This window comes from Oncorhynchus kisutch, linkage group LG2, assembly GCF_002021735.2.
Source record: "Oncorhynchus kisutch isolate 150728-3 linkage group LG2, Okis_V2, whole genome shotgun sequence".
NCBI lineage: Eukaryota > Metazoa > Chordata > Actinopteri > Salmoniformes > Salmonidae > Oncorhynchus > Oncorhynchus kisutch.
In genome coordinates this window covers 44027751-44099839 of record NC_034175.2, presented here as the reverse complement: position 1 = coordinate 44099839, position 72089 = coordinate 44027751, and the positions used below count along the sequence as shown (strand labels likewise).

At 42.9% G+C, this 72089-nt stretch overlaps 2 protein-coding genes and 1 long non-coding RNA gene across 6 annotated transcripts; all 3 read left to right on the top strand.

Annotated features, from left to right (window-relative positions):
• The first annotated feature begins 29060 nt into the window (after positions 1–29060).
• Positions 29061–33160, top strand: LOC109866819 (ATP synthase F(0) complex subunit C3, mitochondrial-like). 3 transcript variants are annotated; one of them, XM_020455671.2, is made up of 5 exons: positions 29061–29151; positions 29336–29430; positions 32050–32124; positions 32243–32433; positions 32562–33160. In XM_020455671.2, the coding sequence occupies exons 2-5, from the start codon at positions 29392–29394 to the stop codon at positions 32674–32676; spliced, it is 420 nt and encodes a 139-aa protein (XP_020311260.1). In that variant the 5' UTR covers positions 29061–29151; positions 29336–29391; the 3' UTR covers positions 32677–33160. The 3 variants fall into 3 exon arrangements, with proteins under 3 accessions (XP_020311260.1, XP_031651122.1, XP_020311267.1); XM_031795262.1 differs by having other exon boundaries at positions 29123–29181; XM_020455678.2 differs by having other exon boundaries at positions 29123–29229.
• Positions 33161–34043: 883 nt separating this feature from the next.
• Positions 34044–48967, top strand: atf2 (activating transcription factor 2). 2 transcript variants are annotated; one of them, XM_020455652.2, is made up of 12 exons: positions 34044–34217; positions 35004–35073; positions 35164–35260; positions 35349–35467; positions 35568–35696; positions 36462–36640; positions 37002–37113; positions 38211–38297; positions 40474–40677; positions 40918–41115; positions 44033–44138; positions 47013–48967. In XM_020455652.2, the coding sequence occupies exons 2-12, from the start codon at positions 35026–35028 to the stop codon at positions 47231–47233; spliced, it is 1500 nt and encodes a 499-aa protein (XP_020311241.1). In that variant the 5' UTR covers positions 34044–34217; positions 35004–35025; the 3' UTR covers positions 47234–48967. The 2 variants fall into 2 exon arrangements, with proteins under 2 accessions (XP_020311241.1, XP_020311249.1); XM_020455660.2 differs by lacking the exon at positions 34044–34217 and adding an exon at positions 34257–34450.
• Positions 48968–53839: 4872 nt separating this feature from the next.
• Positions 53840–65096, top strand: LOC109866800 (uncharacterized). The gene is made up of 3 exons (XR_002251732.2): positions 53840–54006; positions 54455–54527; positions 64993–65096. It is a non-coding gene; the product is annotated as an uncharacterized LOC109866800 (long non-coding RNA).
• Positions 65097–72089: the final 6993 nt, after the last annotated feature.

The window sequence follows — 72089 nt, the reverse complement described above, 5'->3', positions numbered from 1 at the left end:
GTGGAGCTCGGCGTGCTGAACGTATCGACTGGGAATTTAAACGCCACTTCCCCCCCCCCCCCAAGAAAACGACATCTGATTTAAGGGCAAGCCATTTAATGTAGCCTTAAGACATTTTGTTTTCCACTATCTCCACTATGTGTCCGATATAGGGAGTCCCAATCTATTGGTAGATGAAAGACAGTGAAACTGCTTTTAAAATACACACATTATAGCAACAACAACTAAAAGTGTGGATTGCAGTATCTGAAACAAACCAAAAAGGGCACCTTATGAACAAATCCCTGTACGGGCTACCCTAAGTCCCATTGTTCTGACATTAAGTCAGGCTTATTAGTACTGTTGGGTTGTACCTCCTTGGCCATAATTCAGGCAAGAAATGACAGCAATAAGAAGCTGATCATGCCGGGTCACTCTGGAAGAGTGCGGCCCCTGCCTCTGCCTCCCTTAATTAAAGCTACACAGCCCTCCTTCATCTTTGCATATTGTGTGGCTGGGACATTGATACTCATTATTTCTTAAGTCTAAACACCAAGACTGTGTCAAGAATGCATCCATCACCGAAGGGCTGCTTGTAGTCAGCAGAAACACTTCTGTCCTGTCAGCAAATTCGGCAATTTGCAATTTTCTACGGGGTCTGACATGTTTTTATTGCTGAAGATCACTTTCAAATGCGAAGATCATGAGGACGCTGCCTTGTTAGTCCTCTCTCATGGCCCCTGCTCTAATGACTGTCATTAACAGGGCTGCATTAGAGAGACACCTCAGGAAGCATTGGAGTGTTCATTTGCATGGCACTAATACGGGGGATGCTGTGCTGTGAGAGGCTAGCCATGAGTGCTGCTACCGCCGACTTGGCAAGCCCTCCTGTTCCGTTCTTAACTGCGCCAGGGCCTATTCTCCCATTCATTATGTGCCTAAAGCTTGAGTTATCCTCTCCTTGGTGCGCGGATGAATGTTATTACAGGCCTAGCCTTCTGACACGGTTCTAATGAAAAATAGGATGTTTCTGAAGGTTATGTTGCCAGCCAGCTCAGAAATGCCTGCTTCATTTTCCCCAGCCTAACACAGGGCAGTGTAATTCCCACCTCCTGATACATATTTTCTGTTTAAGTTCTGTGGCTCTGTGTGCCGGAGCCTCATCATAAAGAGACCTTTATTATCTCACTTTCTCTGTCTCTCTCTCCATGCTCATCATAAAGAAACCTTTATTATCTCACTTTCTCCGTCTCTCTCCATGCTCAGCAAGAAGAGACCTTTATTATCTCACTTTCTCCATCTCTCTCCATGCTCAGCAAAAAAGAGACCTTTATTATCTCACTTTCTCTGTCTCTCTCCATGCTCAGAAAAAAGAGACCTTTATTATCTCACTTTCTCCGTCTCTCTCCATGCTCAGCAAAAAGGCCAGACTGGACTTTTTGGCACATTACAAAATTGCGAGACCCTAGAACTAGGCTACTGTAATGTTTTGGAATGGTGGCCGCCAATATGGGCTTATAATATGGAGACATTGTTTCTTTTTTGTTTTGCTGCAGATATGGCTGCAAATAGGCAGATATTGCTGACTTAAATTTTACGACTATCAACCTTGCTATCACCAATTCAATTTGCTCCTCGATAGAACACAGTCATTTCTTAAACACAAATTTGGCACTATTTCCCATCGAACATTGCATGATACATTATAATGCCGTGTATAAAATTGAAATCCTTTTCACATTATTGTGGGGCGACATCATTCGAAAGATAAAAATATGTTGCAGTCCTTCTCCAGACGACGCAGGGTTGCGTGACAGCGACAGAGAAATGAGTGCTCAGCAGTAGGATCAGATTGCAGACTGTTTAAAGGCCAGTCAGAAGTGGCAGGTCATGTTAAAGTTGACCCCGCCCGCCCACACTGACACTCCCCAGCCCAGGCCTATAAACCTGTCCCCTCCTCCTCCCCCGCTCTCTGCCCCACCAGGGCCAACCCGTCTGACTCAGAACCACATGAGAGGCCAGCACAGTCACACACAATATGCTAGGGTGCTAACATGTGTTTGTACAGACTTCTCCAGTTGCTTTGAAGACTCAGTGTTCTGATACTTATTTAAAGATGAGAAAAAAAATGCTCAGTCTGGATACTGTTATGGTCATACCGAGCATCACACCTTCTATTCATTTAAGCTTTTAATATATACTCTACAGAGGAGAAGTATGTGGTTTGCATAAATTACCCCAAGGACATATATCATCCTTCTGCAGCCCCCCCACAATGCATCGATTATTTATCACAGCCAATGTGGTGGAGATGCTAGTATAACATACAGTATGCCTTCTCTATTTTCATATATAACCAATCAAAGTCAAATGAAGTCACACATCACAGACCCCTGCTCCGTAGGCCAATGGGTAAAAGTTACAACGATACCAGAGCCTGAGTGATTTCCATCATACGCCGGAGTCAGAAGACTGGCGTCAACATCAGAGGGCAGTGAAAATCACCTCAAGGTATAGGGATCTATCATTACCCACTGACTTGTCCTGACAAGGAAAAGCAACGTGTCAAAAGACAACAAACTCTTCCGCGTCGCCCATTTTGTTATGAAAGAGTCCAAACGTAGGCTACAGAACATGCTATTTTGAATGTCCCTCCACAAAACCTTGTTTGTGGCTCTATTTGTTTTTCCTTGTGAGTAGCCATGTGCTGGTTATGTCACGGTCACAGCTACATGATGTGACATCATGCCAATGTGTTGCTGCCACATTGGGAAAGTCTTTATGAGTTTGCAGTATTGCATGGTACATGCATTCTACAGGCAGCAGGCCCAGTCTGCAGTCCTGTCTACTAGGCAGCAGACCCAATCTGTAGTCCTGTCTAATAGGCAGAAGACCCAGTCCGCAGTCCTGTCTAATAGGCAGCAGGCCCAGTCTGTAGTTCTGTCTACTAGGCAGCAGGCCCAGTCTGTAGTTCTGTCTACTAGGCAGAAGACCCAGTCTGCAGTACTGTCTACTAGGCAGCAGACCGAGTCTGCAGTACTGTCTACTAGGCAGCAGACCCAGTCTGCAGTACTGTCTACTAGGCAGCAGACCCAGTCTGCAGTACTGTCTACTAGGCAGGAGACCCAGTCTGCAGTACTGTCTACTAGGCAGCAGACCCGGTCTGCAGTACTGTCTAATAGGCAGCAGACCCAGTCTGTAGTCCTGTCTAATAGGCAGCAGACCCAGTCTGCAGTCCTGTCTAATAGGCAGAAGACCCAGTCTGCAGTCCTGTCTAATAGGCAGCAGGCCCAGTCTGTAGTCCTGTCTAATAGGCAGCAGACCCAGTCTGTAGTCCTGTCTAATAGGCAGCAGACCCAGTCTGCAGTCCTGTCTAATAGGCAGCAGGCCCAGTCTGTAGTCCTGTCTAATAGGCAGCAGACCCAGTCTGCAGTCCTGTCTAATAGGCAGCAGGCCCAGTCTGTAGTCCTGTCTAATAGGCAGCAGACCCAGTCTGCAGTCCTGTCTAATAGGCAGAAGACCCAGTCTGCAGTCCTGTCTAATAGGCAGCAGGCCCAGTCTGTAGTCCTGTCTAATAGGCAGCAGACCCAGTCTGTAGTCCTGTCTAATAGGCAGCAGACCCAGTCTGCAGTCCTGTCTAATAGGCAGCAGGCCCAGTCTGTAGTCCTGTCTAATAGGCAGCAGACCCAGTCTGTAGTCCTGTCTAATAGGCAACAGACCCAGTCTGTAGTCCTGTCTAATAGGCAGCAGACCCTAAACACAGCTGTTCCAGGGTCAACCGCTGAGACCTTTAGGGTTTGGCCGCCACCTCTTACTGGACATAAATCACAGCAGACATCGAGCCCCCCCAAAAAGCAGCAGTATGTGGGTGTTCCCCTTGCCGAAACACATGAGTTACAGGCTGATAGCAGTGCCTCGTCACTTTAATGGCAATTCTATGGAACCTGGGTTTAAACATGTATTGGGGCTGCCACCCGGGCAGACTTGTTCAAAGGGGCCGCGGTGTGTAGGCTACATAGGCTCCTCTGATTGGTTTGAGAAGCCCATGAACACGATCACAGTACACACTATTCTCTTGAAGCTGAGAGCCAGTCCAGTACGGCTGTGAATGGTACTTACAGTCACTAATCCTTTGAGTTGTGACGTAAATTAAAAAGCATTATAGTATCTTTGCAGGGACAAAACAATGACATGATGTTAAGCACCTGGTTAACGTCATTTACAAGTCAGGCTGTGATTGTGTCTGGCACCTGTGGCGTGTTTTAAAGCACGCCACATATCCTCTCTGTGGTACACCAGTGTGGTTTGTTAGGGTTGTTTTTGAAGCTGAGACTCCACTTGTCAGATTATGCCACATTTCCATTTGACTTTCATAAGCTGTTTACGCTTCAGAAATTGTGGCAATAGCTTGTCTCTTGTGCAAAGGCTTTTACATATGTTGCGTTTCTGGAAATTGCTGGCCCAGTTATAGCAATAATTTTAAAACCAATCCCACAAGTCCTTTTTTTCTTCCACATTTTTTCTGGGGTTTTTTTCTCTCGTTTTTTTAGTGCATAAGAACCGAATGGAATGAAAATGTAAATGCGTAAATGCAAAAAGAAAACATTCTAAAAAGAATAGCATACACCTTCTGACTTGCTAAAATGCTTCACCACGTGTGTTTGTGGAAACCGACTAGTATCAGCATCACCAAAGAGTCAACGTTTCACCCCAAATCTCAAGGCAGTCCAACAAATATTGAGAGGCCCTGACACTGAATCCATGTACGGCTTTGTGCTTTAAACAAAGCCCCTTAATAATGTGTTTAATGTGGACAATATTGCTTACACATGGGCTCTTATTAGTGGTTGGTAGGTGGGTCCAGGGCTCAGTGGCTGTGTCCATTAGGGATGGCCTCTCTTAGGGGAGGATGAAACAAGTGCATGAGAAAAAACCAGACGTGAGTCCTGTTCAAAGGCACAGGCGAGATCTGACTAGATTAACATTTATTGACCGTTTAAGCTTGCCTTTTTTTTCTTCTTTTTGCTCCAGGACAAAGATTCAAACTTAATTGCAGTGGCTGTTCCAGCAACTGATCACCAATGTGCCTACAAAAGCCTCGCTAATAGACGCTTCATTAAGGATTAGAAAGTCTCTTAATACAAAACAAATGAAGCATGCTCTGATCTTAACCTGTAGGTCGAACGGCATTACAGCAAAGTTTAAGCTGTTACATAGCTGAAAAACTTATTACGGGTTAGCGCTGAGATAGCACTTTGGTATTGATTTTACGATAGCTAGGTATGATGATTTATGGAGTGCTTGTGTCAGTATAACAAGCTGAAGGACACACAATATCATCTCCAACATCATTAAAATGCAGAAGTCTCCAGAGCTAGCTCATCAAGTACTGTTCACTACCTTGGAGTTTCATATAGATACGTACATACATGCAGGTCTAGATATAGATATACCTGTAGGCACACATAGGCTACACTGTTCCTATTGTGGTACATCTAATTGAGTGTATTTTACAGCAGTTTTACACAACAGACTACATGTACATGTGCGATTTTGGTAATTCTACATATGCACTTTTTCAAGTATATTTAATTTAGGTTAAACATTTGTTTTGTTTTCAGTGTTCTGTTTCGTTCCTAAAATTGTTTAAAGTGCACAGTGCACAGCCCTGTCTCCCCGACCAGTGCCACGGTCTTTGAAAGGTAGTGAATGGTCCTGCTGACAGAGGCCAGTAGATTCTATGGTACACTAGAGCCCCCTGTGGGCACATGAAAGTAATACCAGCCAAATTAGATTGTGCAAATAAGTGGACAGGGGCTTCCCTTTGTAAAGGTAAACATGTCCCACTTTAATTTTCTTCATTTATTTATTTAGCTAATAATAATGATTATTAGTCTATACTAAATGTGGTTATTTTTTAACCTTTTGTATTCATATGTGTATTTGTCACATTAGACATTTTGAAATGAGATCAATGAACATGTTTTCTGTATTAATTAGCTATATGTGCGATTTAATTAAGCAAAAAAAACTACAGTTACAAAACTACAAATTATTATTTTTTTAAATCTCAGAACTGTTGTTGAGAGTAGACAGATGTGGTAAAAGTGAACAGACTCTTGCAATGTAAATCTTATTGATCATCTCTGCATTCCACAGGCAGATGCAGAGCTTTCAAGCTGTTAAGTGTTGTCACTCAAATGAGTTCTTACTACAGTTAATTCAATGCCATTATTTTAGAAATTCCCCTTGAATGAGACATTTGTACATTCATAAATTATTTCAAGTTATTCGTTTAAATGAGGTCTAATTTCATCAGCAACATCACAAAGCAACTCATACACATTACATTCAACAGAAAGAATCTCAAAATCATCACATTAAATTAACTATCACTTCAGTGGTACCCCCAACCCCACCCCCACCTCCCTCAAAGCCCCCACCCCAATGAGGAGACTCAGAGACTACCATGTCATAGAGGGCTGTCCGTGGATCTGCCTGTAGGATGGAGGTGAGGCTAGTACCTGGGCCTCTGTCTCGGATTCCTCTGGATCCACCCCCCTCCTGGATCCCAGATTCTCTCCATCATCTCCTCTAGCCGAAAGGTCTGACCGGCGGCTCCGGGGCAGAGGTGTGTGGGCGGACACGCTGGGCGCTGGCAGCCTGCTCCGTCTGCCACTGAGTAATGTGAAGCAGAGAGAGAACCCCCCAGAAAGAGACGGGCCATAGACGGAGGCAGGCGTTCCTGCTGTGACTTGGCGCACCCCACTGGACAGCTGGAGACTCAGGGAGCAGAGACGCTGCCAAACATGCCTGGCGGAGCAAGGGGGTGCTGGGGCTGCAGAGCTGGGCGAGGCCCGGGGTGGCTCCCATACCTGCAGCTGATCACCAGCCCATCATCTGTAATTAGGTACACTTATATGCCTGTGAAATAAAGGGGGGGATCACACACCCTCACTGTCATGTTAAACGATCGCAAGGTAACTGGGCAAAAGGGCTCTTATAAGACTACTGTATGGGGTATCAGGATTTAGAATGAGGAAAATAAAGGTCATTTTCTTACCACCCATTGTGAAATAGGTGCGGTATACATTAATTAATGAATTCATAATCCATGGCATTTCATATTGAGCTGAAAATGACAATACGCAATTCATATTCTAACGCATAACTCCAATTATAGTGTGGACACGTTATGAATAATGTAGGAAATGTGCTTGGGCTCTATTCTTTCACGGCGGATTAGAGTTCTTATCGGAGAGAGAGCATTATAAACAATATGAATAACAGCAGTAAATCTCCTTTTGCACTGTGGAAATGATGATTTCTGTCTAAGGAAATGCAGCTGATATGGGCAAGTATAATGGTGGAGATGCTTTTAAAACCAAACTAAGATAAAGTAAAATAATCACATAAATTATGTATAAGCTTCTCAAATGGAACAAAAATGTTTACTCACATGCATTATTCATAACGCAGGTATTATCATATCTTGAGAACTTAAAAAAAATAAAAAAATAAGGGTGGAAATGGCATATTTTGCTGGTATGGCAACATTTCGAAATTCCTCATATTACCCCGGCTATGAGACCTGACATATATGCAGATTAGAGAAAAGTGTTGCAATATTCAGTGGGATGCTCAGCTCACTCATGATGCTGTGGGATTGCAGGTGTTTTGCAGGTCTCTCCACCACCATCTCACTCTGGATAGATTCTCCTATTAGAAATAATGTCATATTAATATTCTGTATATTGAACGAAGCTCTATGAAATGTGGCTCTGGCACCATTTCTCTTCCTCCGTTCTCAATCTTGGGCTTAATCGTGATTCATCAGTTACAGGGCCCTTATTATAGAGCTAGGACAGCGTGCTCGGGCTGGTGATAAATGACACCGCTCTGGCCAGATTTAAAACGTGCAGGCTCAAGTGCCAATTATCTATGCAGACCTGGTTAATAACGAGATCTCTTGTTAAAGATCTGATCTCAGCGTGAGCATCATTTGTCAAGCAGGCTGCATGTTTACCTCCGAGACAGGGTTCCTGAGACCCCCCTATGCCTAACATATGTAAAACCTGGATCTGTGTGCTTTTAATGACCTTTTATTAGGGATCTGACATCATGATTAAGCTTACCCCAAACACACACAATGAGGTAGACAATTACCCTCAGCCACTCGCACGTAGAACTGCTGCAGATCAGGGGGAAAATAATCAACATTGAGTTGGTGTTTGATCCCTTTCCCATCCAAGGCCCCAATTTGCTGAGAGCACCTGGAGCTGTGTCACTGCATGCAGTTTTTGAGGTGATGATGGATTCTCTCTGGGTCTGCTTTCAATACGCTCCTCCTTTTGCTGATTTTGTTAAGACGATCATTGCGTTAACCTTAACGTATCATTTATAGCTCATTAAATTGGTTTACAGCTTTCAATGCGAGGTTGTTGGAACCTACTTATTTCTGGCTCACTTTTCGAGCCGTTTTCTATTGAAGCGCTTTTAAACTTAGTGTCTGTGTTATTCACTGTTAAACTGCTCCCAGGTCTCTAGGTCTCAGATTAATAAACACTCACTGTGTGTACTGCAGGAGGAAGGGCGGGCCAGGGGAGGTGAGATGCCCCCTGTCCTCTCGGAAACCCCAGCCTAGCCACCCTGTCTACCCGAATCTGGCTGCCTCCTGCATGGCGAACATTCTGCACGCTCTACTCATGACAAATAAATATATTTGCAGAATATTACTTTAGTTACAGGGCTTTGTTTTATGTCAAGAAGCGCCTCGAGCTCATACCGTATGTGCAGTACGCCTGTTTCAAATAGGACTATAGCAGTTGGAACATTTTCTTTAACCTTAGTTGTCTGGCACACACATTCACATGATTCCCTGCTTGAAATGAGGGGGGGGGGAAATGAATTGTGCAATGTTTTGGCGTCGTTGCTCAGATGTGGAGTCACTGGGAAGCCAGGTGGAGAGATGCTATCTATCCGGCATCTCTACTTCCTGACTGGCTGCACACAGGACACAGGACTGTCTAGGCAGCATCTGCCCAGGAAAATAAAGCCCCCATTTCCTCATCATGTAGAGAAGATCATTTGCATAATATCCCTCTCTGTAAGGTGAAAACAGAATAATAATTGGCTTGCCCTTTTCTCTCTCTGTGTTGTAAAACAGTTAGGAATTAATTTGAGGATAACTGCGCAATTAATTCTAAATGCTAAAGATGGTGTGGGGAGCTGTGATTCAGAGGAGGGGGAAAGGTACACAGGCTGAGGTCATGAAACAAGGACTTTCTGTTGTGTTGCTCCTTGGTCTTGGTAGACCTTAACCACAGTAGTTATACTTGCTTACAGACAGGGGGCACCAATATTAGAAAACACCTTGAGAAAGGGAAATTGAGGATCAACTCTCGACCACAATTCCCACTTTCTAGAGGCTATTCTCACCACTTCTATATTTGTATACATTGCCAAGTGTTGTTATAGCAGTCCCGGCCTCTGCCTGACTTAGTGTGAATTATAGTGTTGCAGTGAACGTTCTGTATGGGCACTATTAGGATGCATGAGTCTGTTCTTACCCTCATTACACAAGCCTGCAAATTACATGCATCCCCATTATAACTAATGAGCAGCACTGTAATCAGAGCCTGACTGGGGCCGGATGGCTCTCCCTGTGAATCTTAACTACTGTGTTTACAATAATGGAACATACTCCAGTTTCTACAGACAGCTGTCAATAACAGCCTATGCATGTAATGTGTACCTTTAAATATGTGGGTATGTTGCACACACTCAGGATTCAGTTCACTGTCAACATCAGACAAACAACATCAGACAGGCAGTTTGGACTGACACTTGATATTGCTAAATGGCTTTTGCATTGCACAGTAAAAAAGCACCCATACTTGTTTCTGTAGAGGTTTCTACACTGAACTAAAATATAAACACATGTAAAGAGATGGTCCCATGTTTCATGAACTTAAATAAAATATTCCAGAAATGTTCCGTACACACAGTGTATTTCTCTTCAATTTTGTGCACAGATTTGTTTACATCCCTGTTAGTGAGCATTTCTCCTTTGCCAGGATAATCCAACCACCTGACAGGTGTAGCATATCAAGAAGCTGATTAAACAGCATGATCATTACACAGGTGCACCTTGTGTTGGGGACAATAAAAGGCCACTCTAGAATCTGCAGTTTTGCCGCACAGCACAATGCCACAGATGTCTCAAGTTTTGAGGGAATGTGCAATTGGCATGCTGACTGCAGGAATGTCCACCAGAGCTGTTGCCAGAGAATGTAATGTTAATTTATCTACCATAAGCTGCCTCCAACGTCCTTTTAGATAATTTTTTATGTCCAACCGGCCTTACAACCACAGACCACGTGTCACCACGCCAGCCCAGGACCTCCACATCTGGCTTCTTCATCTGTGGAATCGTCTGAGACCAGCCTCCCAGACAGCTGATGAAACTGTGGGTTTGCGCAACCGAAGAATTCATGCACAAACTGTCAGAAACTGTCTCAGGGAAGCTCATCTGCATGCTCGTCGTCCTCACCAGGGCCTTGATCTGACTGCAGTTCGGCGTCGTAACTGACTTCAGTTGGCAAATGCTCACCTTCGATGGCCAATGGCACGCTGGAGAAGTGTGCTCTTCACGGACATGAATCCCGGTTTCAACTGTACCGGGCAGATGGCAGACCATGTGTATGGTGTTGTATGGGCGAACGGTTTGCTGATGCCAACGTTGTGAACAGTGCCCCATGGTGGCAGTGGGGTTATGGTATGGGCAGGCGTAAGCTACAGACAACGAACACAATTGCATTTTATCAATGGCAGTTTGAATGTGCAGAGATACCGTGACAAGATCCTGAGGCCAATTGTCGAGCCATTCATCCGCCACCATCACCTCATGTTTCAGCATGATAATCCACAGACCCATGTTGCAAGGGTCTGTACACAATTCTTGGAAGCTGAAAATGTCCCAGTGCATACTCAGCAGACATGTCACACATTGAGCATGTTTGGGATGCTCTGGATCGACGTGTATGACGGGGTTCCAGTTCCCGCCAATATCCAGCAATTTCGTACAGCCATTGAAGAGGAGTGGGACAACATTCCACAGGCCACAATCAACAGCCTGATTAACTCTATACGAAGGAGATGTGTCGCGCTGCATGAAGCAAATGGTAGTCACACCAGATACTGACTGGTTTTCTGATCCACATCCATACCTTTTTTTGAAGGTATCTGACCAACAGATGCATATCTGTATTCCCAGTCATGTCAAATCCATAGATTAGGGCCTTTGACTGATTTCCTTATATGAACTGTAACTCAGTAAACATTTTGAAATTGTTGCATGTTGTGTTTATATTTTTGTTCAGTGTACATACCTATCATGTGTAGTATTCAAGCATTCTGTTCTTACAGCTTGGACACCTTTCTCTGTGCTGCGTGTCTTATTAGGAGTGGCTTTGAGATATCCTGTCCAACCAGACTCCTCCTAGCCAAACGCTAAGCAATGAGTCTGGATCTGAGTACATCTCGACCCTTCACTGAATGCGAACACATTCGGGGCTGCCTGATTGGTCCAGAAACTGATGGGTTGGGCCAGAGCCAGATCACACATCGGTAAAGCGGCAATTTGAAAATGTGTTATTTGCCTTTGAAGCTCTGATTGGTTAGAGACAATCCAATCGCTGAGGACTTTTTGTATAATACCCCTAGTTCCCCACCTCACCACAAACGACTTCAATGATGGCAGACTCGGACTAAAGTATGTAGCAAACAGCAGAGCAGAGGAGGAATTTAGTGTGAGTCGTCAGGCTAGGCTTGAGAAGCCTCGTTCCTAAATATGGGCTCGGAGGAAGAACATCGCCATGAGTCCCAATTACACATAATGATGGAGCACATGCAGATTGTGCACCAGTTATTTTGTCACGCGAGGCAGTCCATACTATCATTTATCACTGTAGTAGTCATATCCTGCACTACTCCTCCTAGAGCGCTGAGACAATGCCTCCCAGCTCATCATGCATGGTGTTATGTTATTTGTGTTTAACTGCCAGGAAAAGGAAAATAAAAGCCCAGTTGCAAGGCATTGTGGCGTTTGTCTGTTTCCTGACCAAACGTGAGAGTCTCTGTCATCAGGGAGGAAATGCAGTTCTATTCCACTAACGCATGGGTCTCTCCAGAGCCCGGTGAGCATTTGGCCTAACTTGATAAAAAAAGTATAAAATAATAGCCAATCAGCCTTGAACTAAGCTGAATGAGCTCAACTATGAATGGTCCTGGCAGACCAAAAAGAAACGTGCCAAGGGAAGCCAGTTTGGATTTGGCTTCACTCCAATCACATCGCATCGAGAGCATAAGTCATTTGCAGAAACTCGTTGTGCATTTTGTTGTGTTGTTGTCATCTGGTGGCTAGCTAGCTAGCTAAAATTGTCCATTTCCTAAATTAGCCATGGATGGAAATAGGGATTTGGACTTGTGGTTGTACTTAATTCTCCTTACTGCCCAATGATTATAACAGCGATTCTGATCCAACCATTAATTCATACATTGTTGTGCCCCTGACCTGAGAGAATGGATGTTCAATATGTAGCTAGATGTAGAAGGCTAATGTTAACTAGCTAATGTTGCTCATGAAATGGAGTTAGGCTAGCGAGCAAGCATTTTAGCGAGGTAATTTAAGCGTGTAATGTATGACAGTGTGGTAGACCGTTTCATCAACATGAAAGAGAGGAGGATGCCATTGGAGTTTCTCTACAAGTAGGGTGAGTCAGCATGTTTTTTCTACTTGCACGAACACACACACACACACACACACACACACACACACACACACACACACACACACATACACACACACACACACACACACACACACACACACACACACACACACACACACACACACACACACACACACACACACACAGAAATCACAACCATGGACAGCCACACCATATTTAGCCTATGTTGATTAGACAAAATCATTTTTCGTATATTTTAGTTGTCACTGTATTCGACTAAGCATAGGTGATTAGATGATGTTAAAGTTGAGATGGTGCTGGAATAGTGGAGGCAGCTTCTGTTTTCTTTGTGACTTGCGGTAACTCCCTGTGGTTCTAAATCAGTAGTTATTTAGTGGTCCGAAAATGTTGAAAACATTAACTTGCTTGACCAAGCTGTAGGTCATGTAACTGTCTGTTACTGTACATGCAATATGCTTTGTGGACTTGACCAGACAGAGGTTGCTCTCCGGTTTTGTGATGAAACAAAGGTGTGGTTGAATTTATTCTGCCAAGGGCTTCTTATTGTCTATATATCACGGTGTCAAGGCATATGAACTAACAGGTTATAGTTCAAACGACGCAACACGTAGGTTGTAATATGGCTTTTTTTTTCTGTCTTGGCTTCCCTAGTGATTTTAGCTCACCACTACTGCTAGAGCCCTACCCACAAAGATATCCTCTTGTATTTGGATACCTTCTCCGTTTTCCAATCAATGTGGGCTTTGAAACCCAAATGAGCTGGAAGTGTAAGGTATTTTGTATTACATCTCCAGAGGCGGGGGGGAAAGCTTAGTGTGAGATTTGGGGGTGCAGTATGAGTGTGGAGCTGCTGCAGGAGAGAGGACTGTGTGCTTGTTCAGTGGCTTTCTCCTAATCCAGGCCTGATCTTTGTGTTTGATCCGCAGCGTGTTCCTGAGACAGCATGAGCAGCCGCTATTGCTGTAATTTAAAGTCAATATGCTACTCATGATCCCTCTCTCCGGGCCAAAGAACAGCCCCTCTCTGAGGTGGAGATAGTCATCTCTGGTGCTTAGAGGGAATCCTCAGCTTGACTTGCTCTCTCTTCTTTTGGCTCCTGAATGAGATCTGTCCAGAGAGGAAAATGCAGGTGTCATACTTACTCGGTTTATGTTCCTGGAGTGAGGTGATGACAAGCTTGGGTTCATTTTTTTGGTCGGTTCCAGTGTATTGTCTGATCTGTTTCCTTTCAGAATGATGCTGACCTTGTTGTGTTTCCTTGTGTTTTTAAGACTCATATTTCATGGTAGAAATTGATAGGGAGTGAGTCATAATATGGAGGTCCTCCAAGTAGTGTTCTTAGCTAAACACCTACTGTAATATTGCTGGAGGGATTTGAAATTAACATAGAGAATTCCATACATCATAGATGTACAGTATTAGTCCACCGGCCTTCAATGGTTGCCCGGCTTCTACTGCAACAACAACAAATGTATCAGCTTCTATTGTAGTAAAAGATAAAGATCACTCTAGAGGCACACCCTCTGCACAAATACCATCAGAAATTGGTATTACTCCATTGTAGCAGCTATTGACTTGTGGTTCGGAATAACAAGCCCATGGTGACATCAATACCTTTTGATGGCTCATTCAGAGGACTTTAACTGAGCTAAGATGAAGACTCGGGGCCTGATCCACAAATCCCCTCCCATGTTATTAAAGTGAGGGGGCCTAAGCTATTTATCCTGTGTGAATGACATGAGATATAGAGGGCTGACTCAAGGGCCCATTAAATCCATACATATGTCATGATCTCCAACGTTATACACTAAAACTTTCAACAAAACACATATCTGACAAACACGGTGACATAGCTGTAAATTTGATAGCTGTGGTCAGTGAACTCTAGATTGAGGTGAAATGTAAAAAATTGATTCCTTTAGTGGCCACAATTTGTTTTGACAAGGCTTGAACCTTTTTTGTTATTAGTATGTACCCTCTTCTCTGCTCGTGGTGTACGGTGTGTTATATTCGACAGCTTCCAAGACATGGATCCCTGTCCCAAGTTAAAGAACAAACTCTTCTTTCACATTTAATTTAAAACAATCATTGGCTTGCAAGAAGCCATTCATCTGCTGGTTGTTTGATGTTGCTGACTTGACGTGCACAGTCCATTTATGTTGGTCAAGGTTAGACCAATAGATTAGAAGATTCTGTCATGGCTGATCACAATCAGAATTTTCAAGGATTCTCCGAATTTCATTAAAAAAAAAATATTTATATGTATATCTTCTGTACATACCCCATTTTCATGCCTTGACTTGCAAGCCCAATATTTATTTCAAGAGACACTCTTACTACGGAAACCATGATATCCTGTTTTTATGTAAGCCACTGGCCCACTTATAACTTAAATGACTAGTTTAGTTAACCTTCCTGTTCAAGTCTAACATATCATTATGGCAGCAACAGTACCCTGCATAATTTCCATGGCATTAGCATCCGTCATGTTCCCCCTCCTTGCTATAAATACCCCTGACAGGTGAACTGTTTCAGGAAGTGTTCCTCACTGTGAATGTGTGCAGGGCTTCACAGGTGAGGCACTTTGATAGTACAGCTCATGAAATATTTGCTGACTTCTAACACCTGGGGGACTAGTGTTCTGATGGAGCCACTGATATGTGCCCCTATTAGTCTCCAAGGGTTCTCCCTAGCCCACTTTCACACGATCCATGCCAATTAAGCAGCCGAATTATGTATAATGGCGGCAGTCACTTGCATTTGCCGAGCGCGGAAATGTATAGGGAAGGATGACAGAGGAAATACTGTTGAATAATTAGAGTGAATTTCCAGAGCCCTGGAAACTCAATCATTTTTTGCCATATGCTAACTATTTTTAACTTAATCGTTCCCTCCCCTCTTACGCTCTACCTCTCTCACTTACTCCACATATACGGTGAAGTACTGCACCGTTCTCTGGATATTTCTTTGTTTCTCAAGGAATCACTGCACCCCTTCTCTGTGTCTTTCAGAAGAATGGGGGTATGTTGAGAGGTATCGTGCTCTTGCGGGGTCCTGTGTGGCTCCGTCTGTAGATCATGGCCCTTGCAACGCCAGGGTTGTTGGTTCGATTCCCACTAGGGACCAGTACAAAAATGTATGCACTTGCTACTGGAAGTCTCTCTGGATAAGAGCGTCTGCTGAATGACCAAAAAAGTGTTCGTCTTGTATATTCTTCTTAAAAGATTGTCTTACAGCACTACCTGGTTGTGTTAAATCAATAGTTGAAATAGACAATATGTTTTTTCATTTCACTTGATTGGTCATTTGAATCCTTTTTGGATCTCTACTGGATTGCGCCTGTGTGGTCCAGACAGTCATCATCCTGCAACCGAATCGCTCAAATGTTATGTCTCAATAACATATATGAGTATGACTTAATGTCACGTTTACCGGTGGTTCCAAATTGTGGTTATATGGAGCTGTAGTGGATTGTGTGTGTTTGTCTGCATTATGATGTCACGAGCAGGCTTCTCATCCTCACAGACACTTCCCTTAGTCATCAGTATTCTAATGATTCACACCACAACGATTCCCTAATGGTTATTTTTAGAGATGGAGAGATTGATGAGACGCTCATATCGTCCTTAACCACCAACTAATTAACTAATTAGGACGTCTAAATGAAGACTTGCTCTCGATAACGCAGTGTGGCTTTGGCATGGGTAAACAGCTCTTAAATAAAATCCAATAACTGCTTGACTCAGCTTTTGGGTTTTAGGATCTCTGTTCCTCAGCAGAAAATGGCCCATTTTGTAACTGTATACATTCAAATAGCATTGTTATTCATAGGCTTATTGAGGTAGGTGCTCTGTGATCAATGTATAGGATATGACATTGTATAAATACAGCGTATGACCTTCATTATCAAAATAATGCAGTTCTTTAATATATTCCTCTATTAGCCAGGTGTTGGGAGAGGTTGAGTGAAAGTTGACAAGGCTGTCCCCTCTTGCTCCACGCATGTGCACATGATTGTACAGTACATGAATCAATGAGGCCTCTCCAGCCCTCTGCCCCTGTCCTTACACACTCTCCACATCCCAAATGATTTTCCATCGCGCTCCTCATTGGCTGACTTTGATTCTATGGTCCTGGGGTGGAAGGTCACAAAGCCTTGCTGCCGCTAAGATTCCATCGTCTGTATTATAATTAGTTCTTTACCATTGACATAACACCTCTCACCTTGTTCTCGCACATATCTTAACCTGTTCTCGGTCTCCTGCTCTTGTGGCGCTGGGCCTGCATTGAGCTCTGTACATAGGCCGCCTACACATTGTCGGCCTGAGAAGTGTGAAGTGTCAGCATTCTGTGTGTTTTAATTGAGAGGAGCTATTTTCTGATGGTTTATGGCTGTTGTTGGTCCGCTGTTGTTGGTCCATTCCGCAGCAGTGCCAGCCTGTAATGAAGCTCTGGACCATCTGACCAGCCTACTGATTATGATTGAATATAATGCCTGTTTTGCACTTCAATCTCAGCATGTTTTTGGTGCTTTGACACTAACATTTGAGGGTGTAATCCCACATGGCTCCATCTTAAAGGTTAATAATCCTTTTAATTAAAGGATAAGCCCGCTATTGAACACAAAGTATAATCACTGAAGGATTACCAGGGAAAATGAATATAGCCCGAGCAATTAGTCTGATAATTAAGATTTAAGTGCTGGACCGAGATCAGAGAGCTTTCGTGATGTGTCATAAAATTCATAGAGTGTTGTGGAAATGTTAGTTTGCGCTTTACTGCAAAGCGCCTGCGTGTGCACCCAGGGTGGCTGTGAAACATGGCGTCCCAGTGGATGGAGCTGCAACAGCTGTTCCTGCCTGAACCTGGTGTTTCGCACAATATGATCGCTCCATCAGCGCTGGTGCCCGCTCTCCAAACAGGCACATCTGCATTCATCAAACACACTTATCAATAAACAGGGCTGCAACAATTAGTGATCTCTGAGGGGGAACAAAACAGCAAGCCAGAAAATAAAAAAAGTCGGCCGTACACTTTAATCACTGATGCCGTTAATCAATAAAACGCCTTCATATCTTTTAATTAAAGTTTTATTCTCTGCGAATGTTTGGAGAATCTGTTTGAGCCTCTTTTTCCATTAATGGAAACAGTTGGGGTTGGGAAATGGTGGTGGCAGCTGCTGATGGCCAGTCACGGTGGGGCACTTCATGTTTGTAATTGCATTTTGTCACCTACAGAGGGTGTTAAGAATCCTTGTTAAAAGCAGAGGAAATCTCACAGTAACAATTATTGTAGAGCAAATTACCAGGTAGGCAATATCTAAGCTGTCAGGAAAGGTTAGTAAGAACGATAGCAAGGAAATGGACCATTCAGTCATTCATCATGGCCATAGTTGCTGCCAACAAATTGAAATTTGAAGAAAAAAATATCATCAATTTCCCTAAAAGTTCGTTTTGATTATCACAGTGATTGACAGGGGGGATGGATAAATACATTGAATGTTGCTTGTTTATTCATGACCTCTTTTCAGTCTTAAAAGCTGTATGGTATATTGAAGACAGATGATGGATAATATGTGTCCATATCTGACTGTACACATGGTCTAATGATATTAATTATGTCAATCAAATCTACCCATGAACATCTGAGAGTCTATCAAAGATGTGCTTATAATACTTGTAGACATCTAAACTTCACACATTCCTCCATGGCCTACAGTATTGTCAATGGAACACACGTTTGTACAGTATGGTCACATGAGAGTTTCACTCCACCATCTGTTTCTATAGTAGTGCATACATAAAGTACACATCCAGACACGTGTACACCTAGTTTTAATAGGAATCTAAGACAAGTGTAAAATAAAGTATTTTTTAAAAATCTTCTGGTATAGCCATTGTGTTGAATTGGCCAAAAGTATCCCCATGGTCTATTGGCAGAAGCCCTATCCTTTGAATTCCATTTATTTCCAACAATAAATTGAATTATTGGAAAAGTATTTTTTTTTCTGGCACGAAATCAGTGAAGCAGTAAAAGGGTTAAAGCCAGGGAGCCATAAAAACAATAAGAGAGGGTGTGAAAAATAAACTAGCCCAATCAGACCAGGCTCAATATCCAGCCTCCCCTGTATCACAGAATTTAATAGGTTATGCTCCACATATATTTATAGATTGCAAACGTTCTGAAAATATGTGGTAAACATGTCACCGCTGGCCTCATACAGCCTCCCAGCTGTGAAAGAAAAGCCGTGTGGCCTTTTGTTGACATTGGAAGTACCATGTTGTAATACAGAGCACCCTTTCAATTTGGGGAGATACTTTAGGACTTGATCTAGTATGATGAAAACTAGGCTTTTACTTTCCAGGACTAGGAAAGGCTGCTCTGCAGAACCTGTCCGAGAGACTATTATAGAATGCTCTGTTGGCCTTATGGGTAATTACAGTAGTACTGACAACTTTGGCCTATATCAACCATCTTGTAGCAGCTGGTCAATAAACATAACAATAACGAATGCCAGGACGTGACCTTATAAACCACATGATGATTTGGAGAAGAAGAAAAAAACTGTACAATAATATTTCCACAGAATATTTCCAATACACAGCCAAGAGCCTCCTAGATGCCCTCATATTGTACATTTAGACACCTCTCTGTTACCATTTTTATTTTACCTTTATTTAACTAGGTAAGTCAGTTAAGAATATATTCTTATTCACGATGATGGCCTAGGAACAGTGGGTTAACTTGCCTTGTTCAGGGACAGAATGACAGATTTTTACCTTGTCAGCTCGGGGATTCAATCTAGCAACCTTTCTGGTTACTGGCCCAACGCTCTAACCACTAGGCTACCTGCCACCCCAACCTTTCTTACAAGGTCTCAGTTTAATCATTTACAAGCTGTGGCCATTGTTGGTTCAGGGTAAAATATGGTATTATTGTCATGTAGGCTCATGATTTCATTGTTGTTATTTTCAAGAACAGGCCTATTTGACTATTTAATTGAGGCTCATGGGCTTGGCTGTGAAACGGCACACGGGGGAGTAAGCACGTCAAGCGGGTGAGTTTCCACAGCCATTAACCGCTCTACACTCAATTAGAATGCATAGAATCCTGACATTTCAGAACTTATGAGTTTCCATGCCAGCATAACACAAGCCAGTAAACACAGCAACATTCTGAAGATACAGACCTCTAAACTGATATTCACTTTAATATGAAACTAATCACTTTCTGAATTTTGCGCTGCAAATTAAATCTGGCTAAATGGTGTAAATGATGTGACAAAAACTACCTGGTGCTCTATTTTGTCACTGTAGTGTAAACGTGGAAGGGTATGTTACAAATAGGATGCCACAGAGGACTCTGGGTGAAAAGCTGTTGCCGCTCTAGCTATCAATTAAATTCCCTTTCAGGGCAGCATTCTCATATTTCCATGTCTAATAAATCATGTTGCGTATTAGACATGGCGTGGATACCTATTTTAAAAACAGGACTGCGTAGGAATACATCATCAATATGAAATATGACGGGCAACAAAATAACTCGAGACACTTAATAAAATTGAAGATTTGTTACACTGCTAGATGCTGTATGAGGAAAGGTGATTCTGACAATCAGAAATTATGATGGTAGAAATGTACTTTGATTGCGGTTTAATTTTCTTTGGTGATCTTTCGCCGCCACGATATCTCCGTAGCAGAACAGACAGGTCCCATTTGGCATACAATTAATAACCCGGGCGCTTCTGTGAGATTTGGCTATTATTTCTAATATGTTGCGTGATTGTAAAAAGCACCTTTTCCAGCAGTACGATTACATTCATTTATATCTTGTTATTGCTTAAATGTTTTTCCATGCCTTTCATTTCAACAGAATGAAAGGACATTTCTACACTGCCATCAGTAACCCAATCTGAAAAGAAAGTTATTTGAGGGGTTGAACCCACAGAGGGGGATAACTTCACATTCATCGCCTGCCCCTACACATTACATGCTGCAATCTTCAGTGTTGATTGTGCCTGTTGTGATTATAAACAGTCATTTATTATGTGCAACATGCAATTAATTAGGAGCAATCATAATATCTAATGAGAAAAGCCCTAATGTGTACCAAGTCGAAACATGAATAGTGAACAGATTCACCCTAAAATGACTAAAGGTAACAGAGTTTTCAGAACACTTGGTGTCATGTGTGAGAAGTTAGTAATAAAGTCCACTTGTCAAGGGATTAAGGTGTCTCCTGGAGAGTTGAACTGAGAGGTCTGAGTAAACTGAGTGAAGAGTGAAGCTAGTAGCTCTTCTCCCTTGGTGGTCAACCAATAATGTTAAAGCAGGTGAGCCCCCCCCCCCCCCCCCCCCATCAGTCATCAGCAATACCTTGTAGGTGGGGCCACCCTTGGTCAGCGCCACTGTGACTCCTGACATTATGACAGATTAACGGCAACGAGTTGAGCCCTGCACTTTGGGCCGCCCACAATCTCAATTATGTCTGTCTTAATGTACATTGAACAGCCACAATCGGAGGGGCCATAGACGGGGTAAACACACTTGCAGGAAGCAGACTAGTGACAGGCTAATAAAGCACCACGATTGATTCGGCTTGCTCTGTGCCAGCTTGGTTTATTGTGTAGGAGGAGTGGGACCAGATTGTGCGTGTTTCTGTAGTAACGGATCTGGCTCCCAGTCGAAAGAGAGGCGTGGAGGCAAGATGATGTTTATGTGTTGTATAGAATGTTTATATAAGCATGTGTAACAAAAACGTATATGTTGGTAGACAGACAGTTCTCTTCAGTCCAGGAATTTTTGTTATTGCACACCTTTGTAGTGGTGGATGTTGTGTGCCTTTTGCGGGGGAAAAACATTGCCACTATGGCTCTAGGATTGTACTTTATTGTATGGTAGTTCCTTTTCATTTGCTTATGGATTCTTTAACACTTAATTTCCAGAGGGATGTATTTGTGAGAATCCTACTGTGCCAGTTGTGGAGCTTTTCATTGTTGAGTCAATATCCTGGTATGTTCCTCATCCTTTTCTTTCTTTTTCTCATAACAAGTGAGGGCGATGGCAGACCAGACGTACATGAATGCGTGTTTCATGTGGTGGCCAATGCTTGGACTTTTATAGCCTTTTTAAAAATTGGCCTCATGCTGCCTTAATTAGGATTGTTGAAGAGTAGCTTTCCAGATTATTTCGTCATGGCCAAAACAACATGACTAGACCTCACTGAGAGAGTCATGTGTTATAAATAAATGCTGCCAGCTGTGGCTTTTTGCTTGCTCTCATATCTTGTGAAAGAAAGTTAATGCTTATTAATGGAGCCTATAAAAGCAACTCATTGAGCATTCCGGAACTTGCTGAGTTTGGCATCTGCTACTGACATTGTGCAGCTTCAGACCTCCACCAGACCACTTTTATTAGCTCTATGAACTGGGCTGTAGGTCAGCCCATTAAAGGCAGGAAGGGCTTGTTCACTACATTTTGAGAGAGCCTCATATATGACACCTGATCTGAGACCAGTGCTTAGGAGAGATTTGCAGGGATCTATGGTGAATAGGTTTTCGTAAGGAAGCATTTGATAATGGAGGGTCTTTCAAAAGCTAATCCCAGTTTAAAACCATATAAGTGAGCACAATAAATTCCAACCACATGCGCCTCTTAAAATGAACAATGTTCCGAATGAGTGCCACTGCATGTTAAGAACCTCAACCTGTGTTGATAAAGAAAAACTCCAACTTGACTCACTCACACTGACAATGGCTTAAATGTGTATGTTCCTACTAACTACAGCCTGATTGAATAAATACATTCAAGCCATATTTGAGATCTATTTTGAGTACAGACTCTTTACAGTAATGCATGTTAACTACCCCCAAAAACTGATAAGAAAGCACATCTCTAAATGCAGCTTTCTTCAACCTGTACCACATATTGTCTGTCCATCAACACACTTCTCCATATGCCTGCAAGTGTGCCTGCTCGAACCGTCTCCCTTCGTTCCGTCTGTTTGTGAAACTGCATGTTCGGAGCCTTTCTTAGATGTCATATGCAGATATGTTCAGGTACCACAAAGTGGTGAACAAAAAAGGGCCAAGCGCATTCCATTACGGTGGACAACTCCTGGCTTTTTAAATCAGCTTCAGAAGCCCGTTATTAAAGAGCCATAAGCGCTTTGATTGTAAATCTCAGTGACCTTGAAGACACCAGAGGAAGCGCACATCTGTAAACCAATCATCGCACGGCTGCCCCTGTCAGCCACGCTACCTCACATGAAGCCACCGACTGCCACTTGTGATGCTGAGCAGAACTATTTTGATGGGGAGAGAAAGAGGAAGGAGATAGAGGGGTATGCTCATTTTTAATCTTGAAGAGAACATATCTATTGCTGTAGTTTTTTTCTTTACCTAGATTCTATTTGATATTGATCAGAATATACTGTGGATGATTACATGATTACAATTACATGCATGATTGCCCCACGACCTCTACATCTTTTACACTGCCGATCCACCCGCAACACTAAAAGTCTGCTCTGAAGAAAATCAAGTTAGGGGGCTCCCGAGTGGTGCAGTGGTCTAAGGCACTGCATCTCAGTGCAAGAGGTGTCACTACAGTCCCTGCTTTGATTCCTGGCTGTATCACATCTGGCTGTGATTGGGAGTCCCATAGAGCGGCACACAGTTGGCCGGGGTAGGCCGTCATTGTAAATAAGAATTTGTTCTTAATTAACTGACTTGCCAAGTTAAAGAAAGGTTTAAAAAAAAAAAGTGATTTGATGAGAATTTGGAATGTTGAGCGTTTTAATTCCAGCCACAATAGAATTTTGTATGCTTTAATCAATTGTAAATGAAGCCTGTGGAAAAAATATATATATATATTTTACAGCCACCCTTTTAGGGGATCAAAGTGAGATTTGGCTGGAGGGCCCCCACCTCGTGGGCAAAACATTTTAGTGCCCCCCTTCTTGATGGCTGAGAGTTTGAAAGTTAATTTCCTGCAATTCTACACATTTTGTCATGGGGTGGAGAGAAACATTTGTAAATTCATAACACATTTCACACAATTCTACAAATGTTTACCATGGAAGGAGAGAAGAACTTGCAGTTTTACAGCTAATATCCAGCAATTCTACACATTTGGCCATGGAGCGGAGAGAAACGTTTGCAAATGTATGAAATTCTGCACCTTTTGCCATGACTTATGCCATGCTATTATGATATCTGAACTGCCGGGTGCTCTAAGCAACCGCTTATGCCCAGGGCCGGCCCCGAGCGACCCTTTTGTCTCAATCTAATTTATATGGTGTGCAACTGTGTGAAATTAAGACCTTTTTGTCCTTTTTTATGTTTCACCTTTAAACATGTGTCCATGAAAAGTGGCTGTTTCTCTTGGCTCTATTTTCAGCTTTGCCCATTTTATAGCTTCTCTGTTGATGTAGTTGGAGCAAATGCTTTCGGTGTCGAAATGTAGAACCTCCAAGCAGAATGAGGTTAAACCAGCCTTACCCTGCTCCCTCTCAGAACATATAGACACAGTACAAGAGGGTGCCTGCTTGTAGAGTTGTTACAGGCCTATAAAGTCAGGATCTATTAAGAATGATGATACTGCAAGCCTCAGCACTTCTTGCCTCACTCCAACGGTCCTGCTTACCAGCAGCACAAAGATCAGTGTTATTATGGATTTGTGGGGAAAAATATATATATTTTGTGAATACTAATGTCTTTTAAATCTTTGCATTCTCTTTGAGAGAACCTGTCTATTGGATATTGTAGGATGATTTCCAGCTGTATCACTGAGCTCTCTGGCCCCTCCTACAGTGCCATGGGTTATTGGACCAACTGTTTGAAGGCCATCTAGGAAAAAAAACTCAAAGTGATCAAGTAGATAGTAAACATGCCATTAAAGGTGAACATGAGTTTGATGGTACGGAAGATGACAGTAGCCAGTAAGGGTCTGTTCTGCCTGTGATTATTATTATTTGACCATGCTGATCATTTATGAACATTTGAACATCTTGGCCATGTTCTGTTATAATCTCCACCCGGCACAGCCAGAAGAGGACTGGCCACCCCACATAGCCTGGTTCCTCTCTAGGTTTTCCTAGCCACTGTCCTCTCTAGTTTTTCCTAGACACTGTGCTTCTACACCTGCATTGCTTGCTGTTTGGGGTTTTAGGCTGGGTTTCTGTACAGCACTTTGAGATATCAGCTGATGTACGAAGGGCTATATAAATACATTTGATTTGATTTGATATTTAAACCACTGATAAACTCCAGTTCACTTTCTTCTTAGCCGTGGCCTTGTCATAGATATCAGTGGGTCTATACAGTATATTTGTGCATCCAGAGCTAGAGATTAGCATGGAGCCATCACCAGCAGCGCTGCCTGCAGTCCTTCCTTCTCTGGTCTGCCTCCGCTGTCAGAGCGCCTCGCCTCCTCCCAGCTTGTCAGGAGCTCCGGCGAGGAGCTGTAAAAACCTTTTCCCCTCTCCTTAACAACTGCAAAACAACACGCACACACCCCTCGGCTGAGGTGCCCACATTTCTGAGACCTCTGACAGGACGTGCTGCAGGCACAAATTGTAATTCATAAAGGTTAAGGGGGTCAATGCCTTTTATTATGAGTCTGAGTGCATCCAGCTTGATGGGGCCGGCATGCAAATGGAATGTCTCTGAGTGTTATATGCAACACCACAGACAGGGAGAGCAGAGCGTGCATGCCTCAGTGAGCGAGGGAGGAGGCGGGAGTCAGGGGAGAGACTGGGCTGTGCTTTCTTCACCTTCCACAGCCGTGGACCCCCCCCCCTCCCCCGTACTGCAGTTCTGTTAATTAGACACTAAGACAGTGACCTCAGGTGGTTAACCACTTCTTTGATATGCTGTCTGTCTAGTTGTTGCAATTAATACATTGCTATATGCTCCTGCTTCAAAATACTATGATTTTGGCCATAGAGCACACATAGTATGGTATGTATCATGTAGCCTATACATTGAAAATGATCTGCTAGCTACACTTAAATAGGACTTTACAAAAACAGACATTGTACACTTATTGTATATTCATTCTGCTACCTTGTCAAGAATAAAGATACAGGTAACTACCAAAACAATGGAAACACTTGAGTAAATGTGGGATACAAAGTATATTGAACAAAAATATAAACGCAACTTTTAATGTGTAGATCCCGTGTTTCATGAGCTGAAAAAAAAGATCCCAGAAATGTTTAATTAGCACAAAAAGCTAATTTATGTCAAATTTTGCACACAAATCTGTTTACATATCTGTTAGTGAGCATTTATCATTTTCCAAGATAATCAATCCACCTGACAGGTGTGGCATATCAAGAAGCTGATTAAACAGCATGATCATTTACACGGGTGCACCTTGTACGCGTAAAAGGCCACTCTAAAATGTGCAGTTTTGTCACACAACACAATTCCACAGATGTCTTAACTTTTAAGGGAGCATGCAATTGGAATGCAGACCGCAGGAATGTCCAACAGAGCTGTTGCCAGCAATTTGAATGTTAATTTCTCTACCATAAGCCAATGTCGTTTTAAAGAATTTGTGAGTACATCCAACCAGCATCACAACCACATGCCACGTGTAACCACAACTGCCCAGGACCGCCACATCTGGCTTCTTCACCTGCGGGATTGTCTGAGGAGGGAGAGGAGTGTTGAGGAGTGTTTCTGTCTGTAATAAAGCCCTTTTGTGGGGAAAAACTCATTCTGATTGGCTGGACCTGGCTCCCCAGTGGGTGGGCCTTGCTCCCAAGTGAGTGGGCCTATGTCCTCCCAGGCCCATCCATGGCTGTGCCCCTGCCCAGTCATGTGAAATGCATAAATTAGGGCCTAATTTATTTATTTCAATTGACTGATTTCCTTCAATGAACTATAACTCTGTAAAATCTTTGAAATTTTAGCATGTTGCTTTTATATTTTTTGTTCAGAATATATTGAAAGCAGGTGCTTCCACACAGGTGTGGTTCCTGAGTTAATAAAGCAATTAATGTCCCGTCATGCTTAGGGTCATGCTGGGCAGGCCATTATTTTGGCTACCATGGCTATGCCCCCATAGGATGACAATGCCCCCATCCACGGGGCACTAGTGGTCACTGAGTGGTTAGATGAGCATGAAAACGATGTAATCCATATGCCATGGCCGTCTCAGTCACCAGATCTCTACCCAATTGAACGGTTGCCTGAGACTGTGTTTTCCACCACCACTATCAACAAAACACTAAATCATGGAATTTATTGTGGAAGAATGGTGTCACTGGTAGAATCTATGCCAAGGCGCATTGAAGCTGTTCTGGCGGGTCGCGGTGGCCCAACTCCCTATTAAGACACTTTATGTTGGTGTTTCCTTTATTTTGTCAGTTACCTGTAAATACCATATGTATCATTTAAGAATAAATTAAATACACTTGGAATATGGAATATAAAATTCACTCAGTGGATATGGTCATGTCAAAAATGATGACCGCAAAACTGTGAGAAGAACAGTAAGCCTATGACATTCCTGTAGTTAACCAAAGTCCTCGACCCTGCTGACAACAAAGGCGATGGTCACAGCCATCACATTAGCCTCAATTGCACCCTCTGCTGGAATTTAATCCCACTGACTGCGCTCAGGAAAAGCACAGGGGACTGGTTATTTTGTGTAACCTGGGCCTAGTTTTTCAAAAGTTATCTATCTAAATTTTTCCTATCGGGTATAGGATTAAATGGCTAAAAATAGAATGAATAAAGCAGGACTCCCCATTCAAGGCAATGATTCATCCGTTCAATCTATTTATATGGATTTAATCCTATCTGACAGGCGGAATCAAGAGAAGGATATTTTTTTTCTCCACTGGGCCCATAGGACATGGACTTTTTAATTAATATGTAACAATATGGTGCATGACACTGTGATACATTCTGTAATAATGGTGATGTAAAATCCCTATAAATAGAAATACTTGAAACTAGCTATGGACATGACATGTAACATGATATGATTGTCAACATAGCTACATTTCAGGTTGATCAATTGATTGGAACAAAAAATTGACCTATGTCCCATTAAACAGTTTCCATTATTCCACTACTTACATTGTGTGTTAAATATACCAGTATGTATCTAAATGCAATTATAGAATTATATCTTTGGTTGATCAAGATGCACTCCAGCTCAGTGCTACTGTACTCTGCATAAATAAAGGTATTCTTATTTCATCTGTGCTCTTCAGTGAGATGAAAAATGAAATGGATCCTTCAGTGACTGTTGATTCATTCATTTCCATAGGGCGTTGGAGGTTTATGTGCTACATTAGTAGGACTGATTCTACATTGTGCTCATGAGATCTAGAGGCTGTGACTTCAACCCCCTGTGCACCCGCAAAGATCATACCTGACAAACCAGTGGGGGATTCCTCCCTTAGAGCAGTCTTACGGCAGCAAAGAGGGGCTCGATCCCCATCCTCATTACCTTTACCTTCCAGCCCCAGCTGCTGGCGAGCCATTCATCAACATTACAAATCCTCCTGGTGTGCAGCTACACTTCCAAGCAGAGAGATGCCTAGACAGGGCCCTGGGACGTCCCCTCTGGGTAGTGTTAAATTCACACCTCAACAGATGCACTGGGAAAGAATAGGCCTAGGTGAAATGTTGAAGGCACTGTCTACTCAATGAGTTGTATAACAGGGGAGAAATAGTATATGACTTTATATGTACATCAAAATATGATTTTGATTTCATGATGAATTAATTACTTAATTAATTCATGGATGAATTAATTAATGAATACAATACATGCATTCCTGGCCTATGACGATGATGCTCAAGATGAGCCACTAGGCAGGCCATAATGTGCACAACAACGTGTATTGAATTGTTGCCAATTGCCTGTTGCCTAATTCAGCATATACTGTACAGCTAAATAAAAATAGGCTTAAATAATCCAATCATTGATTGCTTAGTTCTGTCAATATCAACCATTCAATCATATTTTTGTCTAATGCTGATATTCTTTAAGCCAGACATTCTGAAGAAAATAAGTTGATTCTTCCCCTGCTTGTTTGTGCTATTTCTTTAGAATGTTTTGGTGTTGAGATAATACTGCAGGCAATAGGTCTGACCTATTAAAAAGGGTATACATAAAAGTCCTACGTAATGTACGTACTATTCACGGAGCTCTGATGGATTTCCATGGTCAATTATCTAGAAAAATCTTTGTCACTGAAAATTACTGTACAGGGTTTCATTCATGGTTTCTTTAGGTTTAATTCAAACGTTGAACTGGTTTAATAAAGTTATAGTGAAATGACCTTCCGTTGTCCCAAAATCTTCATCCGGGAATCTATAAACACCGATATGCGCGTGCGCACTTCTCTACTGTGGTTCGACCTTCTACAGTCGGTAAGAGGGATATGTTAGGCATTGTCCATTGTAAATCCTTTTTCATCCTTCTTTAAAACAACACCTAGCACAACACAAGTGAGGGGTGCATATTGTACAGACTATTGTGTGCATTGGACTGTCATTATTTTCAGCATCGTGCATTTTAAAACCTATTGACCTTATATTTGTGTTGTCTCTGCAGAAAGACCCGGCTTCAATCAAATTTGACCGACCAGGTTAAAACAGACTAAATTGATCATGTACGCCTGTGCAAAGTTCGTCTCCACGCCGGCTCTGGTGAGTATTTTTATTTGTATGTTTTACTCAATCTGATTAAACCAGTGTTTTATTACATCTGAACTCATTCTCCGCTGTATTCGTATGGGCCTGTGTTGAACTTGAATAGAGCTGCCTGACAAGGGTATTAGCTAACTAGGTAGCTATTAAGCTAACGATAGTTGCAATGAAATGCCATTATCTCTCCAAGTTTTGCATGATAGAAGTAGCTTCTTTGATTAAGTGAGAGGCTCTTATTTTAGTTTCCTAACTAACGTTAGCGATTTGTGCACATCTGAGACTAGACCCGGCCTAGGAGCTAGCTAGGTAGCCTGTTAGCTATAGCCTAGGTAGTTATGAATAAGGTCAACATGACACTTAGACTTGGGTGCTTAAGAGAGCCATCAGTAGCTACCTAACGCTAACTAGTGACTTATTTTGTTGAGCTCTCTTATTCCCTTTTATGTGTGTTAGGGGCTATTTGCCCAAGGTCATGTTTGGCTACAAATATTTCAGGTTCAGGGTGAAACCTAGCTACAACATGGATAACAGGTTATAGCTACTTTTACTGGTACGATAACTGTTAAAGGCATGACACTAGCTTGTGCTAAGTGCACTCAGCTGGTAAAATGAGTAAAAAAAAAAAAAGGTTTTAAATGTAGGCTTGTATCCAGTAGTGTTGAGGAAAGAATATTACATGTATCCTGGTTGAAAATGCATTTTGATGATTTAATGGGAATGCAGTTGTACGGCTCTGACATTTGACCACTTCAATGACAGTGGCTAACTTTGTCAAGGTGCCTCCCACGGCCCATGGTGCACTTTTGCTGCCTTTGACAGAGGGAAACACTTGTACTGCCTTTGACAGAGGGAAACACTTGTACTGCCTTTGACAGAGGGAAACACTTGTACTGCCTTTGACAGAGGGAAACACTTGTGCTGCCTTTGACAGAGGGAAACACTTGTGCTGCCTTTGACAGAGGGAAACACTTGTGCTGCCTTTGACAGAGGGAAACACTTGTGCTGCCTTTGACAGAGGGAAACACTTGTGCTGCCTTTGACAGAGGGAAACACTTGTGCTGCCTTTGACAGAGGGAAACACTTGTGCTGCCTTTGACAGAGGGAAACACTTGTGCTGCCTTTGACAGAGGGGAAACACTTGTGCTGCCTTTGACAGAGGGGAAACACTTGTGCTGCCTTTGACAGAGGGGAAACACTTGTGCTGCCTTTGACAGAGGGGAAACACTTGTGCTGCCTTTGACAGAGGGGAAACACTTGTGCTGCCTTTGACAGAGGGGAAACACTTGTGCTGCCTTTGACAGAGGGGAAACACTTGTGCTGCCTTTGACAGAGGGGAAACACTTGTGCTGCCTTTGACAGAGGGGAAACACTTGTGCTGCCTTTGACAGAGGGGAAACACTTGTGCTGCCTTTGACAGAGGGGAAACACTTGTGCTGCCTTTGACAGAGGGGAAACACTTGTGCTGCCTTTGACAGAGGGGAAACACTTGTGCTGCCTTTGACAGAGGGGAAACACTTGTGCTGCCTTTGACAGAGGGGAAACACTTGTGCTGCCTTTGACAGAGGGGAAACACTTGTGCTGCCTTTGACAGAGGGGAAACACTTGTGCTGCCTTTGACAGAGGGGAAACACTTGTGCTGCCTTTGACAGAGGGGAAACACTTGTGCTGCCTTTGACAGAGGGGAAACACTTGTGCTGCCGTTGACAGAGGGGAAACACTTGTGCTGCCGTTGACAGAGGGGAAACACTTGTGCTGCCGTTGACAGAGGGGAAACACTTGTGCTGCCGTTGACAGAGGGGAAACACTTGTGCTGCCGTTGACAGAGGGGAAACACTTGTGCTGCCGTTGACAGAGGGGAAACACTTGTGCTGCCGTTGACAGAGGGGAAACACTTGTGCTGCCTTTGACAGAGGGGAAACACTTGTGCTGCCTTTGACAGAGGGGAAACACTTGTGCTGCCTTTGACAGAGGGGAAACACTTGTGCTGCCTTTGACAGAGGGGAAACACTTGTGCTGCCTTTGACAGAGGGGAAACACTTGTGCTGCCTTTGACAGAGGGGAAACACTTGTGCTGCCTTTGACAGAGGGGAAACACTTGTGCTGCCTTTGACAGAGGGGAAACACTTGTGCTGCCTTTGACAGAGGGGAAACACTTGTGCTGCCTTTGACAGAGGGGAAACACTTGTGCTGCCTTTGACAGAGGGGAAACACTTGCGCTGCCTTTGACAGAGGGGAAACACTTGCGCTGCCTTTGACAGAGGGGAAACACTTGCGCTGCCTTTGACAGAGGGGAAACACTTGCGCTGCCTTTGACAGAGGGGAAACACTTGCGCTGCCTTTGACAGAGGGGAAACACTTGCGCTGCCTTTGACAGAGGGGAAACACTTGCGCTGCCTTTGACAGAGGGGAAACACTTGCGCTGCCTTTGACAGAGGGGAAACACTTGCGCTGCCTTTGACAGAGGGGAAACACTTGCGCTGCCTTTGACAGAGGGGAAACACTTGCGCTGCCTTTGACAGAGGGGAAACACTTGCGCTGCCTTTGACAGAGGGGAAACACTTGTGTGTAGGCTCTCAAGCAGAATGTTTCTTTCTTGTTTTGTGCTTGTTCCTGGTGCAGGTCCGTGCTGGCTCCCGGGCTCTTTACAGACCCCTGTCTGCCTCTATGCTGTCCAGGCCTGAGGTCAATACAGAGGTGAAAAACATCTTCTTGTAGTGCGGGGCCTTATGCTCTTCCAAAGCTTGTCAATCCCTTTAATAGTTATTGATGTTGGAGTTCTTTTCCCATCACTAAGGAGGTGTTTGTTTTTCAGAGAAACGTAGCCCTCATGCCACAGAGCCCCTTCACCCAGGTAGCTCTCAGAGGCTTCCAGACCAGTGCTGTGAGCAGGGACATTGATACCGCTGCCAAATTCATTGGTGCTGGAGCCGCCACCGTCGGAGTGGCTGGATCTGGTGCTGGAATTGGAACAGTGTTCGGCAGTCTCATCATTGGATATGCCAGGTAAGTCCACTGCTACAAACTGAGTACTAGATCTGTGCTTGTCAATGTCAGCTTTCAGAAAAATTATGATTTCCAACAGATTTGACATGAAATGGTCTGATAATGGTTTGTCTTGTTCTTTTCCGCAGGAACCCATCATTGAAGCAGCAGCTCTTCTCCTACGCTATCCTGGGATTCGCCCTGTCTGAAGCTATGGGCCTATTCTGTTTGATGGTTGCTTTCTTAATCTTGTTTGCTATGTAAAAAAAATCTGTCTATAGAAACTGTATTACAGATGTGACTACATATTTTATTGTGGCAACCAAAATTGTTCTGTGTTGGTGTCATGGAAATGTACATTTTCAAGTCTGTCCGACACTCTCAAAATAACAGAAACATGTATTGTAAAAAATGTAAGAAATTGCATAATTAAAATGCATGTATTTGACTAGTTGACATATGGCAGTATGTTTTCTATGTAAGGAATCATGTTTCACCACAATCAAGACGCCAACTAGCTTCTATTGAATGTCAACGTGGGATTATACAAAGGAACTGCTTAGACGTAATGTAAATCAGTCTGGTGCATTTGCCATTTTCAGTGCATCATGTGTTTGCTTCTGTGGGTCCACATTTATGTTGTCGTTGGTTCAAGTGCAGGTCAATAGCATTCTGTAAGTAGGCAGCAAGTGGGCACTTGCTCTTGTAAATGGAATTAAATAAATCTAGACCACATGATTGTGCTAAATAGTGGTCACTGGTCCAGATTATTTTGGACGTTCTCTGCATGAACGTGTTCAGCAGGGAGATCATGACATGATTGCCCTTAACTCTATTACAGTTTGGTTCATGCTAAGCTTGCATAAAGTTGATTTATCCCGTAGTGATAGAGTTTAGAGCCTTTCAATGCGCCTAAGAACACTAGAGGTACATTGTCAAATTGAATGGGCCTGGAGGAAATTGGATCTGTAATGTATTTGATGCGATGGTTACGTTCTCACAAAAATGCCATAATAGATCACAAAGATAATGTAAAAGGAATCTGCATGTGTTTTCTGGAGATGGTCACCCTTCATACCCAAGCTCCCGGATGTCATCCAGTTTAAGACCCAGGGAACAGAAAACATTTAAAAACTAAGGATGGTACTACCTGAACGTGTTTAGCAAAAATACACTTTGTGTTTGAGAGGTTTTACTATTTTGTGCTCTGAACAAGACCATGGTGTGTATACCTGCCTTCCAGTGGAGTTAATTTCTCCATCCCACAGATGGTAATACCATTCACTCATCACCTGGCTTTCCCCATCCTTGGGGGTATTTAGGATGCTTCTTATCCTTCTCTGTTCTGGTGGGATCCACCTCCCACTGCTTTCAAGCAGAGTTGTTTGTTCTACCAAAGACAGAAGACCCTGCCTTGTTCATCTGGACTCCGTTATGGATTGTTCCCTTACTCAAGAACTTTTCAAGATTGGATGCTATAATATTCTGGACAATTTTGTGTCTGCTACTGTGCTTCTTTTTTTTGCATTGGGGATGTGGCATTGTCCCAGCACATTTGTTGTATTCACCACATCTCTGTTTGCATTATAACAGCATCTCATGACTAGCTTTGAAGTAAAATATATAATTTAAATAGTATATTGTGACCTGATTTCTCTGCACTTCTATATTATTGCTGGCGGGTGGCAGACTGCTTTTCTGTGGCTGTGGTGTGTCGGAAGTAAGTGACGTGTACGGAAAATATGCTGCTCTCGCGAGACCGTTGTACAGACGTGGGATTTTGATATCAAGGGTTGAGCCCGTGGGTAAGTGTCCAAGAACTGACAGTGATTGTACACAAAAATATCGCCCTTGTAACGATTTCTTGGCATTCGTGGGGATATAAGCTTGAATAAAAATGATTGGTCTGTGATGAATGCAGATCCTGTCTGTATTAGCAGTTATAAACAGAGCTAATATGGCCACGGTGAGATGCTTGCAGATGCTACCCTGCCTAAATGGGCGGTGTGGATGGATAGGGCTTGGTAGCTTGATGATGGTGAGGGGCTGTGTAAACAAAACCACCCGTATTGTTTTGTTAGCTTGTGCTGAATTTGTGAACAATTTAAATTGCAAGGTTTGCGTCTAATGTTGTGGCTAAATTGTTGCATTTAATATGTTTGTCTTCTAAATAAGGACAACGCTAGCTGAATTAAAGCTAGCCAGAAATATTGCATTGTCAGTTTCATAATAGCTAGCTACTGCTGCTGTAGGTTACCCAACTAACGTTACCTAGCTAGCTAGTGATGCTTTAGCTATCTTGCTAAATATACAGTTGTGTCATCTGTCATATTTCGAGTTTCCACTATTCATTTTGATGGATATCCTCTGTCTATGTGACCAGCAATGTCTCTCACTCTTTCTTCTGACTCAGAGAAATACCATACATTTACAAGGGACAGTTGCCAAGTTGCTATCAATAAGCTTTGTCCCCACACAAAGTCCTAAAGCAGATACAATATTTGACCGAGCCTCCTATAAAGGTGATGATCATTGATCTGGGACATTCTACCTACAACAGTGAAAATCATGATTTGAATTTTGCATTCCAGGGTATAAAAGGAGTTCCTGAATATGAGTGATGACAAACCTTTCTTATGTCCTGCTCCTGGGTGTGGTCAGGTATGTTTTTATAGTCCATTTGGTTTGTCTTTGTTGGTTATATTTGAAAAGTGTTATATCTGTAAATTATACATTTTCATCATTCCATAGCGATTTACAAACGAAGACCACTTGGCTGTCCACAAACATAAACATGAGATGACACTCAAGTTTGGTCCAGCAAGGGACAACAGTGTCATCGTTGCTGGTAAGCACTACAACAGCCCACAATTAAATGACTAAATGTTAGTATTCATTCAAGTGGTATGAGAGAGAGACCCTGTCTTGTGTTGCAGACCAAACACCAACACCTACACGCTTTCTGAAGAATTGTGAGGAAGTGGGACTCTTCAATGAGCTTACCAGTCCATTTGAGCATGACTTCAAAAAAGCTACTGAGGATGACCTCAAAAAGGTGAGTAATTACTATCCAGTGGTGCTATCAAAGCTAAGGCTGACTTGGTAGTACAGGTTGCTCCAGATCTGATCTGTTGATATTTGTTTCTGACATGCAGATGCCCTTGGATCTGTCGCCTCTTGCCACACCAATGATCATACAAAGTAAAATTGAGGACCACTCGGCTGTGGAGGCACATCGGGGCAGCCCTCTGCCCCATCCGGAATCTACAACAAGTGACGATAAGGTAAAGGATTTGGTATACTTCATACATTGATATCCTGGTGAATCAGTTGATATGTAGGGCAATTCTAAATCTTTACTTTTGGACATTAACAACTATTGTCTCACCACTTGAACAGCCAGGGTTATATTCAACCCAAACAGTTTGATTCATTGTTGAAAAGTGTTCACTGAAGGTTGGACAATACTCGGATTGCTGAAGAAGTATTTGTATTTTCTACCATTATAGACTAACTTTTCAGATGTGGTGTCATAATTGTGCTAATACATTGTCCATGAACTCTAATGGATGGCTTATCAGAGATGTTGCTCAACAACATTGCAATAAGCTCAGAGTGAATTACCCTCAAATGACCACCCAATGTAACAGAGTTAAACTACTGTTTTGACTATTTTGCCATCTAAGGATAAGGTTTACCCTCATATGCTCATTTGCAGCATCTTTGAATATTTTCATCATAGACTAACAGCTCTTACTGGGATCACTGAAACACTGATTCCCTTTTGCAGTGCTTTGGTTGATAGTTTCACTGTTTCCCCAAAATAGTACACAGTAGTACCAGAACTGCAAAAAAATATTTGGATAAATAAATCCCTTTTTATATTTTGTACATCAGATCCTTGTCTATTAGCAGTTATTAATCAATCCATCTTTTAATCTGTACTATAAGAATGACACACAACTAGGGCATTATTTCGTGGTTGAAATCTACAGAATGGTTGTCATTGAAGGTTTTAATGCAGCTAAGGTCTCGTATGGTGTTTTCAGGAGGTATCTTTGCAGCCGACCTCACTGCCAACCTCTACTATAGTCCATCCTGCATCCCTCCAAGTCCCAAATGTACTCCTAGCAACCTCAGACGCTAGTGTTGTTATACAGCAAGCTCTCCCATCGCCAACATCTAGCTCTGTAATTACCCAAGTCCCATCCTCTAATAGACCAATAGTGTAAGTAACTAAAAAATGTTAATTATTTTTGCGTGTTTTTTCTTTTAATTTATTTGTTGTAATTGTGTTTTGTGTCTTTATGGTTTTGCATTTTGTGGTAAGATGGTTCATTGAAAAGTATGCTCTTTGGTTTGTTGTCAGTGACCCATACTGGTACCATATCGTACGAGTACAAATCCACAAAGTTCTGCTGTCCATTTTACGTTACCTTATGTTCCTTTGAGTGTCTGTTTTGTGTTTCTTTGTTGTAGTGTGAAGTGTATGATAACTTTCTTAAATGATAAATAATTTAATACATAACATGACTAGACATTCTTTTGCTGGTTGTTGTGTAACCCATAGTCTCCTCTCTCCCCTCCAGTCCAGTCTCTGGAACTTTTCCTGTACTCTTTCAGCTGCCTAATGGACAAACCATGCCCGTCGCAATCCCAGCAACCATCGCATCTAGTGTACATATCCCAACCGCAATTCCTGTAAGTATCGCATGTCAAGCTCGTTGCTTTATGGAGTTCCAATGTGTATTTTAAATGCATGGATTTACAGTGTGCTGCACATTCGCTCAGGCCCATTTTAACTAGACCTAAATCCATGTTCCAGTGATTAGTTAATGCCATGTAGTCAGCCCCTAGAACAGGCTCACTATTTACTACTTTGGCACTAGTGTCTTTGGCATGCGTTGGACAGGCAGGGGACGATGGGGGAACTAATGGGCCTTAGAAGAGAGCAGCTGTATGTCACCTTGGCAAAGACAGTGAGTAGGCCAAACGGTTGTATGTTCCAGTCCAGGGTGCCTCACTGCCATTTGTCCTTGTACAATTTGAATCACCACACTTGACTTCTGGCAGACTGGATGTGTTGCAATCAATTAATATGCCACCCCTGGATATTATGCTTCAGTGTCTGTTAAGGACATTAGCTAATCTAGCCATATCGTAGGCCCTATAGAAATCTCCCTGTCCCTAGTTCCCCCAGAGCGACGTGTGGCTGGTGACGATAGACAGACAGGGTCCCTGTCTTGTTCTCTCTGGCCCTGATTGTCTGTGTGGAACACTGAGCAGCAGATGATTATCTCCTGATGGCGGCGCAGCGGGGAAAAGACCTCCGTTCTCCCAGTCTGTGGGGAGCCACTGACGAGGAAAGGAAGAGATCCCACTGCTGGGTCTCCTCTCCCCTCCTCCCTTCATCCCCTTTCCTCTCCTCCTCTCTCTCCTTTTCCATCCGTCTCGTTGTGAGGAGACGGTAGAGGAGACCCGGCTCTGGCCTTCCAGCTCGTCTCTCCCTCCATCCCTCTCCTGTGCTTAGCCCTTCTGTCCATATGCTTTCCACACAGGCAGGCAGGAGCTCATTAGCGTACATGGTGCATCTCCATGTGGCGCTGCCTCCACAAAATAACAGGCCATCCAGCCTAATGAGGCTGAGATATGAGGAAAACTCTGAGCGTACGGCGCTCTCTCTCTCTGTGTGTATGTGTGTGTGCGCACATATTGGGAGGGGAGGGGGCTGCCTGCCTCTCACTGGGAGAGACTAATTCTCCTTGTGCTGGTCTCTCTGTGTGTGTCTGTGCTGTCAGCTTGTCAGACCCGTCACCGTAGTGCCTAACGTCCCTGGGATCCCTGGACCGCCCTCGCCTCAAGCCGTCCAATCAGAAGCTAAGCTGGTAATGTCTTTGTCTCAATACACATACCGTCAAGGGTTCTGTACATATGTGCATGCCTGAAATTCCCCCAAACAATGTCAAATTGATCCACAAAGTAATGTTACATTTGGATTATGTACAATAGTAGTTCATGCCAATACTGTAGGTACTATGTCTGTACTGTATGTAGTTCCTTGCTTTAACCAGAAGAGGGAACTAGAAACAAGTGTTTTGCAATGATGTTAGCAGTTTGTTTTTGATATAAATTGTCATTAAAGTTGAGTATGTGTTACAGATGCTAGTGAATGGTGTATGACCGTGACCTGGCTTAAAGAGATACTTTGGGATTTGGGCAATGACGCCCTTTATCTACTTCCCCAGAGTCTTGTGGATACCAGCATGTTAGCAGATACCCATAGACTTCCAGGCATTGTAGTTAGCATTGGCTCACAAAAAAAACTTTACTTCCTTCATACTAGACACAGAGACATGAAAATGGTATCTACGAGTTCATCGGACTCAAAATACCCAAAGTATCCCTTTTAATGCCTCAACCAGGGTGGATGAGCAGTGTCTCCAGCCTCTGGCCCTTTGTGTTAGTAGTGACTGTTGAAGGGCAGAGATATGGACCGTTGTTGGGTAGATCATTGGCACGGTGATGAAGCACGTATCACAGAACCTGTAAATGCTCACAGCACGCCGCACCTCTGAAAATTAACAGGTAAAGCTTTACAAGGGGGGGGGGGGACTTTAAGGTGGGTGAGGGGTGGTTTATTGGGTTCGCAGGGCGCAGGGATGACAAACGCAGAGATAGCGTTGTGCTCAACACGCCGTCGCCGAGGCCAACCGGGGGGCATCTTGGCATGGGCTCGGAGAGGCACATTAAGTCAGCCTCACCCTGCTTGGAACCTTTTGTTCAGCAGAATCCTGGCTGACCTGCGAACCCCCCACTCCCGGTGCCCCCCCCCCCCCCCCACGCCCACCACCACCACCACACTCAGCTCATCAGCAAACACCTAATGAGCCCACGTCAAGAAAACAGCCCCCCGCCCAGCCAGCCCCCCACCCACCCTGCTCTCCGGGGGCGCGGAGACGGCGCTTTACAAGGACTGATGATGCTGCAAAGACCACAATAATGATAATTAACTTGCTGAATTTAGAAGATTATGCTGTTAATTAGTTGCAAAATAAAGATAAGTAATACAGCAGCAGATGGTTGAATAACACCCATGAGATGGAGGGTTATTACACTGATGAGGTTTCTGTGGCAGAAATGAAATATGAATCTGACTGGCTTCTCCCTCCTTCTATGGGCCATTCCAGGAGAATAATATCTTGTTTCTGCCAGAAGAGCTTCTGGAAGGGTATTACACGATAAACTAATTTGGTAGATAGATTGGTCTGGCAAAAAGGTAGTTGTTAGAATAATGTGCTCCTCTGTTCTCCCATGTAAATGTATTCCCACTCACTTTGTTACGGGTTGAGATGGCTCATTCACCTTCAGCTTGTTTACTCACTGTTTGATGGTGGAGTATTTGGGCTTTAAATTACTGTCTGTCACCTTTATCGAGATGCAGGACGGGTGAAGTGTGTTGCGTAGATTTTCATGTAAAACATGAAAACAATTACAAATATGGATTTGGCATGTGATTTAATTCCCCGGTATGTCGTATGACTAGCTACATGTAGATTAGAAGGATGTAGTTGTATATGTCTTTTGTTAGGAGGATCGCCTATAAGATAGTTGTTTTGTCTCTTTAACGCACTGTAGATGTCTGTGTTCCTGGTGACTTTGTTAGCTAGTTTTATGGCTTGTCTGACAGATGCCCAGGGACAGAGAAGGGGGTTGGGCGCTCTAGATGGGGGGGGGGGCACTATGTTATAAACACACCCAAGAGGCAAAGCTTCCCCTGACAAGTTGACATCCCCAGCTCATCAGGGGAATAGGATATTGGCCGTGACAGCTATTAGATTTCCTATGTAACATTACTGGAGGAAGTCTTTGTTTTGATGTCTAATTTCCCATCATACAGGATATAGTGTTTTGGTTTCGTCTTTTGCAACTCCTTGTTTTTTTTATCTCATTGGTCTACACAAAGACTATGTTCATGACTTTCAACTCAAACGGAACATCCCTACATTGCAGAGAGGTGTTGTCTCAAGGCTCATGTGCTCTTGTGTTGTTTTCTTCCCCTAGAAGCTGAAGGCAGTACTAAGCCAGCAACCTCCTCAGGTAACCAATGGAGATTCTGGTGATGTCCAGAGCAGTGCTGTGACCCACAATGCAGCCCCGGCGCTGGTCCCTTCCCCATCTCTGTCTCCTGACCCTCCCCTGGCCCCGCCTGAGGAACCCTGCCCCCAGACCCTCCAGCAGCCTGCCACCTCCACCACTGAGACGCCTGTGAGTACACTACCACAACTGGCCACCAGCGGGCGCTATGCCTAAATTTGGCTATTCCACAACTAACCATTGAAGTACCTTTTTTTAAGGGTATTAATATATTATTACCCTAATACCCTAACTAGTGATTATGATGAACATTACATTAGCCATGAAATACATGTTTATAGCCTATGTGTTATAGAGCTTGATAGGTTGGTTCTGATGAATTTGTGCCGCGCATTCTGTTCTCCATGCCAGGCGACTAAGGCGCACCCTGCCCAGCACACAGGGGGCCGGCGGCGCAGAGCCACCAGCGAGGACCCGGACGAGAAGAGGCGTAAGTTCCTGGAACGCAACCGAGCTGCGGCGTCCCGCTGCAGACAGAAGAGGAAGGTCTGGGTGTCTTCGCTGGAGAAGAAGGCTGAGGACCTCAACTCTATGAACGGACAACTACAGGTATATGCACACCTTGGCTCAGTCTGCCATTTAGTAACTGCTTATTGCATCAGGTATGAGGGATTCTACTGTGTGCGTGCATTTTCTTTTTCCCCTTGTGCGGTGATGAAGTCATTAAAGCCTATTAAGAGGAGTTGCGGTGTGACAGCGGGCGGCGTGCGAGCCCCCCCATTCTCCGATACATCCCTGTCAATAAAGCTGTATCCTCCAGATGTCAGCCGCACACAAGCGTGTCCTCGCTTCTGTCTCAGCAGTTTACTGGATGGCCTCTAAAATCTCTCAGGGAAAGGTGTCTTTTTGAACCTTCATTTTGCAGAAAGCAATTAGGATCTGACGCTGACAAGTTCTCTACAGTTCATGTGACTGTTGTCTCTGTTGATAAGTGTGATTCGGGGTGCGGCACATTGGCGTTCCACACAATTAAATGAGATGTGCTGTTTTATTTGCTTGCTGTCTTCTTTGTCCATGGAGGCAAAGTAAGACATGGGGGGGTTGAGGGGAGGGGAGGGGAGGGGGGGGGGGGGGGGGTTGAGGGGGGGAAGAGAATGCGGGAAAGGGGAAATGAAATGGAGGGGGGAATTGTGATGAATTTCCGTTACAATAACCGATTGTCACCCTTGATCGTCGTCGGTGTGCCTGCTAAGGGTTAAATGAACACAAGCAGATGAAGGTGGAGGAACGGAGAGAGGGACTGAGGAAGGACAGGGTCGCAGAGAGCACCACTGTTAACTATGAGGAACGGAATAAGTCGCGGGCGAAAATTGAATGTCACAGAATGAAAGTGTTCTTTTATATGAAGGCATTAATCAGCGGTGCGGTTTTAGTTCTAACTCCCGTGCTGACACATTGGCCCAACTGATCAGCGGAGTGGGCCCTAATGATGCACGATTACTATAACATCATCCTTAACGGGCTTTTTTTAATGAGGTGTCAGAGCAGGCAGCAACCCACAGGGCTCCCGGCCTCCGAGTCAGGAAGGAAAGGACCATTTGCTCCCATTCTATTAATTCACAAACTTAGAAACAAGTTAAACTTCTTCAGGCCGCCATGCTTTATCCTACTGTATGACAACATGATGCATATTAATTGGATGAGGAATGCAGCCATTTATGTTTTTTTCGGGGTTTAACATCCTGGTTGTAATAGTGCACCTCATCAGACCTGGGTGTTTAGTTGTTCCACCAATGCAGTAGTAACAATAACAAACAGTCTGGTTGTGTAGTCCATACCAGGCTAGATTCCTCCACGTCATACCAACAATCTATGGTCTTAATGGTATTCGGAATACGGTAGCTAGATTAATCAAAGTATTCGCTAAACACTGCCTGTTGGGGCCACCCAACATCTATCAATACCATAACTTCTATTCCCTGTAGCCATGCTAAAAGATCTCTCTCTGTGAGCTGCACCTGCACTGGAGGGTTGATCCAAACCAGTGGTTCCCAAACTTTTTATACGCCCGCACCCCTTCAAGCATTCCACCTCCAGCTGCGTACCCCCTCTAGCACCAGGGTCAGCGCACTCTCAAATGTAGTTAAAAAAAAAAATGTCATTGTAAGCCTACCACACACACTATACGATTTAGTAAACATAAGAATGAGTGTGAGTTTTTGTCACAACCCGGCTCGTGGGAGGTGACAGAGCTCTTATAGGACCAGGGCACAAATAATAATAATCAACAGGGAATACCTGGAGGAGGAGAGGATGAGCGTCTTCACAAAGCAGCAGTGGTAACTAGGTTGTTTATCTGTAATGAGAGATGGTTGCGTAGTGAGCGTGGTGTGGTAGAGATGTGTAAGGGCTCTACCAGCTGTTTAAATCTGTCTCACGTCATGTAAATCCATAATCTGGATTCACATAAATTGGCCGCTTTCAGACTAATAGATTAAGCTGCCATAGTCCGTTAAAAAAAAAGTTTTAAAAAAGGAGAACAGAAAGAGTCTAAATCTGCCATAGGGTGTTCTGTGGGCCTCCGGCTGCTCTAATTCCAGTGAAAGTCACCTTCAGCGTAATGTGGCCTCTCTTTACTGCATGCAGAATCCCCAGCTCCCATGGGGACTGTAATGACACGGGAGTGTAAATCTCAGCAGAATCCACAAAGTTGTGCTGACAATCGGAAGAGCTCACCTCTGACAAATGTGTTGGTCGGGTGCCAGTAAAGAGCCGTAATTATAGCGCAAGGAGCAACATAATTGAAAAAGTGCATCATACTTTATTCACCTTGCCATCCATTATCCAGTTAGCTACCTTTCCCTGTGTCTGTTCTTCTTCATGGGATGGGTGGGGGAGGAGTATTTCTGCAGTAATGTAACGGTCATATAGGCCTCTCATACAGACAGACAATGAGAGAGAAATTACTTGTGGTTATCCCTTTGTCAAATAAAATCCTAATGGTTTTGGGTACTGAGAAAATAGTAGCTAAAGTCTCCTCACAAACCTGGCTGTTTTTATAACTGTGGAATGTGTGTATGCTGGACCTGGCACCTACTACCATACCCCGTTCAAAGGCAGTTACATATTTTGTCTTGCCCATTCATCCTCTGAATGCCACACATACACAACCCATGTCTCAATTGTCTCAAGGTTTAAAACTCTATATTTAACCTGTCTCCTCCCCTTCGTCTACACTGATTGAGGTGGATTTAGCAAGTGTTGTGATGTTAACAAAGGTTTTTCTAGCACATCACAGCCCCCCACAGAGACAGTCGTTGATGGCCGATGGTTTGACAGGTCATGCTCCTCATGGGATGGAGGATGGTGAAGGTTTAGCACTAAATATAGTATGTTTCAATCAGAGATGCATACAATACAGATGGTTATCAGACTCGGGTATCTGTTTGGAAGTATGTGGCAGTCAGTCAAGTCTCCATTTTATGGAGTGAATGTGTGTTTTGTCTGTTTCCCTCCTCTCTGGCAGAGTGAAGTCACCCTGCTGAGAAATGAAGTGGCTCGGCTGAAGCAGCTTCTTCTGGCTCATAAAGATTGCCCTGTAACCGCCATGCAGAAGAAATCTGCCTATCACAGTGAGTTATGTTCCATTATCCTCAGCCCCAGGCCGCCCTGCAAATACATCCAAAAACGAGCCCTGCTAACCTCTCGCCAGAGGGACACGTCTCGCTCATCGCCTAGCCCCGACACCTCCAGAGCTATGGACACATTAGGCCATTTTCTGGTTTTGGAAAAACTTCAGAGACGTTTGTCTATTCATGTGCCTTTTTGTCTCCTGCAAGTCATCTGTTTTGAGCTGTCATTTCAAGTCATATTGTTTTAAATGTGATTCACCTGCACCATTATGGAAACCTAAATGCAGAATAAAGGCATCAGTCTTTAGCTTTTTATTCTTTAATGATGCCTTTTGAAATGTGCAAATCTGTGCATAGTGTCTGCCTTATGCAGCCTCTTAGTTTCAATTTGCTGTTGTCAGTAGAACGGCTGTCTGGGAGGCGATGGTTGACTCACTTTGCCCAGAAGTGCCTGTTCCTCAGGTGCTCATTGTAAAACTTAATGGCTGCCAGGTTTCGCCAGTCACTGTGTAAGCACTTTTGTAAGAACAGGCTATAGTTTTTAATTTCCACCATTTCAGCCCCCTTTGCCTCTCTAGATTTTTGTCAGCTCAGCTTTGTGCTCATAACTCACCATCTCTCTTTAGATGGGCCAATATGCAGAACGTGTACGCATAGCCACGTCTCGGCAGTGCTCAGGAGTCTGCCGCTGACTTGTATTGACAATGATTGCCTCCAAAATGAGTCCATTATAGCGGAGAGCTTGACAAGACTGCGGCGTTTTCTCGATGAGAGGTGCCGCGGTCACCGAGCGCCACTGTTCATTCCACATCCCTATTGTTAACCATAGCACTGCCGCTGACACGCCTCATGCATATTATAGGACTGATGACTCCCAGGCTATATTGGCCTGTCACAGACTGTGCTCATTTGGTTGTCTGGATTGTTTTGACTACCATTTGCAGATGAATTGGGTCATCTTTCTCACATATTGTTGAGGATTCTTCCTATCTTAGACCTCAGCGAAGGCTGATCGCTTGCAGCTAGTTGATACCATGGAGAAATATAGCCTCATCTAGTGATCCCATTACTTTACGGAAGCATTCTGTTGTTGAAAGGTGAGGTTGAGTTAGATGATACAAGCCTCTACCGTACCGTTAACAATAAAACGTTATGATAGCGTTCGAGTTGGCTGCTGGGAGTCTCCCCAGCTCTGCTAAAACCATTTTCAATGGATTGGTAAATACATGTAGAACTAACTATTTGATTTTAATATCACCTCCTTGAAGAGCGCAGTCAAAACTACACATTTCTGATTATTCCACATTTTTAGCTCTATCATCAGAGTTTTACAGCAATCAGTGAACATCAATTGATCAAGTAGTTTTCATATACTGTACTTGAGGGGTAGCCTGATCCTAGCTATAAAGCAAACAACGTGTCATTTAGCTTGCTTCATCAGATATTAGGCGTTTGGAAAGAGCTTGACATCGTTCTGGTAAAGTTGTCAGTCGGACTACTGTGAGGCGTTTATTTTATATCACTCAAATATCCAATTAATGGTGGCTACCCTCACGTATCTGAAATTACATGGTCAGTTGATGTTTTACATACTGTCAATACTGTGACAACATAAGGCAGATCATGTAAAGATTCCATCATGGTGTTGCCTCAGCGCAGAGGTCTTTTCAGCTACTCTGTGTTTTCTCCCAGTCCTTACCCTCCCCAATACCAGTGGTCCCCCAGGCCCCCAGCATCCTCCATCCCTGTCTGGTAACATGTTTCCTCATCCAGCCCAGGCACACTGCTACAGCAGGTGGGAGGATATTACCCAGCCTGCCCTACAAACAAGCCAGACCATGCTTCCTCTTGGCACACCGAGCTGTCCATCTGCTTATGGTGAAGGCTGCTCTGGGTAGCTAGTAAAGCTGCATATGATAATATATCAGCAGTCTACTCTCGCCTTCCGCTCCTGTGCTTAATGCCATTAAGAGTAATAATACACACTGGAATATGGAACAAAAAGGTTGATTTACAAGGGGATCGACCTTATGCAGGGAGAAATGGCAGAGCGATTTACGGTGCTTTGACATTCACCTGCACTAAATCACCTGATCAAAGTCTGATCAATGCGAACGCCAAGGGAGCCCCACACACACACACACACACACACAGGGCCTTTTTAAATGCAATTTTATTGCAAACTTCTCTTATTATGGAGTCTGTGTCTCACATTCTCAAATACCAAGCCCAATCGTTAATTACTTAGTGCCATTTCAACTGACTTCATATCATTAGCTATATTAATTATCATAGTGGTCCTCCTCATTCCTTTGAGTCGGAGCATGAGAGAGGATTTTTTTTTTCTCATCAGGATCCAATTAATTCAATGCAACTGCCTAACAGCTGGTGGCATTTCGACTCCAAATCTTGCATACTCTCCAGTGTGAGCGTCATTAAAATCAGGTGCTGTAATCATCTGTCGCTGCAGTAGTTGGCAAGGTAGCAAAAAACAAATGAGAACGCAGTGAGGAGTGGGAAACACTGCCACATGCCCCAGAATGTAATGTCCCCTTATGATGTTGGTTTAAATTGACATTGTAACTGAACTTTAATTAAGAGCAGAAAAAACAGTAAGTAGTATTAACAAAATGTCCTAGGATATACATATTAGTCCTAAATAGATTGGCCAACAGAGGTTACTCCTGATCCTATTTTGGAATATGATCATAGTGCAATGAATATAGGCTGCATTTTGTTGAAGTGAGTCGTCTACTTTAACAAGCACTTTTGCTGCAATAATGTACTGTATTAAAACAGGTGATGATCGAACCATAAAGCCGCAACAGGCCTTTTTTTTACTGTTTGTGTGTGTGTGTGTGTGTGTGTTTGCAGCATCTGAGAAGGAAGACAGCTGTGAGGAGATGTCAGTCCCAGGCAGCCCCCAGAACGAGGCTATCCAGCACAGCTCCGTCAGCACCTCCAACGGAGTCAGCTCCTCCTCCATGACCCCTGCTGCCTCCGCCCCTGCCACAGCAGACCAGAGCACAGAGGATGACCAGGCACAGCGTGGCGCTGCCCTGTCCACCATCCAGACTCAGCCCTCAGGAAGCTGATCAGCCCCACCGCACCGCAGGCAGTGGCCCAGCCTCGCTGCTGCCTCTGTAGGGGAAAGGAACTCTCACTCAGCTTCGGTTTGGACTATACTGTCTTTGCTCATTGTTTGGTTTCTGTTTCTTTCGATTTTCTTGGAATGTAATGGTTTGTTGGAAATTGGTTAAGATGCAAAAGAAGGCCCTTTTCCGAATGGTTCGAAGATTGAAATGATTGTCTTATTTCCACCTTGTTTTCTAGTCATTCTGATTTATTTATTTAACTGTACACATGTCCTTTTTGTTTTGGACCTCTGTGAACTTTGAAGTTGTAATGATTTGAATCAGTGCATTGTCAATGAGACCTTACCAAAGTGTGTTGTGGCTCACTTGGAATGTATTTGTTTTTAATGGCCTTTTATATCCTTATTTGATGGTGAGAAGACGTAAGGAGCAGACACTTTAATTGTTTTGCCTTTTTCATTTTGCACATAACAGATGAAGGGTTTAACTTTTTAGTGTTTTTGATTGTTCCAATAAGATGTACTGGCAGCTTTTTAAGGTAGATTTTAATACCTGTCTCGTTACAAAACTTCAACGGTTGAATCAGATTTGAACTGACAACGTTTATGTGAGTGATTTAGTTTGGCTACGTCTGCCGGTAGCATGATGTGGTTTAAATGTTCAGAGTTGCCTGCACTTGTAAAATAGGAGCTTGGGTCAAATTCTATGTGCGTTCTTTGACCAACATTCCATTTGTAGTTTGATTGTTTCATGAACCAGTGATTGTAGGATTGCAGTACATTTTACATTACATAAACATGTTGACTCAACCATGTGCCATTAATTTTATCACACAGATTGATTATGAGTGTTTCCATGTACGTAATTTCTTGGTATAGGAGATCTGTTTCTTCTGAATAATGTTTCTGCTTACTAAGTGACTTGTCCATTGCTTTGATGTTTGACTCTGAACCCTTGAGGAAATATTCATGTTACTTAAGAATATGACATTTTTAGGAAACATTGTAAATAACATCATTACTGACACATTGTGGTTTTTCCAGATGTCATACTTTTTAAAAACATGTGTTAGAGTCCTAATAAGTTTCATTTGTATTAAATAAATATCAACTTGAGGAACCTTTACTGGCCTCCAACCTAAAACGAAGGCTCTGTTTGCCTTGCATAGTAGTACAATAACTTTGAAAACACTAATAGTCACACTGCGCCAGAAACTTAATGAGGAATCAATGCTGTATGTGTATATGTTGATCTTATACTGCTTTTAAAGCTAGTGACGTTTTAGAAAATAGTTGTAGTTGGCAAATCATACAATTATTATTTTGTATCAAATTGCCTTTTCTCTTAAAATGTATTGGCTTACTACTGTGTAGTTTAACGAGACACTACTACATTTTGTTTCAGACCTCATTTGTTCCTTTTTAATTTAACTGTTTTTTTTTGTACTGTCACTTATGTGCTCTCAGCATGATTTCAATAATTCTCTGAGAGAATTAAACTGATATTTAATAATGTCTCAGTCAAATAAGTTAACATTGAACATGTTTCACCTTGAGTTATAACTAGCTGGTTTTAAGTTTATGAAAGGTTTTGTCAATTATTTTACCCTGGCTTAGCTGCTTAAACGGGTGTGATATTGTGTTGACAGTAAACTTGTAACTTGTGAAAGTTATGTATAAAGTACAGTATCCTAAATGAATAAGACGTAATAAATCTTTTATCTCTTTAAATCCATTTTTGCCTCCTGGATTTGTATTTTATTATCTAGGGAGGCAACCAAAGAGCTGGTGTAAGAGGCAGAAAAGGGCAACTTGTGGCCGAGGATGAAGGGAATTAGTAGGGGAATAAAGAGCTAACATCTAAAGGAAGGCCAGTTGTAAGGGTGTGGCAAGGAGTCCCTGCCACTGCTCCGCCACCAGAAAATGTACCGGCACAATGAGCAGAACATTGAGGAGTTTTGGCCCCTGGCCCGATGACCATGTAGCTTCTTGTCTACTGGCACCGTTGGAGATGTGACAGGCAGAAATGTCAAGCAGGTAACCATGGATATACACTATATATAAGTATGTGGACACCCCTTCAAATTAGTGTATTCTGCTATTTCAGCCACATCTGTTGCTGACAGGTGTATAACATTGAGCACACAGCCACGCGATATCCATAGACAAACACTGGCAGTAGAAGGGCCTTACTGAAGAGCTCAGTGACTTTCAACATGGCACCGTCATAGAATGCCACCTTTCCAACAAGTCAGTTCGTCAAATTTCTGCCTTGCTTATTTTTAAGTGGAAACGTCTAGGAGCAGCAATGGCTCAGCTGTGAAGTGGTAGGCCACACAAGCTCAGAACGGGACCACAGAGTGTTGAAGCTTGTAGCGCATAAAATGTGTCTGTCCTCGGTTGCAACACTCACTACCGAATTCCAAACTGCCTCTGGAAGCAACGTCAGCACAAGAACTGTTCGTCGGGAGTTTCAAGAAATGGGTTTCCATGGCCGAGCAGCCTAACACAAGCCTAAGATCACCATGCGCAATGCCAAGCATCAGCTGGAGTGATGTAAAGTTCACCGTCATTGGACTCTAGAGCAGTGGAAACACGTTCTCTGGAGTGATGAATCATGCTTTACCATCTGGCAGTCCGACCCTTGGTTTGGCGGATGCCAGAACACTACCTGCCCGAATGCATAGTGCAAACTGTAAAGTTTGGAGGAGGAATAATGATCTGAGGCTGTTTTTCATAGTTCGGGCTAGGCCACTTAGTTCCAGGGAAGTGAAATCTTAACTCTATAGCATACAATGACATTCTAGACGATTCTGTGCTTCCAACTTTGTGGCAACAGTTTGGGGAAGGCCCTTTCCTGTTTCAGCATGACAATGCCCCCGTGCCCAAAGCGAAGTCCATACAGAAATGGTTTGTTGAGATCGCTGTGGAAGAACTTGACTGGCCTGCACAGAGCCCTGACCTCAACCCCATCGAACATCTTTGGGATGAATTGGAACACAGACTATGAGCTAGGCCTAATCGCCCAACATCAGTGCCCGACCTCACTAATGCTCTTGTGGCTGAATGGAACAAAGACCCCACAACAATGTTCCAACATCTAGTGGAAAGTCTTCCCAGAAGAGTGGAAGTTTTTATAGCAGTAAAGGGGGGACCAACTCCCTATTAATGCCCATGATTTTGGAATGAGATGTTCAACCAGCAGGTGTCCATATACTTTTGGTCATGTAGTGTATCTGTATAAAGCATGTGGGGTATAACCAGTTATGCAGACTAGATAGTTGCTTCTTTCTGACTCAAAGCATGCTTTGTTTGGACCATTTAATGATTTGTTTCTTTATTGTACTTAAAGATGGAATCCGCAGTAAGGGGAAACGACGCTACTGGCCACCCCACCACCATTGTTTTTGTTTTTGTTGCCGAGCTGAGTAGCGTCGCGCAGTATGGTAAAGAAATGTTGCAGTACATATTGCGCTCTTCTATCGCATGTGCAATGATGTCCGAGGGGAAAAACAGTGTTCGCTGTTTGCAGTAACTTCTTTGTTGTACAAACGGACAGGATACCAGCTTTAACTGCTGACTGAGACTAGTCTGTGTAAGTTTATTGTGGTGTCTTCTGCCACCTGGTGGATATTGTGCAATGAGTTTTGGTGTGGGTCAGTGAGTACAGAAAGACCTACAACAACCCCCCTCAAGACTCAGCAAACATTCAGTGAAAGATGAGTTTCAATGACAAATATAACAGATAATTCAATGCTTTGATAGATCAACTTGACATACAGTATGTAATCAACATATAATAAATAATATGATCATGAAGGGTTAATGGCCACCCGAGTACGGTAACGTGTAGATAGATATATGTTTAGTGTGCAGGTGGCAGCTCTACGGCATCATCCTCATTCAGCTGATAAGTGCCCATGTGGGAACTGTTGGTTTGAATGCCCGAGTTACGATAAGACATTGGTATCCCAGCACACATAGCACAGGAGATACTTCTGTTCTGAGAGAACATCAGCAGAGTACTGCTCCAGTGTTTCCTCAGTGTGAAGGCTGTATATCCCAAAGAGAATTAGGACAACAATAATAACCTGGGTATTTGCAGCAATAAAGTACAATATTATATTGTGAGGCTCAGGCCCTGATAACTCATCTGTGATGATACCAAGACAGAGATCACGCAAGGCTACATGGCAGACTTGCTCATGGGCGACACTGAGGGCTGTAGGTGACCGAGGTTATAACCTGTGCCCTGTTTGACATGGACGAACCTATTGAACTTAGCTGTTGGATCAAACTGGTCATACATCACCCTAAAGTACACATTTTGTCTGTCCACTTTCGCCGACCTCCATTCAATGACAGCAGGGCTGAAAATGACAATCAGTGCTGAAATGTTGATGATCACCTGATTGTAGGTGCATGTATCATTGACTGTAATTTCCACAGGGGACACTTTGGTCGGAGTTGTGGTTTGCACGGATATTGATTGGATTGTTCTGTTTCCAAGGGCAATATTCCAACCGCTGTTTGATTTGACTATTACTGTGACTCTAAAACATCACGCTTGTTTGCATTTTTGATGATCGCCACAGGAGTAGCAGTCTTATGTGTCTGTATTTCCTCAATGTTTAGCTCTGACAGCCATGTGTTGCTGGCAAAGGCGATTGCTCCGGAATTGACATGGGGGAGTGCATCACTGCACATGCTGTTGTTGCTCTGGATCAATGCACTGCTTATGGCACCCAGGTACTGCCCTTCTCCGAGTTTCAGGTTGAGAGCACCTCACAGAAACACTGAGACGTCTGTTACTGCTCTTCTCAAGCCATCTTTTTAGGCAAAGTATTCTGCAGTCGCAGTCCCATGGGTTGTCATCCAGACTGAAAAATGACAGCTGAAGGCGGCTTTCCAATGCCTTTGGACATAAGTGCGAGAGTATGTTGCGGTTCAGTATCAGAACCCTTGGATGTGTTAAACCCACCAAAGCAGAATCCTCAATCTTGGAGATTAAATTGTCACTGAGGTCAATCTCCCTGATGTGAGTACAGAGACTGAACACATGCTTCCCGATCTTCAAGATATGATTTCCATTCAGCCTCAAGGCTTCCAGTTTTGATAACTTGTTGAAAGCGCCTGGGTCAACCTCAGAAAACATGTTATGGCTCAAAGACAGTGCCTTTAATTCCACCGGGGATTTGAAGTGTGTGTGTTTGATTTGCATGAGGGAATTAACATTCAGCGGGAGATCTGACAGTGATGAAAGTGGTTTAAAAACACTGCCTGGAAACCATGACAATGAGATCCAGCTCATGTAAATGTCTAAGTCCTTTAAATATATTTCTCGACATTGACGTGATTTGGTTATTTTCAAGGTGTAAAGGTCTCCAGCGATCCTAAACCAACAAAGAGCCCTCGATGCAGGACTGTAAGGGCATTGCCACTGATCCTCAGCCTTGGTAGATGAATTAATCCATCAACTGTACCCTGTTTAACATCACACAGTTCATTGCCATGTAAAAAGAGTATACATGTCACTCCTGAAAAGGTCTGTCTCTCAAGTGAAGAGATCTTGTTATTTTCCAGATTAGGCTCTGTCAGACCACTCAGAGAATAGAATGATCCACGATCAATGGAAGATACTGAATTGGATCCCAGGTCCAAACTGGTCAGATTTGGGTAGTGTAGAAAAGCCTTAGGTTCGACTGTGTTGATGGAGTTCCTAGTCAAACTCGGATGTTTTGCAAAACCATGAACCAGTAAGATGATGGTAATTCCTCTATCTGAGCAAACTATTTCTTCATTGTGACATTTACAGAATGAAGGACACAGTGTAGATAATGCTGTGTGTAGGAAAAATGGCCAAAATGATTTTTTTTATATCCTCAACATTTTCAGGGTCCTTAGAAAAATCGTATGATGATACTCTGACGTTGTCCAAAGCCAATGAGAAAACTACCTTTGGCCATCTCCTTAAAAACAGGAAAAGACAGTGAATAAGGCATTTCCTGTTGTTCATTCCTTCTATTTTTTGTATCTCTCTAAACAAACATATGCCCCGAGAGAAATACTGTACAAGGTATAATTATTTTAATTGTCATGCACCACCCATTTCCCCAATGTTCATGTTTTCCTACAAGCAACCTATTTCCCTGATTTAATGCTGAATGAAAACAAACGAAATACTACTATTCATGCACAGATACTAGTTGTCATGTCAGCAAACACACAATCTACATATTTTTGTTGACAGACAAGTGGACTTTCGCTTGTTTTTATTTGTGCTACATTATCAATAGGTGAATTTAACATGTTGGAGGTGGGCTGGTAGTGGATTGCAGAGAATAATCAGCCATGATGGGAAAAGGGCTGTGTTAGACACCATGATAACTTAAGCCTACTTATAACTTATTGGACTTTTGGTAAAATTGTTACATTTTAGGTCTATGTCTCTATAGGCCTATATCTCTATCCAAGGGGATTTTTGGTTCAGTGGCTGCTATAACGCTTAATAGAGACCAATGAATCTTGAGGGCCTTACTCCATTATCACCTCCCCTGGCAGCATCTTGGGGTCTCCATGGTTACAGGGAGGGTCTGCGTCCCAAAGATACCATAATGACGTCAACACTCCCCACAGCCGATTTATAGTCACCATATTACCATGTGGCTGGAATAATTTGTCTGACACCTTTATTGTCTTCTCGTAAATAGCCTTTACAATTAGCAATTGTACAATTTAAAGCGTAGGTAGGTCTTGCGATACGACAAATCTTCGGTAAGTTGTTCAAGAAAATAACGTAGAAACGTAAAGATAGGATAGCTCCTGCAGCATGCACAAATATACAACTACATCGTTCATAGCCTCATAGCCAGCCCAGTAGGCTACATCCCTGCGAAAAGTCAGACGTTTTGATATCAAAACCTCCGCGAGAGATGATTGTAACAATATGGCTCAAAACAATGTAACAGATGTAAATGGCAGTTGTAAAAAAGATTGTATCATGTGATCGTACTACTATCCATTTGGTTTAGTTTGAACAGTAGTGTATTTGCCAAGAAAGCAGTTCACCAGTACATGCAGTACATTCAGTGTGCCTGACAAAAAATTTACTACAGACAGTCTATGATGAATACAGAACTCTAGCGGTAAACGTTTCTGTAAGAATTGGTCCATTTTCTTCATACATTTTTACCATGCTTTCCCTGCGACTCTTGTTCTGCAGTAGTGTCCTAGCTCCAGCAGAAGGCGCCATATCCGTACCTGAAAACCTGCACCCCAGAGCCTGACTGCCAGAGGTGAGTTGATGAACCTTCTTCCCGAGGACACACTCAACTACTGCACTAGATAACTACAGGGGGACATAAAATGTGTCAATAAGTCAGATGTGACATTTAATTATTGCACTGCACAATTTTAGATGAATGTATCAACCTACTTATCAGTGCTGTGTTGTATTGAATTTGGTCATGCTTTTTAGGTTTATGCATCCAAAGCTCATATTGTCCTCAGCACAACAACAAGCCCTCACAGTGGCATCACAGCAGCTCTGATTTGGGCTAGCTTTGACTAGCGAATGATCACAGAGGGTTGAATTGTAAATGATAATATGTAGGTCACCGTCACACAACTCTGATGAATAACAATGACTTCCTTTACCTCTTGTGTGGCTATTTTAAGTCTATGACTGGCTAGCCTAGTTAGCGCTCAGCATGGTTTATTTGAGATGCGATTATAAAGTATATCAACAGATTCAACAAAACAGCACTAGCAAATCAATAAAAGAAGCTCCATTGCCCCCCCCCCCCCTGCAGATTATTAATTCCGATTGTTGCATTAATTAAAAACCTTGAGGTAATGGTGATGCATTATTCATCTTGTAATGATGTGAATGTTAATTTGCTGGAGGCTGCGACCATGAGAGCGGAGAGCATCCATGCCTACGTTTTCTTGTCAGGTTCTCATTGTGTTAGGAGGAAGCCTCTGCCTCAGACAGATGTGTCTGCTGTGTTGAGGATGGAGAGAAGCACTCACTCATTCTGTCTGTCAGAAAGGCCACAACGCAGACAGAATGGCTTGATTGTTTGTCAAAACCGCCGAAAGCAAGCGGGCTGCACAAAGTGTATATTCATGTATGTACAAGGGCATTGGGAAAGTATTCAGACCACTGACTGTTCCACATTTTGTTACGTTACAGCCTTTTTCTAAAATTCATTAAATTGTTTATTTTCCGCATCAATCTACACACAATACCCCATAATGACAAAGCAAAAATAGGTTTATTGAAATATTTGAAAACATATAATTTTATTTTTTTGAATATCAAATTTACATAAGTATTCAGACCCTTTACTCAGTACTTTGTTGAAGCACCTTTGGCAGTGAACCTTCACCCCAGTCTGAGGTCCTGAGCGCTCTAGTCTCCCAATCCCTGCTGCTGAAAACATCCCTACAGCATGATGCTGCCACCACCATGCTTCACCGTAGGGATGGTGCCAGGTTTCCTCCAGACGTGACGCTTGGCATTCAGGCCAAAGAGTTCAATTTTGGTTTCATCAGACCAGAGCATCTTGTTTCTCATCGTCTCAGAGTCTTTAGGTGCCTTTTGGCAAACTCCAAGTGGGCTATCATGTGCCTTTTACTGAGGAGTGGCTTCTGTCTGGCCACTCTACCATAAAGGCCTAACTGGTGGAGGGCTGCAGAGATGGTTGTCCTTCTGGAAGGTTCTCCCTTTTCCACAGAGGAACTCTAGAGCTCTGTCAGAGTGACCATCGGGTTCTTGGTCACCTCCCTGACCAAGGCCTTTCTCCCCCGATTGCTCAGTTTGGCCAGGCGGCCAGCTCAGGTAATAGTCTTGGTGGTTCCAAACTTCTTCCATTTAAGAATGATGGAAGCCAATATATTCTTGGGGACCTTCAATGCTGCAGAAGTTTTTTGGTACCCTTCCCCAGATCAGTGCCTCGACACAATCCTGTCTCTGAGCTTTACGGACAATTCCTTCGACCTCATGGCTTGGTTTTTGCTCTGACATGCATGGTCAACTGTGGGATCTTATACAGGCATGCGTGTACCTTTCCAAAACATGTCCAATCAATTGAATTTCAGGTTTACTCCCATCAAGTTGTAGAAACATCTCAAGGATGATCAATGGAAACAGGATGCACCTGAGCTTAATTTTTGAGTCTCATAAATATAGACATGTGTGTACCTTTCCAAATCATGTCCAATCAATTGAATTTACCAAAGGTGAACTCCAATCAAGTTGTAGAAACATCTCAAGGATGATCAATGGAAACAGGATGCGCCTGAACTTCATTTTCGAGTCTCATAGCAAAGGGTCTGAATACTTCCAGAAAAAAAGTATTATTTTCAAATACATTTGCAAAACTGTCTAAAAACCTGTTTTTGTTTTGTCATTATTGGATATTGTGTGTAGATTGCTGATGAATTTATTTAATGTAATACATTTTAAAATAAGGCTGTAACGTAACAAAATGTGGAAAAATTCAAGGGGTGTGAATACTTTCCGAAGGCACTGTAAATATACACACAAAGCTCTGATATATCTGTGGATATGTAGAAGTCGAGTAGAATTGGGGAAGGAAGGGCCCCAACCACAGAAATGAACAAAGACCGATGTTGGTTTGGAAACAAAACCCAAATCTCTCTGCCGTCTCTGTCTTTGCTCCCTGAATAACTGAGAGGAATGTTAATATATTGCTGATCGGCTGACAGAGAGAAGACTGGTCCTGCTGTTCCCGTAATTCGACAGGTATTACGCCATGGCCCAATGCAGTCTACCTCAGCAGATTGGGCGCTCACTTAATTAGGCAAGGATTAAGGGCCAAACGGCCTCATTTATGTGAATTGTATCATAAATACAAGTTGGCCGCCTGCTTTTAGAGGGAGCATTAAGAGTAAGTATTAAGAATCTCGAGGCTTCTCCATTAAAAAGACTTGCTGTAGGCTTCTGGCTCGAGGTTTCACACCAGAAAGCCCTATTCCCCTAGGAGGTGTGTTGTTTTTGTGTGCACAGACTTGAACCCGTTTTAATCCCCCAAAAAACGAGATGAAACGGCTTGATTTATATTTAATTCAGAATATGCTAATTCTCTATGCTAGTAGTGTCCCAGTCCAAACCTTCAGTACAAGACACAATACAACCCGATGATAACCTCCATTGTCATTTAGATTGGTTGCATATTATTTCCCCCCCCCCCCCCATTCAAAATATATTATCACTGGAGCTGGCGATGTGTATTTTTCTTCCATATTACATAAAGCGGTAGCCAGTCATTATTTTCAGTTCAGTTACTACTAGGACATAATGTCAGACTGGAGCTGCTTCTCCCTAATCTTGATCAGAGAGCGATTGGGCATGGCGTCTGGCTTTATCACCCAGAACCTGCATCTATTTAATAGAATTACCCTGAGTGTATCAGCTCAGCGCTACATGCCAGGCCAAACAGCAGTAGAGACAATCCCCACTGGGCACGTACCCGGGCTGTGCTCTTCCCTGCAATCCATCCCCAGGGCATACTATCTCTGGCTGGAGCGTCTGCAGACATCACATACAGCTACTCAGCCTCCAACCATATTTGCATAGAGGTCTATTCATAGCATAGGAGCAGCACGGTGGCACCTCTTGAGTTTTAATCCTCAACCTCACCTGAGGTGATGTTATTGGTCGGTAATAACCTAATAGAAATGTTAAGGTCTGTTTGTATTGTTACAATGCACTACCTACTTACGTCGGCATCCCAAATATGGACGGAAGCTTTTATCTGCCCTGAGGCATTGTTTTGTCCAGACCCTTAAGCACTTAGTAGAATCCATTATTAGAGGTAATTAGTGTTCTTAAGGTCCTCAGAACTTAATTATTTAGATTATTGGTAATAAAAATAGCTTATTTTTTTCTGAGAATAAGCTATAGGCTGTCACTTCCCTATCAAACTCTGATTTAACCCCAGACAGAAAATGATGACTTTTCTTCAGTTGAATTATAATGTTATTTCCGAACTGCATTTCTAAACGGTCTCGTAATTGAAAACTGTGACGCCCCGCCATACATTGAAGCGTTAATTGACCGTACCTTGCCTTAGTTCGCATGCTCACAACAGGGAATCTAGAGTCAAATGCTGATGAGTGCAAAGCCATATTGAACGTTTTGATACTGTAGCAAAACTCGTGAGAATCTTCACATCGATTTCTTATCACGTTGTAGCGGACAGAATTATTGAAGGATGAAGTTCCCACATTTCAATGGATTTTTGTGGGGATAAATGTCCTAGCCGTGCAGTTTCGGGTTGTTTGTGTCAAGCCTCCCCATGGATATCTCCTCCTGGTTCTCGCCTACAATTAACCTTTATGGTGTTATTACACTATTTCTTCCCCACATATCACTGTAATTGTTTTTCTCAACTCTATTCCCATATCTCATATTTTTCCTTTGAACATCACCTGAATATTGTAAATGTATACCGGACTCATTTTCATTGTTTGTATAGTATGACGTTGAGCGAGAAGATCTCTGATTATTGACACGCGTCCTGATTCTTGAAGACTGGGTTCTATTGATTCTTTCAAACTAATTTGCTCAAGCAATTTTGTTGAGCCTGCATATTTTGTCCTCTTTTAATTCAGTTTCAGCATGGCAATTTAATCCGTCAAGTGTAAAAATCCTTCAAGGTTGAAACTGTGAGGAGTCAACAAGAAGTCTCTATTTTATTTAGTCAGTAGGACAGAGACAGATTTATAAAAGGTTGCTTTGTGCACTTTCATTTGGTAGAGGAAATGCCCTGAAGTCTTTCATTTGACACAATTTCCTACAGAAAACAAGGCTTTGATTGTGCGCTATGTTAGAAGCCAACAACCGTCAGCATGGCCTTGACATTGACATGCATTATGCTGATGGCCCTTCTCCTCCACCTCACGCCCCTCCTGCTCTCTGCTCCTGGCCATTGTTACAGATTGCTCCTATATCATTGCAGACACAGTTGCTTTGATTTATTGGCCCTGCAGCAGTCTTGATTCCCCTCATTAGCTTGTTCATTACCCCTTTCGGTCATTTCATGCCTTATTGTACGTCCAAGGCTCTTATCGAGCCCATGCCGGGAGTGCTTGTGTGTGGCCGCTGTGATAGACACCTCGCCCTCACATTTGCGATCCACTGGTTTTAATTACTTTGTAGATATAGAACTGCGTTGCTTTGACAGTCACACTGAAACTGACTGATAGAGAAAAAGGATCGTTTTATTTTCACTGATAGGCTATATTACCCATATCTAATGAATATAGATAGCGGTATCTTCAATATTTGGAGGCTTCTGTTGTAGGCTTCTGCCGGTTTGTCTTGTGGGTTGTTTGTGCAGCTCAGTTCCAACCCCCTCCATGATCCCATCAACCATAACCAGCTCAGTCAAACCCCCTCAATATTCATTTAGCTAATCGTTGCAGTAGGGCCTATTGTGGACTTGGGGGAGGGGTTGTCTGTTGTGAATGCAAAGCGTGCAGCTTTCAATACATCTTCAAATGACCTAATGCTTCTTTACTCTATCCCTGTTCTCTATTCATGGAGCTCACTGATTACCAACAGCAACACCCAGACAACCATCTCAAGGTTAAATGCAAGGTCCTGCCTGCTTTGTTTTCGTCATCCTAACACAATGGACCTTCATCTGAAATCCTTCTTTGTTCAGTTTACCTCTACAGTATTTCTTGTACAGGGCTTTTTCACAGTATTCTACTGTTCCTTCCTTCACTGGGTCCTCCCTGTTGGCCAGCACCATGTTAATGGGTTCAGCTCATTTACATCAGAATGTTGTGTGGTCAGTAGCTCATAAGGGTAGTGTGATCATTCAGTTCTCTTGATGGTCTGATAGATAGGAGGACATCAGCGTAATCTAAAAGAAGTCATAATCGTCTTTTGTCTAGTTCTCTGGATTGACTTTAAGAACCGACCTTCATTCTGATCAAAAGAATAAGTTGAATCTGTTTTGTTCAATGTTTTTTTTTTGTCTAGTGTTGCGGAGGGCATCTATCTTATTTAGGCTAGATGGTAATTCGTCACACATCAACACAAGTTACACATCCCTCTTGACGTGTGAAATGATGTGGGCTTGGCACATATGCAGCTTTCTAAACGGAGGAGATGTTTAATATCAAGCCTTGTCAAAGGTTGTTCTGCGGTGTGAGTCATATGAGTCAGTATGTGACGGCATCATCCACCTCTCACTTCTATTGTTGGTGGTCATGTGTTGAAAATGCCAGTGGTTTTGGACAGACTGCTGGGTTATTTGTTTTTAATAAATTCTCCACTTTTTTATTTGTACACTAGTTAGTCTCTTTATTTGAGATTTCCATCAATCTGCCAAGTGGGTTTATTAAAAGCAGAATTAGCCTAATGTGGATTTTGTAAATGGGTTCAAGATGCACACAATTTGACAGAATTTGTTCTGTCTGGGTGAGCTGAGCTCACGGTCCCAGACCCAATTTCTCCAACAATTAAGCTAAGGGTTGTGCTTGGAGGACTTAATGGGATTAGAGAAAGGGCTCTTTACCCAGGATTTAACTATACACATTTTAAGACCAGTGTTGACTTAATGAGGGCTCCTCTCATTACACATGAAGGGAGCGGGACTTGTGTGTTCCTAAGACGACTCCAGGGACCGCGAGGTCACTGCTATTACTGCCTCTAGTAAAGTCAGCCGTCTGTTACTCCTGCTCCCAGACGGTGTTATGGTGTTCACATTAGAAGCTATAGGCTCTTAGGCCTGAAGTATATCTCGCTCTGGTTCCTGGGTATTGAGGACCCAGACATTGGACAATACTATTGAGAAAATTTAACCACAGGGCCCTGAGACCATGGCAGTGCCCGATGAGCTGTTCTCCTCTCCACAAATGGAGAGTGAGGACTGCTGTCTTGATCCATGCCCTGATTTGGTCTCTAAAGTGGATAAACATGAGTTCAAGCTTAGAGTGCAGCGATATGGGGAAAAAAATCCATATCTTGATAAATTGACTCAATTACCACGATAACTATAAGTTGATCGATAATTTTGCAACATTAAACATTTCGTATTTCGTAGCTCAGTTGGTAGAGCATGGTGATTGTAATGCTAGGGTAGTGGGTTTGATTCCTGGACCACCCATACGTCAAGTTTATGCATGCAGGACTGTAATTCATGTTGGATAAAAGTGTCTGCTAAATAGCGTATACAGTGCGTTCGGAAAGTATTCAGATCCCTTGACTTTTTCCACATTTTTTGGACGTCACAGTCTTATTCTAACATTTATTAAATTGTTTTTGTCCCTCATCAGTCTCCACAAAATACCCCATAGTGACAAAACAAAAACAGGTTTTTAAATTTTTTTGCAAATGTATTAAAAATAAAAACAAACAAATATATTACATTTACGTAAGTATTCAGACCCTTTACTCAGTACTTTGTTGAAGAACCTTTGGCAGCGATTACAGCCTCAAGTCTACTTGGGTATGACGCTACAAGCTTGGCACACCTGTATTTGGGGAGTTTCTCCCCTTCTTCTCTGTAGATCCTCTCAAGCTCTGTCAGGTTGAATGGGGAGTGTTGCTGCACAGCTATTTTCAGGTCTCTCCAGAGATGTTCGATCGGGTTCAAGTCCGGGCTCTGGCAGGGCCACTCAAGGACATTCAGAGACTTGTCCCGTAGCCACTCCTGCATTGTCTTGGCTGTGTGATTAGGGTCATTGTCCTGTTGGAAGGTGAACCTTTGACCCAGTCTTTGCTCCAAACGTCTTCCATGTAAGAATGATGGAGGCCACTGTGTTCTTGGGGACCTTCAATGCTGCAGAAATGTTTTGGTACCCTTCCCCAGATCTGTGCCTCAACACAATCCTGTCTCAGAGCTCTACAGACAATTCCTTCGACCTCATGGCTTGGTTTTTGCCCTGACATGCACTGTCAACTGTGGAATAAAGCTGTAACATAACAAAATGTGGAAAAAGGGACGGGGTCTGAATAATTTTCGATACACTGTATAATTATTATTATTATATTAATCTGCACCACATTTTTTTATTTTTTTTTATTAACATTGAGACTAATACTACTATTTTTAATGTTGTAGATATCAATTGTCCCATTAGCAATCACCCATATTCGCAAAATGATTTCATTCCAAACTTCACATTTCTCTAGTAGAGCCCAGAAGGTTATTTATCGTAATGAACGACATCAGCAAAATGTCCACAATAAGTGTTTGGTTGGGTTGGCGTCGATAATGTTCAGTTTATCAGCTCAGCTCTAGTTCATGTGACTTTATGTTAGTAGTGGGTGGTTTACAGCATTTACTTTGTAACTGCAGTTAGTGTACCATGGCCTATCAAATATGTACACAACGTTGGCTTTTTTACATTTTTTTGTACTTTTACCTCTTTTTCTCCCCGATTTCGTGATATCCAATTGGTTGTTACAGTCTTGTCCCATCTCTGCAACTCGTCTACGGACTTGGGAGGGGCGAAGGTCGGGAGCCATGTGTCCTCCGAAACACGACCCTGCCAAGCAGCACTGCTTCTTGACACACTGCTCACTTAACCCGGAAGCCTGCTGCACCAATGTGTCGGAGGAAACACCGTCCAGCTGGCGACCGGGTCAGCTTGCAGGCTCCCGGCCCGCCACAAGGAGTCACTACAGCGAGATGGGACAAGGACACAGCCTGGCATCGAACTCGGGTCTGTAGTGACGCCTCAAGAAATGGGATTCAGTGCATTAGACCGCTGCGCCACTCGGGAGAGGCAACGTTGGCTTTAGATCACAATATTGATCAGAATGGCTGAGTGTATGGTCAGGGTAATATGATATAGGCCTACAGTATATGCTGCTGTCATAATCTTCAATGGATAGTGTTGCACTTTGCTTTTATTTGCCCCAGCTACAGGATAGCTCACACAGGGCTTCAGAAAGAGAGCAAGACATTTCTTCTCAGAACAGCCACTCTTTGGCAGTTTGAGTGCATTTGTCAAGAATGTGCCTCTCCTGGTTCCATGTGTAGGTGAATTCCTCACTTTCACTGCTATTGAGAGCTGTCCTCATGGCCCTCATCTTACATGTGCCCATCAACCTCATCTACTAGCACATAGCCTCCACTTGGATCCACAGGGAGGCTGTGCTGAAGAGACACATAGCCTCCACTTGGCTCCACAGGGAGGCTGTGCTGAAGAGACACATTAGCCTCCACTTTGCTCCGTAGGGAGGCTGTGCTGAAGAGACACATAGCCTCCACTTGGCTCCACAGGGAGGCTGTGCTGAAGAGACATATAGCCTCCACTTGGCTGTGCTGAAGAGACATATAGCCTCCACTTGGCTCCACAGGGAGGCTGTGCTGAAGAGACACATTTACATTTAACATTTTAGTCATTTAGCTGACGGACTTATCCAGAGCGCCTTACAGGAGCAATCAGGGTTTAAGTGCCTTGCTCAAGGGCACATCAACAGATATTTCACTGGAATTTGAACCAGTGACCTTTCGGCCCAACGCGCTTAACCACTAGACACGTGCCCGCACTCAGAGAGTTCCCAGACCACTCAGAGAGTTCCCAGACCACTCAGAGAGTTCCCAGACCACTCAGAGAGCTCCCAGACCACTCAGAGAGTTCCCAGACCACTCAGAGAGCTCCCAGACCACTCAGAGAGTTCCCAGACCACTCAGAGAGTTCCTGACCACTCAGTGAGTTCCCAGACCACTCAGAGAGCTCCCAGACCACCCAGAGAGCTCCCAGACCACTCAGAGAGTTCCAGACAACTCAGAGAGCTCCCAGACCACTCAGATAGCTCCCAGACCACCCAGAGAGCTCCTATACCACGCAGAAAGCTCCCAGACCACTCAGAGAGCTCCCAGATGGGAGGGAGCCAGTGAGAGAGGAGGCTGGCCTGGAAGAGAGTGCGAGATCCTGTTTTATCAGGATGCAGGTTTTCTGTATGTGCTCCACTTCATCCCTGGTTACTTAACGATAATGATTTAAGGAAAAGGCTAATTGCCCTTTAAATGTCCCTTTCCTGCTTATAACATTTCAACATCATACTTTTCAGTGTTGGTGCTTTATACATAAACCTATCTGCTTGTTGGGTATATTGCAGATTGCTTTGTAATGTTATCCGTATGCATTGAGTTTATTATTGATGCTGACATGCAATAATACTTCTGTGTTCCTGCAGAGTTGGTTACACCAAGGTTACCTGTTCTCTGAATAGCTCTTTTGTTTTAAGTGATGTCAATAAGATGACATATCTTGAAATACCCTCTTCAGTAAACTTCTCATGTTATCAAATGACTCTTAGGTTAGGCTGAAGGGGAAATTGAGTCCTCATGACAATAGCAAGTAACAAGCAAACTAGGCACTCTGTGGTGGTTTCTCTTCTCCTTATGTCAGAAAGGGGTCATGTGTGTCTACCAGTCAAAGATCTGAGGCCAGAAGATAATGCTATAAATAACGTATGTTCTATGTTGTGGAAGTGTTGCTTTTATCGAAAGCTTCTACACTCTATAGGCCAGGTGTTGCAACTCTCTTTGTTCGTCACGTTATGAAATCCAGATGGTGTCGCTGTCTTTGGTGAACTGGTCTCGATTACTGCACACATTTTAGAATCATTTCAGAATCAGTGTTGTTAAGGATCAATTAGCCTAATCTTCTAGCAATTTGTTGCAAATCTATCTAGTTCATTGTGGCTGGTTTTCAATTGTGTGCTTGGATTAGAAATGACTAGTGTATCGCATGCATCTGCAGATGTAACCACTTGGCACACACAGCATGGACAGCAGTCACCATCATGGACAGCAGTCACCATCATGGACAGCAGTCACCATCATGGACAGCAGTCACCATCATGGCAAGTATCAGTGTCAATATGGTAAATAAGCATGTAGGATTACATTCGGGCACACTGCCAACTCCTAGGTTTATAAGGAAGAATTCATTGTGGATAAAACCGTAGTTTCACTGACAAGGAGCGCAAGGGCAGTTAGTCCTTTCATGTAGGCTAGTAAATTGACCAGTTGTCTTCCCTAATGTCTACATTGGTCCAACTCCAATCTGTGGTCAAGATTGTAATCTAGTGTGGATTGTTCCAACTCATTAGCAGCCGTGCAGCTGTTCACATTCACGTCTGGTGTCTGCCAATGTATAAATCAGGGAAACAAAGACGCAATAATCAATGTTTTAACAATCAGCCATTACATTAAGTGAGATGATTGCTTCTGGAAATTATTCAAACATTTAGAGACATGGAAACATCCTCCCCGTGTCAGCAATATTTGCATTTAATGTTATTGGAGATGTTTAATAGCTAAATGGTGCCTATGTCGGTATTCTTAGACATGGGGCTTTTGCAGCTGTGACTAGGCAGTAATTGAAGAACCGTATGCCTAACAGAGTACGAAAATACAGCCAAAAAGAAAGCCGAAATAGAATAGAATCTAGAATCTAATAATACAAGATTTCTGATGGTCAGAGGTACAATATTGTGGTGGGATATTACAAGTCACAAGGGTAAATTCCTTTGGATGTTTTCTATGGAATTCGTTGTATCGGCATTGTTGTGGGGCACAGATCATGTGAGGTGGTTCAAGGTGAGTGTGAGAGGATAGGGATGTTCTGTTGAAGCTTCTGTGTAAATGACATGGCCTCTCTGTGGGTTTGACCAGAAAGGTGGTATTTCTGGAGTTTAATATCTTAAAGCCCTTGTAATTAGAAATGAAAATCCTCAAATAAAGGCCTTTAGTCTCTGACAGTTCTGTCAGGCCGGGACTCTGGCTCTGTACACACCGATATTGTCACAAGGTTATTGGGAATATAGTCCATTGCAAACAGACCAAATGTCACCACTATGTTCTGACCAGAAAATCAATAACGGGATTAGGTGAATGTCCATCTTAGTCTTGCTTACCACACCGACTAGATTTCTGTTTTTCGCCACAGCACATAGTCTTCCAGGCACAATATAAAGGCAAGGCTCCTGGCTGGCCTCTCGTCATCAACTCTGACCCATGGTGGAATGTAAAAGGAGCTGGGTTGTATTGTTAGTCATGTGGGGGTCTGTGTTTGTGAGGTCAAAAACATGAAGGTACGGAAGCAGGTTCTGCTGTGTGGCTTCACACTGGGTTAAACACAGCACCTTCCCTCCCCAAGACTGGGAGATATTGGTGTTAATTAGAAAGCCTTTCTCCAAACTGGAACCATGTTTCAGGAAATTGGAAAAGTGAAAAAGCATCAGTGATTTTATGGTCGGAATAAAATAGTGCATTTGTTGAATCCATGTGCCGAATGAAACAAAACCTGCTATTGTTATTTTTTCCCCATTAGGTATCAAATCAAAGCAAAAGTTATTTGTCACATGGACCGAATACAAGAAGTTTAGACCTTACTGTGAAATGCTTACTTACAAGCCCTGAACCAACAATGCATTTCAAGAAATTGAGTTAAGAAAATATTTACTAAATAAACTAATGTAAAAAAAGAAATTAAATAAAAAGTAACACAATAAAATTGCATAACAATAAAGAGGCTATATACAAGGGGTACCGGTACCGAGTCAATGCGCAGGGGTACAGGTTAGTCGAGGTAATTTGGGGAGGGGGGGTCAATGTAAATAGTCTGGTTGGCCATTTGATTAATTGTTCCGCAGTCTTATGGCTTGGGGATAGAAGCTGTTAAGGAGCCTTTTGGACCTAGACTTGGCACGCCGGTACCGTTTGCCGTGCGGTAGCAGAGAGAACAGTCTATGACTTGGGTGACTGGAGTCTTTGACCATTTTTTGGGCCTTCTTCTGATACCGTCTAGTATCACGAATGATTTTAATATGTCATGTTCCTGTTATGTTAAAATGACAAGTCATTAAGTACAGTTGAAGTCGGAAGTTTACATCCACTCCACAAATGTCTTGTTATCAAACTACAGTTTTGGCTTTAGAAGCTTCTGATAGGCTAATTGACATAATTTGAGTCAATTGGAGGTGTACCTGTAGATGTATTTCAAGGCCTACCTTCAAACTCAGTGCCTCTTTGCTTGACATCATGGGAAAATCAAAAGAAATCAGCCAAGACCTTAGAAAACAAATTGTAGACCTCCACAAGTACGGTTCATCTTTGGAAGCAAATTTCCAAACGCTTGAAGGTACCATGTTCATCTATACAATCAATAGTACGCAAGTATAAACACCATGGGACCACGCAGCCGTCATACCGCTCAGGAAGGAGATGTGTTCTGTCTCCTAGAGATGAACGTACTTTGGTGCGAAAAGTGCAAATCAATCCCAGGACAACAGCAAAGGACCTTGTGAAGATGCTGGAGAAAACAGGTACAAAGTATCTATATCCACTGTCATGATGTGGCCCTCTTTGGCTATAGCGAGTACCTTCCCCCTCTCTCTCCCTCTCCTACACCCAGGTTCTGTTATCTCAGGTCATACATTCCTGGAAGAGACTCTCTCACCCTGGCCAGGCAGTATAGAGAGAGAGAGAGAGTTTCACAGTAGAACAAAGGAACTTCTTCTACACCACAGAACTTGAGAACTGAACAATATCCATGTTTTGGAGAATGTGTAAACAGTCGGTGGAGTAGTCAGCTACGACCCGGTCCGTTTGGTTTCAGGCTGTGACCTCATGAAACACAATACAGCCACATTACCATAACTTTGTTTATACTGGAGCCTCCGTTATGAGGGTTGCGTCTAATTATTGTATAAAATGAATGAGTAAAGATGAAACTATTTGTGAAATTATGTAGTGTGATTTTAAACAGTTAATGTGGGAGAATTGTATTCCCTTTAAAGTTTAACTAAGTCATTGGCCTGCCCCCATGAACACAGACATGATCTGGCTCATGGGACAGCCCTTTTCTACTGTTCCGAATAAAACCCCCACCTGAAGAAACCCACTTGATAGCTCGGTCAGCTGAGGGAGCAAAGGTTGGCGTAGAGACCCCAAAAACCTCAGCTAAGGTTGTAATGGTTGCTGAATTCTTAACCATACCACGGGGTTAAACTCTGAGACTATCGATACCGACAGAATAAGAGCAACTCTTCGATACTAATTACTAGTCTGCAGCTAGAAATTATGAACCATTGAATGCATAGACCGACAACCGCTGAAACATCTATTCTATAAGAACAATTCTGAATGGGACTCTGAAGTATCCATTCTAACCACGCAAGATTTCATGGGAGCAGAGAGAGACGGGCAGATGAACTTTCCAACAGAAAAATGGACGATTCCAACAGAGATCACGACGACACACTGAGCGTAAATATGTATTGATTGCAATTATTCCCGAATGAGTGAGCGTTCATGTGGAAAGGATTAGCATTTCAATCAATATAATGATCAACTGTGTAGTGACTCTTGTAATTCCCGCCGTTCTCAGTCCACACCAACTTCCCTTTGTCCACCAAGCCGTCATATCGACTTAGCCCACTAGGGAACCTATCATTTCCTTGTAACCATATCTACTATTTGTTTGTTTATGCATCTCTGTGATTATTTAGTTAGTTAGTAAATAAATGATTAAGACAATTGATGTATGGATGATTCATAGTAAAGGCTGGGTTTGTGCAGATAACCAACGATTTCCAACGTTCGGAATGAGACTAACGTTCGGTAAAGAATAAATCATTAATTAGAAGACTTATTGATCAGATATTATAATATCTGAAGAGTTATATTAGGAAAATTATAACTTTGCACTCTGAATATTTTCCTTGGTGCCCCGACTTCCTAGTTAATTACATTTATATGATTAGTTTAATCATGTAATAATAATTGCAGATAATTGATATGATAAAATAACAGTTCAATTTAATGATGCCAAAGACACAACACCACAGTAAAACGAGTCCTATATCGACATAACCTGAAAGACCACTCAGCTAGGAAGAAGCCACTGCTCCAAAACCACCATAAAAAAGCCAGACTATGGTTTGCAACTGCACATGGGACAAAGATCCTACTTTTTGTAGAAATGTCCTCTGGTCTGATGAAACAAAAATAGAACTGTTTGGCCATAATGACCATCGTTATGTTTGGAGGAAAAAGGGGGATGCTTGCAAGCCGAAGAACACCATCCCAACCGTGAAGCACGGGGGTGGCAGCATCATGTTGTGGGGGTGCTTTGCTGCAGGAGGGACTGGTGCAATTCACAAAATAGATGGCATCACGAGGATGGAAAATGATGTGGATATTTTGAAGCAACATCTCAAGACATCAGTCAGGAAGTTAAAGCTTGGTCGCAAATGGGTCTTCCAAATGGACAATGACCCCAAGCATACTTCCAAAGTAGTGGCAAAATGGCTTAAGGACAACAAAGTCAAGGCATTGGAGTGGCCATCACAAAGCCCTGACCTCAATCCTATAGAAAATGTGTGGGCAGAACTGAAAAAGTGTTTGCGAGCAAGGAGGCCTACAAACCTGACTCAGTTATAACAGCTCTGTCAGGAGGAATGGGCCAAAATTCACCCAACTTATTGTGGGAAGCTTGTGGAAGGCTACCTGAAATGTTTGAACCAAGTTAAACAATTTAAAGGCAATGCTACCAAATACTAATTGAGCGTATGTAAACTTCTGACCCACTGGGAATGTGATGAAAGAAATAAAAGCTGAAAGAAATAATTCTCTCTACTATTATTCTGACATTGCACATTCTTAAAATAAAGTGGTGATCCTAACTGACCAAAGACAGGGAATTGATACTAGGATTAAATGTCAGGAATTGTGAAAAACTGAGTTGAAATGTATTTGGCTAAGGTGTATGTAAACGTCCGACTTCAACTTTATGTTCCGTAAGGGTTATCCATTTAGTTGTGCATTACAAGTTATTGTCTGAACTGTTACACAATAACAACAGTTTTGTTAGCTCGCATTATGCAGAATTGCAATGACTCCAGGCACTACTCCTTTAAATAATGCTGGGTCCAGATCACAAGATCGCTAGGACAAGCCAGTGTGTGTGTTAGTGGTTGTGTCATAGGGTTATTCATCCGGTGGAGACAAGGACAGTAAATGAGCCCTGGCTCCCAGTAAGACAGTTAAAGGAAAAACACATTTCTCTCACAGCCAAGGAGGAGCAGGGCAACGGAATTACACAGCGGAGGGATTGTCCTTGTTTAACAGCCCAAAATGAGATTATGTCATAACTGACCGTCGCAAATGGCTCTGAAAACAATTGAAAGACGAGAGTTGGGTCCAGGAAATTCCTTACTGCTGACTTGCTGCTACAGCGAACTTGCCTCAGTGTGTGTTGTGTTGTGTAACCTTGTATAGCTGCATAGAGCCTCCATGCACAACACCTATCTATTGACCAGCATGGAAAAATGAGTGTCTCACTAAAATCCCCAAAACAATGCAGTCAATGACATTTTGGCTATCTGCCTGATTTAGAAAATCCATTGAGATACAGCCATGGTCATTTGAAATGGTTGGCTACAGAACATGGGGGATGTTTCTGATTGGGTTGTATGAAGTTGTACTGTGTATTGCCCATACTTTGTCGATCATCCTGTTGGTTGTAGTGCCTGACGGCTCGTTAGGTCAACCTGGCTGACATTAGTAGAGAGCTGAGGAGGACAGATATAGTTTCTCTCTGTTGTGGACAGGGAGGCTGGGAATTCTCAAATACTTGTTGTCTGGAAAATGTCTGCCTCCATTCCATCTCATTCTCACACACCAGTTTATTCCCTCTACCAGATTGTCCTATTCCTCCATGTTTAACACAGTCTGTTTTTCTGAAACACGTTGGTAGTTTTTTTTCCTTCTCCTTATGGTGTGTTAACGTAGCTGGTTGCCATTCGGCCTTGGATATGCTAACAAGCAGACAACATGGAGACATCATCATCCTTAGACATGAGATGGCCAGATGTCCACCAGCCGGTCTGTTATTTGTCAATCTGAATTATTTGATATTCCTGGCCTGGTGCCTGTTGGTTGGAACACTGCCTCAAGCCAAACAACACATACAGGTCTCCCAGTAGTTCCATATGTATTCTCAACAGCAACTGATGCCACTGATAAACAACAATGGATGCCAGTTCTTCGATGCTAGCTGCATGCTTGCGGTATATTGCTTGTTTATTGCATATCAATGGTGATAATGGCACTAATATTTACTGTGCTTGATTCATCTTTGAATAAGTAATGATGCTTTGTTTTCCTCCTGGAATAGACTAGGGCTTTGCGAGTGTGAGGCATACTTGCGTTGCACAAATTCACTCAAGTGTTTCTGTTGCTGAGGATGTAATATCCGTTCAGTGTATGAAATTCACAGATTGAATTATTCAAACATTAGTAGCTCTGAAGCGTACATTAACTTTGTCCCCTCGCGGGACTGGCAGGCTTATTTCAGCAAACAAGATAAGCGCTGGTGTATGGCGGAAGTGGAGAAACACCAGTGCTGTTCCCATGGGAACCTTGTACTCCTGAACAGATGTTGTTACAGCCAACCAAACGTGATAAACCACAATATGGCCAGTACAGTACAGTACTCCACATATTTATATCCTGTACTGCACAGACAGAGTAGTCAGGCTGTTTCAAAAGGCAGTATTTTATTCCTTTCATACATTTTGAAATGGTCTTTGTTTGAATATTATCTAAAGAATGTGAACTCAACATACTCTACCGTTCAAAAGATTGGTGTCACTTAGAAAGGTCCTTGTTTTTTAAAGAAAAGCAATTTTTTTGTCCATTTAAAATAACATCAAATTGATCAGAAACACAGTGAAGACATTGTTAATGTTGTAAATGACTATTGTAGCTGGAAATGGCGGATGTTTTATGGAATATCTACATTGGTGTACAGAGGCCCATTATCAGCAACCATCACTCCAGTGTTCCAAT

Bases quoted from the DNA above. Each gene is read 5' to 3' on its own strand.
- atf2 (XM_020455652.2), top strand. From the start codon at position 35,026: ATGAGTGATGACAAACCTTTCTTATGTCCTGCTCCTGGGTGTGGTCAG. The intron at 35,468-35,567 runs GTGAGTAATTAC...TCTGACATGCAG, and splicing joins CTGAGGATGACCTCAAAAAG to ATGCCCTTGGATCTGTCGCC. The intron at 36,641-37,001 runs GTAAGTAACTAA...TCTCCCCTCCAG, and splicing joins TCCTCTAATAGACCAATAGT to TCCAGTCTCTGGAACTTTTC.
- LOC109866819 (XM_020455671.2), top strand. From the start codon at position 29,392: ATGTACGCCTGTGCAAAGTTCGTCTCCACGCCGGCTCTG. The intron at 29,431-32,049 runs GTGAGTATTTTT...TTCCTGGTGCAG, and splicing joins TCGTCTCCACGCCGGCTCTG to GTCCGTGCTGGCTCCCGGGC. The intron at 32,434-32,561 runs GTAAGTCCACTG...TCTTTTCCGCAG, and splicing joins CTCATCATTGGATATGCCAG to GAACCCATCATTGAAGCAGC.